General features: G+C 32.9%; 1 protein-coding gene and 1 long non-coding RNA gene across 3 annotated transcripts; one reads left to right on the top strand and one right to left on the bottom strand.

Annotated features, from left to right (window-relative positions):
• The first annotated feature begins 29,391 nt into the window (after positions 1 to 29,391).
• Positions 29,392 to 52,524, top strand: LOC123554045 (sulfotransferase 1E1-like). Its single transcript, XM_053548549.1, has 5 exons — positions 29,392 to 29,836; positions 30,746 to 30,875; positions 31,815 to 31,909; positions 51,555 to 51,741; positions 52,177 to 52,524. Exons 1-5 carry the CDS (start codon positions 29,759 to 29,761, stop codon positions 52,281 to 52,283), a joined length of 597 nt encoding a protein of 198 aa, XP_053404524.1. The 5' UTR covers positions 29,392 to 29,758; the 3' UTR covers positions 52,284 to 52,524.
• Positions 36,225 to 49,889, bottom strand: LOC123565943 (uncharacterized). 2 transcript variants are annotated; one of them, XR_008371774.1, is made up of 5 exons: positions 49,854 to 49,889; positions 49,255 to 49,368; positions 40,109 to 40,219; positions 39,189 to 39,269; positions 36,225 to 36,791 (listed from the first exon to the last, which is right to left on the bottom strand). It is a non-coding gene; the product is annotated as an uncharacterized LOC123565943 (long non-coding RNA). The 2 variants fall into 2 exon arrangements; XR_008371773.1 differs by lacking the exon at positions 49,854 to 49,889 and having other exon boundaries at positions 49,255 to 49,813.
• Positions 52,525 to 72,089: the final 19,565 nt, after the last annotated feature.

Genomic DNA, 72,089 nt, shown 5'->3' with positions numbered 1-72,089 from the left:
AATCGTATAACACTCTACTTTAACATATTCACGTGCCTGTCCGAATATGTCATATATTTCACATACTAAACCTAGGTATACATCTCCTGTACGGAGACTTGTAAACACAAATCGCCAACAGACAACTGTTGATTTAAAAAAGCATTCAAAGGGAGCTCGTCTGACATGCTGATTAGTTTGCCAATATCTGAGGAAAATTCTATTTATGATGGCATTTTTGTTAATCCTCAGATATTAGTATAAAAGTGACCATTAGGGTCAAACATGATATTTAAAAGGGGATTACGCCTTCTAGGGTTTCTCATTACAGTATAATGGGGTAGAAGGTCAAATGAGTGCATTTACTAATAAACGATGCTCCTGTGCAAGAATAGCAAGAACAATTATTTCTATGCATATTGACGTATTTATTGTAGTCTCTGTATATATATGGAAAAAGTGGCCCCCGATGGCAGTATGTTAATGCTTGACATATATGCTAATCTTTATTTATGGATCAACTGCAGAAATATATTTGATACTGCCGTGTCAAAGGGTCATTTCAATGTCATTTAAAGGCCACAGACAGGTCAAAACTCAGTTCAGGAAATGCACTTCATACGCATTAAAGATAGCAAATTGGTGCGTATATTTATAATCATGATAATGTTATAGATTTTTTAATGACACTGCAAACGCATTTCTTGAATTTCAGGCAGCCGTAAAATTGAATTTGAATATAAGCTTTGCGTTGACTATTAAAGAATGTTGACTTATTGTACACTTTATGAAAAAGGTGTTCAAAAGGAAAATTTGGTATATTTTGGGAAAGAAATAGAGAATATTAGGTTACTGTTTTTCTTAACTTAAGTTTATCCACCGAGTTGGAGAAAGGTTTATCCACCCGAGGCTTGCCGAGGGGGATAAACCTTTCGGAGACGAGGTGGATAAACTTAAGTTAAGAAAGACAGTAACCTAATATTCTATTTATCCTGCAGTCAGTAAAATCTGTGTATAAAATATATTTCCTTTCAAAATGTTTTTTCTATACAAAGATAATCCAGATTTTCACTCACTTGTGAATTCCTACGCCCTTGTCTGCTTGGTCCACTTACACACGATTCCTTACAATAAAACATTATTTCGTACCTCATACTTTGCCTTCTGAAGTTCTTTGTATTATAAATCATCGGTGCTAACAGGGCATTCGCGTACAAAACAAGCAGAATGGTTTTGACTCGGATAAAATACAGCCGAAAACCACGTATGAGATGAATTCAAATGCCCGCAGTCTTAAATTCACTCCAATTTCGTACAAGACAATGTGATGTAATGAAATTCCTTCCACCATGAATGGTTTAGATCCAATAATTACAAAAAACAACTGCTTATACCCGGTTATTTGTGTAAATTTCTAACTAAAAATGAGTGAACGCCAAATACACAAAGTTAAAGTCAATTCACACAGGTTTTAAAAACTGTCATCGTACCATTCCGTATGGAGGTTTACTAGGATAGAGGGAACCAATTTTTTTAAACAAAAATTACCGTGGCTATCCTCATAAAATGATGGAGTGTTTGAGTTTTGAACTCTTGTTTACATTGCCTATAGCACATATACTTGAAAAAGTAGTTCGTCAGTTGCATTGACGGTATAAACCTGCATTGACTGAATAAACCTTAAGTTTACACGGCAGGCAGATATCGGCCTGATAAATGCGTAGTGGTAGGATAAAACGACGAATTATGCAATATAGAAGATTTCTCATGTCAAATGTTGAATTCATTTTACTATCATGTATACAACTAACTTCACTTTGCCTCAATAAGGGGAGCGCAGATCTAAAAATCACAGGATCGTGTGTTCTTGACGATTTGATAATATACATTGTGTCAGAAGTAATTTCACCCCCACCTCTGACTCATAAGGAGCAGTTGGCAGTTACTTGTAGGAATAGGGAATCCAGAAACACTGTTTAGGTTAACTGACCCCGTTGCATGACTGAAATACTGTTGAAAAAAAAACAAGTAATATAATCAAAGAAGGATAATAATAACTCTAAAGATATGTTTTCATAAATTCAGCATAATACGTTTTTTCATATTCCTTATAATAGAAATGACGATACTGTGTTCTAACATTTGTCGTGTAAACATCAATGGGACGTCTCAATATTACATGCGAAAGAAAAAATTATTGTTTTTTTTTTTATTTATTTATTTTCTTTTTTATGAAATCCGCCACAATTATTATAAATAAAATTGTTACTGGACCCATGCCTTCACATACAGTATATGATTAAAGAAATAAACATTTTGTACGAAAATACATCTCACTTTGTAAGTAACATTTACATATACGATATGCTTCTCCAGCATCTGAAGAATTGATTTCAATACTGGTAAGTAACATTTACATATACGATATGCTTCTCCAGCATCTGAAGAATTGATTTCAATACTGGTGAGGAATGATATGTCAATATGTTCGCACGGTGATGGTTAAATATGATCAAATTTGAGGAATAATTGAAAGGTTGGTCACAGTACATGTATTAAATAAAACAGAACAGACCTGCAGGATTTCAACTAGTTAGTCTGTACACTATTTCTTTGATTTGCTTAATTTCATTTTTTACTATTGGTCGGGCATCAGTCATCATATTTTATGTACTTGTAATTAAGTAGCACATTCCAAACACTACCATCGAAGCTATCAGTTCAATATTTGTAATGTTTTGTTCTTAAAATTCAGCACGCCATTTCTGTTTCGACTCGTGTAATTTTTGACTTTGTTTCTACACTTTCTCTTCCTTTCGAAACCGCCTCGGTAGCCTAGTGGTAGAGCGTCCGCTTCGAGTGCGGGAGGCTGTGGGTTCGATCGCCGGCTGCGTCATACAAAAGACGTTAAAAATGGTACTAGTAGCTTCCTCGCTTGGCGCCCAGCATTAAGGGGATAGTGCTAGGACTGGTCAGCCCGGTGTCAGTATAACGTGCCTGGGTGGGGTATCATGCCACGTGTCTACGGCGTGATATTCCAGTGAGGCAGCACTATAAAGTTGGGCATTGTGCTCACTACTAAAAGTAGACACCGTCATTTATATAGCTGAAAAATTGTTGAAAAAGTTATAATAAAATCAGATCGTAACAATATTCAGATCTGAAAATTTGTTTCAGACAAGATGTCCTTGATAGCATTGTGAAAAAAGTTAGTATAATGGCACTCATTCAAATGCTTTACAACCAGAAAATATAAAATAATCCGCAGAACTTTTATAAGAGTAATTATTTTATGCTAACTGGTGAAATACTGTTTTATCAGTGAAATATAATCCATTATAATCACTTACTGCATATCACTCACTGTAAATAGCTTTGCCGATCTACTTGTGCATGGTGTATAATTTTTAAAACATTTGCTTAACCCTTTCGCTGCCAACGGAAAATTCAAAAGATGCCAAAGTGATGTCGATGACGTTGAAAACCGTTAGAGAATCCTCACGTCAGCGGTTATTCATGCTAATTGATGCTTTAATTGAACTGTTTTACATTGAAACTATAACAAGGGGGTTTTGTCAGTAAGTGAAATTTTCATAAATCCGATCATACACAGGACATTTGTTTGTGTAAGATTAAAGTATCATTCAGGAGTGAACATCAGATGCAATATTTTCATGAGTGGCTTACCCACTGGTGAAAATGTAAGATATGGCGTCCATGGCTGGAAGATATTTTCATATTACATGTGAAACAAACAAATTTTCTTTTTACTTCATGTTTTGACTTACTTTACCCATTTTATAGTTTCTTATCAGTGAAACATATATTTAATATTTCACTCTAACATTTCGATAAATCACTGAAAAACATTTAGTGAGAGCAGGTAACTCTATATAGTCCGAGAGCTCACGGACTTTCATTGCAACGATTGAGGCCAAAAGAAGTTTATACATTTTTGGAAACAATATTTCATTTCCTCCATGAAAACCCATTTCTTAAGTGTCAAAGCCGTGCCTATCTATATTTTGTTCACTTATGTTTGTGATAGGGGAGGTAAAACTCACTTGTAAAAATATTAGGGGGTAGGGTAAAGTTTACGTCTACAAGTTGCTTCACTGATTAATTACAGTAATTATCTGATTGTCAGTAAATGTATATATGTCCAACAATGGCAGCAATAAGAAATTCATCAAAAAGGACTGAAGGGCAAACTGGATATTCAAGGTCAAAGGTCAGATTTATGTTAAAATCACAAAATTGGGCACATTTGAAATTTATTTTTATTCTTAAAAAATAGTTTGTTATCATAAGTCACTCATCTTTATGGATTTAAAACGTATATATCAGCCAAAATCAGAAATGCAAATTTTATTGCAAAAAGTCAAGGTCAACCCTGATAATTGAAGGTCAATTTCATTTTCATGCAAAAATGTGAAAATTATTGCCTTAACTTTTTTAATCTGTTTAATATGTTTTCACATTATTAGTCAATGAAGTTAATTCGTTTTAATGTTTGTATGTCAGGCAAAGTCACCAGTGCAGATGTAACCCCCAAAATGCCAAGAGTAAAGCTTATATCAAGGGTCAAAGGTCAAATTTGTGTGAAAAATGGCATGAATAGCTTCCTGTTTGAGATATAACAGATATGTTTTAATCATTATAAGTAACTGCTCGTGATTTATTTTAATGTATTTATGTCTCACAATTCCAGTAATAAAGATATCATCTAAAATCATACAAGTTCAAATGTAATATTAAGGGTCAAAGGTCATTTTCAAGTAAAAGAATGAAAAAAAAAACTCTTTAACTTTTCTCTTTGTTAACAATATCTTGCCGATATAAGTCCATAATATCAGTTCATCTTAAAATGTAAATGTTAGGCGATGACTGGTATGCACAAATAATTTCAAAACATTCAAGTTCAACCATAATATGAAAGGTCAAAGGTCAAAAAGGGAGTAAAATGTTGCAATAATATCAGCTATTTGTAATAATTTTTATTGTTGAAAAGTACTTGTTTTGTCATTTCAGTAACTGATCGTTGTTCATTTTACTGTATATATGTCAGACGATGTCATGGAAGAGAAAGTATGTCAAGGTCAAACCTGGTATTAAAGGTCAGGGGTCATTTTTGTGTAAAAGATCTAAATGTAGCATACTTACTCATTTCTTTGTTTAAAAATAGCTTCTTGTTATAATTCACTTTTAGCAATTTATTTTAATGTATACATTTCAAGCAAGGACACCTATGTAGGTTTTCCCTAATAAGTCAAAGCCAACTCTTTTATCAAAGGTTAAAGGTCAAATTTGTGTGAAAATTCGCAAAAACAGCATGTTTGTAATGATTTTTTTATTGTTTTAGGTATTTTTGTCAACACTAGTAACTGATCATTATTCATCTTAAAGTATATATAACAGATGATATCATTTTTCCTTAATTATGAAAAATTAGTCAATGTCAAACCTGACATAAAAGGTCAAGGGAGAGGGTCTTCAAGAAACTTGCCATTATGAAAAAAGGCTTTCAAGAACAAGTTGGGGAGCAAATGAAAAGATCCTACGGTAAGTCTACACAGGTACCGTACGGCCCATATCATAGTACGCATCCACCTCATGGGTAACTGCTTCCAAAACCAGTAAAGATAAACTGGACAAGGTTCAAAATTTAGGCCTGAGGATAAACAACTCCGATAAAAGAAATGGAAAAGACAGCCAACCTTGAGCCATTAGAGATCAGACGAGAGTACAAAGCACTTGTGCAGGCAGAGAATGCAGAGAGACTACCATCACACCCACTCCACTCAAAACTCGAGAGAAGAACCAAGAACAGACTGAAACGACAGAGTCTCAACCATATCGTCAACGGTCTGCAGAAAGGAAAAGCAGCAGCACTAGATGCAGAGGCAGAGCCGCTTGTGCCCGATGAATGGGTTCCTAGACAATCTGCTCCAAAGATCAGATTGGAGGTGCCAGGAGTAGAAGAAAAGGGAAAACAACACCAGGCTCACCAACAATCTCTTACGCTAGAAATGATCAATGACCGCTATCCAGCACACTCTTGGATCCAAGCATATACAGATGTATCAGTGGAAAAAGAAGTTCAGAATGCTGGTAGTGGTGCCTACATCAAATTTCCAGAACAAAATATAGATAGGCATGACTTTGACACTAGATGCGGCAGTGAACTGCACCGGTTCTGCAGGTCGCTGGCATTTCCCCACAGCTTGGTCTCATATGGGTGGTCTGTGGGCCAAACTTTCTGGCGTACTTCTTCTAGATAGAAACCGCTCTGCAGGATGTGGAATGGTATTTATACCTCTGATACGCACTGGCGTTTTGGTGTCTTTGCAACACCCCGCTTCTACATATGTTTTCTCAGGCCACAGTGTTCAGTGCCCTTACGGAGGATAGTTGTTTGGCTTTCTCTGATTAGCTTGTGCAGACCGTTATTATTGGGCAGGTAGTAGTGATGTTCCAATTGTCGCCAATGTTCGATTAATCATCGCCAAAGTTTCAAAGTCGGCGACATCGATTCTGACCAATAAGAATCGATTCTAGTCGCTGATTTTGTTAAAAAATTAAAATCCCGCTTTCCAGATACTTCTCGCTGTTTAGCTTAAATACATTTTCTCTTTTATAATCTTTGGGTTAGTATTTCAAAATATCTGCTCTTTAAATAGGAGAACGCTGTCAGGCCAGCTGTCATGATCGGAACAATATGTCAATAATAAAAATGTTGTTGTCCTGGCAGTAAAATATCAGACGCCTTGAAATATTTTGGGTTCAGCATGAAGCCTGAATGCCAGGTGTTGGCTCCTTTTAAGGAAAACCTTGATACTACTAGAGCTGTTTGCAAAATATGCTCTAGAGCGTACATTAACGAACGTACCCCACCCACTTTTTTCTAATTGGAAATAATTTTCAGATTTTATTTGACAAGCTTTTATCATTCCTTCAGTTCAAAATAGTGGATTTACTTAAAAAAAGATGATGAACTTATTCCATACCTGCCAGCAATGTCCCCAGCATATATCCCATGTCAAATTTGGCAGTGCACCTAGCATGACTTGAATCCCAGGCCTTTAGTCATAGAGAAAAGATGAATTCTTGTTACTTTTGCATTTGGTCCAATAGTTCCTCCCAGATCACAGTTTGGACTTATTTGTTAACCTTTGAACAGCTGGTTAAGCTATCGGTTGGTTAACTGTTAAAGCTATTTGTCGACATTTTAGAAGTATTTGAAAAAGCAAATCTTTGAGTTAAGGACTGCCTTTATAGTGAAATAAAAAAATCTCATCAAGACAAATATTTTGAATCAAGATCTAACCAGCCGATAGGTTAGCAGCCGGTTAAAGATTCAAACAACTGGGCCATAATTGCCCAACAGTTGCTAAAGGTTGTACAGTACAGCAGCTGTGTCATAGAATTCTTCATAAAAAGTAATAAAAGTAGTCATACAATAATCTGAAAGTCTTGAAAAAGTTTTGCTGTTACTACCATATTATCACATTACAAAAGTCTGTATTGAAAAGTCTTTCGGTTCCGATTCTTTCGATTAATCGAATCGGTGAGAGATCAGAATCGGACCGATTAATCGATTCTGCTTCAGCTGTCCGATTCTCATCACTAGCAGGTAGCCTCCATCACTTATGTTCTTCTAATCTGACGCAAATCTATTCTTTAGCAGAATCAGAGATTCTCTGTATGAAGCTTCCTTTGCAAAGTTCGCCCGTAGCTTCATTTTCGGCTATGCCCACATTTCCAGCAGCTGTCTCGTTAAGATGTCTGATGGACCTGCTGAGAGAGCCTGAAGAGCTCACTTGGAGTCTGTTAGGAAAACAATATTTTGTCCCTTTTCTCCTCGCTCATACAGTTGGGGTGTGGCCGAAATGGGGGTTTGCGTCTCGGCTCTAAAGTTGGAGAATCTCTTGCCGACTGGATGACAGAGTGTGAGAGACTTTGATGTAGGCACCACTCCCAGCATTCTGAACTGCTTTTTCCACTGATCTATCGGTATATGCTTGGATCCAAGAGTATGCTGGATAGGGTCATTGATCATGTCTAGCGTAAAAGATTGTTGATGAACCTGATGTTGTTTTCCCTTTTCTTCTACTCCTGGCACCTCCAATCTGATCTTTGGAGCACATTGTCTAGGAACCCATTCACCGGGCACAAGCGGCTCTGCCTCTATGTCCAGTGCTTCTGCTTTTCCTTTCTGCAGTCCTTTGACGATATGGTTGAGACTCTCTCGTTTCAGTCTTTTCTTTGTTCTGCTCTCGAGTTTTGAATAGAGTGGGTGTGATGGTAGTCTCTTTGCCTTCTCTGCCTACCCAAGAGCTTTGTACTCTCGTCTGATCTCTAATGGCTCAAGGTTGGATGTCTTTTTCATTTCCTTTATTGGAGTTGTCCTCAGGCCTGAATTTTGAACGTTGTCCAGTTTATCTTTACTGGTAATGGAAGCAGTTACCCATGAGGTGGATGCTTACTCTGCTATGGGCCGTTCGGTGCCTGTGTAGACTTGCCGTAGGATCTTTTCATTTGCTCCCCAACTTTTTCAAGCCATTTTTCATAATGGCAAGTTTCTTGAAGACGCTCTCCTTTGACCTTTAATGTCAGGTGTGACACTGACTATTTTTTTTATAATTAAGGAAGATTGTTATCACCTGTTATATATACTTTAAAATGAATAATGATCAGGTACTAGTGTTGACAAAAATACTCTAAAACAATAAAGAAAAATCCTTGCAAAAGTGCTGTTTTTCTGAATTTTCACAAATTTGACCCTTGACCTTTGATAAAAAGGACTTGCTTCGACTTATTAGGACAAAACCTACATTGCTGACCTTGCTTGACATGTATACATTAAAATAGATTTCTAACAGTGAATTATAACAAAAAGCTATTTTTGAACAAAGTAATGAGTAGGTATGCTACATTTAGATCTTTTACACAAAAATGACACCTGAACTTTAATACCAGGTTTGACCTTGACTTATATTCTCTTCCATGACATCGTCTAACAAATATACAGTAAAATGAACAACGATCAGTTACTGAAATGACAAAACAAATACATTTAAACAATAAAAATTATTACAAATAGCTGATATTATTGCAACATTTTACTCACTTTTTGACCTTTGACCTTTCATATTATGGTTGAACTTGAATGTTTTGAAATTATATGTGCATACCAGAGATCGCCTAATATTTATACATTAAATGAACAGATATCATTGACTAGATCGACAGGATATTGTCAACAAAGAGAAAAGTAAAATAGCTATTTTTTCATTCTCTTACTTGAAAATGACCTTTGACCTTTAATGTTACATTTGAACTTGTCTGACTTTAGACGACATCTTCTTTATTGACATTGTGAGACATATATACATTAAAATAAACCACGAATAATAAATTACTTATAATGATGAAAACATATCTGTTATATTTCAAACAGGAAGCTATTCGTGCAATTTTTCACACAAATTTGACCTTTGGCCTTTGATATTAGTTTTACTCTTGGCAGTTTTGGGGGTTACATCTGCACTGGTGACTTTGCCTGACATACAAACATTAAAACGAATTAACTTCATTGACTAACAATGTGAAGACATATTAAACAGATTAAAAAAAGTTAAGATAATAATTTTCACATTTTTGCATGAAAATGAACTTTGACCTTCAATTATCAGGGTTGACCTTGACTTTTTGCAAAAAAATTTGCATTTCTGATTTTGGCTGATATATACACGTTACATAAATAAAGATGAGTGACTTATGATAACAAACTATTTTTTAAGAATAAAAATAAATTTCAAATGTGCCAATTTTTGTGATTTTAACATAAATCTGACCTTTGACCTTGAATATCCAGTTTGCCCTTCAGTCCTTTTTGATGAATTTCTTATTGCTGTCATTGTATGACAATTATACATTTACTGACAATAAGATAGTTACTGTAATTAAACAGTAAAGCAACTTGTAGACGTAAACTTTACCCTACCCCCTAATATTTTTACAAGTGAGTTTTACCTCCCCTATCACAAACATAAGTGAACAAAATATAGTTAGGCACGGCTTTGACACTTAAGAAACGGGTTTTCATGGAGGATGTGAAATACTGTTTCCAAAAAAAGTATAAACTTCTTTTGGCCTCAGTTGTTGCAATAAAAGTCCGTGAGCTCTCGGACCAATATGTTTAGCACTAAAAATGAATACTTTGGCAATACACTGTACTTATTTCTCGGGTCGTGGGTTCGTTCTTGGGTAAATCATATATATAACTGTCAGCTTCAACAGCATATTCCATCAGTCTTAATAAGGGATAAGGACAGACAATTTTTATGCTTCTCGAAGGGAGGCATATTAGTTTTCAACTGTCCGTCCGTTCGTTCGTTCGTTCGTTCGTCACAACGTTAACTTTTTGCATGAAGGCACTTTACTCGCGAACCACTGCACCCAGGACCTTCAAACTTCACATGATGATAGTACTTATTGTGTACATGACCCCTACTGACTTTGGGGTCACCAGGTCAAAGGTCAAGGTCACAGGTGCCAATGTTAACTTCGTTCGTTAGCTCGTTCGTCACAACGTTAACTTTTTGCATGAAGGCACTTTACTCGCGAACCACTGCATCCAGGACCTTCAGTCTTCGCATGCTGATAGTACTTTTTGAGAACACGACCCCTACTGACTTTGGGGTCACCAGGTCAAAGGTCAAGGTCACAGGGGCCAATGTTAACTTTTTGCATGAAGGCACTTTACTCGCGAACCAACGCACCCAGGACCTTAAAACTTCACTTGGATAGTACACTGAGTACCCCACCCCTATTGACTTTGGGTACCGGGTAAAGGGTAAGTCCGGGGGGAAAATGTTAATCGTTTGTTATTCGTTCGTCAAACGTTAATTTTTTTGCATAAAGCACTTTACTCCAAACCACTGCACCCAGGACCTTCAAACTTATCTTTTTTTACACATACATATAGGCCCTTTCCAGAAACATAAAAGACGCTTTACAAGCAAAAACGAAGCCTAGCGGGGCGCAAAAATTTTGTTGTGTTTACTAGACAAACCAGAGCGATCTAACCAGGGGGACAGGGGGAAAAAGCCCGCAAAACCCCTTAAAGGGGTTTTTATAACAGTTAATGTTTTTTACAAAATTTTGTATTTTTTTTTATAATTAGACTGCTTACAAAAAATTTTAAAAAATGCTAGTTATTTTATTACGAAATGTTTTTTTTAAACTTGTTTTCATAATAGTTCAATTCCCATTTTTTTTGAACTTAATTTTGATGTTTTTTATGTAAAGCATTTTTTGAAGTATTTTATATGAAAAGATGCTATAAAATATGGAATAAGATGTAAAAATAAAAAAGGGAGAAAAATCCCTTTTAATACATTTTTCCTTTTAACTTAGCTTAGTTCTTTTGAATAACAATTGGTTCTTTAACTGCCCCGTTTATAGCTACATACCCAAAAAGCCTCTTCCTTGTAGAAACCGTACAGCCCCCTTTTACCCTTTTTTTTCATGCCAAAAAAAAAACAATTCTACAGGGCAGTTTTAAAATCCACAAATTATGAAATCAGAACCTCGAGCTCTAGTTCAATACGAAATAAATTATCTTTAAGTCGATTTTTTGTTTCTTTATCAGTTTTTTTGCAATTGGGGCCATACCAAAAAACAACACACCATTTTCAAAATTTTGTTAATGTTTGAGGTGTGTGCAAGACGACAAAAGAAACGTGTTGCCTAAACCACGCGCACCCCAACAACACCGGGAACACCCTAAAACCCACAAGAACATAAAGACATCATTTCTTTTACAACATACAAAAATTATCAGTATATCGCGAAAAAATTAAGACGATTTTTTGGATTTTAAATCGACGAAATAAAATTTTTTTAAACGTGTGAATAGAAAACGACAATTTTTTAAAAAAATATAAACAGTTGACGATTCGCGGAAATGTTTTTCGCATGTTAGTGCCGAAACTACGTTGAGGCCCCCGAGCAGATTCCTGGGTGTTTTAGTTTTTTTTCTTTTTTTTTTTTTTTTAAGCAACGGGGTTTTCTCTTTTTTTTTACATTTGATTTTCTATAAAATTTGCTTTCGCTCTAAAAAAACAGATAATCAAAAAAAATATCTTCCCTTTTGTTATATACCAGGATTTTTTAAATGGTTTAAAAAACCCTTCGTAGATTAAATATTCTTTGTCCATTTTAGGATTTTGTTATAAAAACTCATTTGATGTGTCCATTCAAAAATCCCGAGTATAATAAAATTTGAGGGAAAAAGAATCTCGACTTGACTTTTTTTTCACGGTTTTTACGAAAGAGGCATTGGTTTGGTTTTGTGCGTTTGTAGAGTCAATGGAACTCTAAACATAGCCATATTTCCCTCCAAACATTTCTCATATAAGCATTCAATTTTGACTATGTTTGTAAATAAAACCCAAATGGTTACAAACAATTTCTAATTGGTTTTGAAAACGTACCATGTTTTGGAACCAGAATTCGAGCCCAAAACCGTTTCCCTTCTTAAATTTTCCACTTTCTCTGAGGGGGTCCCGAACCCCACTTCTTTTTTACTCAAATCACAGACGAGTAGTCGTATGCTTTAAACAAAACCCTGTTTTTCAAAGGGTATTTTGTCAGAAATGGTGAAAGCCCGTTTTATCTTCATAAATTTTTAAAAATTTCGCGGGGGGCCCGGGCCCCCTATTTTCTGTTTCACTCTTGCAGGGACTAGTGAAAACTTTTTAACATTAATTTCCTAAATTTTTTTTTTCAAAGGGTTTTTTAAAATGCACACCTTCCCCCCGAACACAACCCCCAAAGTGTACGAGTTATGAAAGCAATTTGTGACTTTTTTGCCCGATTTTGTCAAAAACGTTTAAAAACTACACATTTTGTATTGTTAGGTAAAAACTTTTCAAGACCTCAACTTGGCTCCAAATTGCAGGGGAGTTGGTGTACATTTCTGAAATGTTTTGTCTAATTTTTTATCAAAATAACTAAAAAACACCATTTTTGTCTTGAGAATTTAAAAAACCAAAATAGAGGCCCCCTGAAACCCGCAAAAACATATGCAAACAACTCCACGTGCTTTCGGGTTGAAAAAAAAGCAATTTTAAAAATTTAAACTGATGACTTTTAAAATCGCTTTTTGTACCAACCCAAATAAGAAACCAAGGTAGTCCCCCTGAATTTTATTTTGCTAACAAAAAGTTCATTTTAAAGGTTACTACAACTTTTTTTACTTCATTTCTCATATAAATCAAACAAAAAAAAAACAAAATCTTAAAAACACAAACTTTTATAGCACATAACTATATTTGGGGTCTCACAATTAGACTCGTCCAAAGGCTTGCGTAAAACACTTTGATTGGCATTTAAGTTATTTTTTTATTTATTTTTGTGGAAAGGAATATTACCATCACGACTAGTAAATATTGTTTTAAAAAGACGCATATATACCACGGCTGAATTAACATATACAAAATTTACATCGCACGTGAAAAAGCTTGAAAAAAAAAGGGAAACGTATGTAGCCACAAACATCTGTTGTTTCAAATTGCAAACAGAATTCGTGACCCGGAAAAATTGTTACTTTTAAAACTTTAAAAAAATTTGAAATGCAAAAATTAAACATGCATTAAATGGACATCAAAATTAAAAAAATCTTTAAAAAACAATACTTCAAACACACATTTTTATAAAAAAATTTAACTTTTTTACAACCTTTTTCCGAAAGAATTTCTGCTTCGTGTTTTTTTTTTTTCGGGGTTGTTACAGCCTGATATTTTAATCATGCATTTTAAAAAAGATGGGGGTAAAGGCTTCTTATTATCATTCCCCCTTTGTAAAAGGGCTACCAAAATTTGGGTTTTTTGAGACACATTTATTTGCGTAAAATTGCCTCCAAACTCCACACTTACGAAGGGCCGGGGGGGGAAAATTCGTAACCGTTCACTCATTTGCTCGGGGCTCACGAAGGGCCTTTTTTCGAAAAGTGCCCCCATGACAAACACCCCCCTTCGACTTTCCGACCGAGAGGACGCCTTCCCCCGACCACGGTCCCCGTAAGTGCGTTTTAAGAACATGAAAATTGAAAAAAACAAAGCCAATTCCCCCCCCCCCCTTATCACCTGACACTTTTTTTGTAGACTCCAATGACAAGTTTTCATAAAGCTCAATTAACGAAAGGAAGACAATTTTGACATTTTCATTCAAACAAAACATTTAACTTTGCTTTGCGGATACTAAAAGTTATTTTTTGTTTATGACTTTTGAAAACTTGAATTTGAATTGTCACTAGAAAATATGTTTTATTAAAGGTACCCCTTTGGGGAACATTCCGCAATGCCTACATTAAATGAACGTCTTTAAATTTTTAAGGACAAGCTTCGGCTAATAATTGTTTTTTATGATTAATTTTCCTTTACTTCATCTACCTGATCTAATTTTAAAATTGTTTGCCCCTAGAACAAATTGTTGGATATTTTCTAAGACAAAAACTAAAAAACGGTGCAAAGGGATAATCTGATATGTGCGGACATAGACGCCAAAAAATATGTATAGAACGGCAGACAGACAGTTTGAAAAATTAAAAAACCGTAGATCACGAAATGCCCTCCCCCCCCCTCTCCACCCCTTGAGCATTCTAACTGCACAAAAAAAACACAACCATTCGGTCTTTGTGCAAAAAACTTTGGTTCGACGAACTACACAAATCAAAATAAAAGGCCATTTGCCGGTCTAAAAGACCCCTAGATAAAAACGATTTTAACCAAACTTTTTTTTTTATTTGACAAAATTTTTTAAAACTTTTCTGGTAAATGTTTTATTTTGATTTACTGATCTCAAAATCACAGGGGTATCTGTGGTAGATCAATCACCCTACAAGTTTCGTTTATTTCGTGTTTCAAACCAAGCGTTCCGGGTTTTGCATTGGAAGCGGTTCAACTGTTCGGATCGCTTTGAACTTGCCTTTGCCTACGGGCCCTCAAAATAAATGGAGTCATTTTTTGGTCTGAAAAACCCACCCGAAAAGTTTCGTGATTTCTAAAGTCATCGCCCAAACTGTTGATGTTCTGGACCCCGTGATCTTGACCTACTGATCTCACATGGCAAGAGGACAACCGTAAGCACAAATTTTTCTGCTAATTTCCAAACAAATTTTTCTGAAAAATTTTTTCAGTAACTAAAAAAAATTAGTTTAAACAAATCGCCCAAAGATAAACGCTGCGTGTCAAAAACTCCTTATCAACTTTAAAAATCCTATCCAAAACACCCTTTTGAGATACAGGGAAACGGTAACAGTTTTTGTCACTTATTGCCTTGCCCTTTTGATATAAAATCAGTACATGGGGCATCTGGGTCTGATCAACCTTTTTTTAAAATTTCGTAATTCTGGCCCAATTTTTGTCAAGAAACGTTTAACTATTCCGGTCACTGTGAGCTGCCCTTTGACAAACTGACCTCAAAAACTTTCAAAATAAATTTTCTGGTTATACCAACTTCCCTATCAAATTTCATGATCCTAGTTTAAGCTTCTTGGGGTTATCACCGGGAAGCCATTGTTTCCAAAAAAAGACCGACAGACAGACCGACCGACTTCTGAAAAAAAATTTACTCCTCCTTAGAAGGGGGTCATAAAATAAAAAATGGGGCTTCACAACAAAAATTTAAAAAAATTTTTTACTACTTACAAAAAATCGTTTTTGGGAAAAGATAGCTAAACAAAATTTCAAAAATAAAACTTTAAAATTCCCATTATAAGTCTGTCCATTTTTTTAAAATTTTTTAAAAATTCAAGGGGCCGTAACCTCAAATCTATCTTTTTCAATTTTACCCCCCAGGCTATTAAAAATTTTCCCCGACAAATTTCGCATAAATTTTGGGGAATTTTTTTTCTAAAAAAGATAGGGGGGGGCGTTGTGTACTAATACCTTTTAAAAATGATTCCAAGGAGCATAACCTGCCCCTAAAATTCCCAAAAAAGGCTTGGAAAGGGTGGTTCTAACAAACGTTCCTTTTATAGATAGTATATGTATTAATAAAGATCAAACTTTTCTAAAAGTGCAAAATTGGGCCATTTTTTCAGAAAACCCTACACTAGAAGGAAAAATTGTTAAAAAATCAGAATGGCTTTGCCAAACTTCTTTCCTATGAGAAATACCAAGCCAAGGCATTGCAAATTCTTTTAATAAAATCTTTAAAAAAATTTTTTGGGAAAGAAAAATTCTTAAGGTAAATTTTTCAGGCCATAAAAACTGTATGTCAATGATCTGAAAGGACATTTTCTTTTTTCGACAACCCCTACTTTTAAAGTTTGCAAACAGACTACGTTGCTTTAGGGTTTTTAAATAAAACTTTTCTGTATTATTGTCTGTAACAAAAAAAAAACAACAAATTTCTTTAAAATGTAATTTTTCCCCATGAAAGTTTAAAGATAATTGCCACATTTCAATGAAGTATTTGCATAATCATTCTGTCTTGTGACAGATTCCTAAATTCAGAAACACTTGAAAATGAAATAAAAAATTTTTCATTCAAATATACTTTTTAACCGGGTAAATTGAACAAAATTTTTTGTGTACAATGGCCTTTTATTAAATTTATAAAAAACACATATTTTTGTATTGTGTATTTTGGCCGTAAAACCATTCTTAAACATCTCCACGCGGAAAAAAAAAAACCCCAACATTTTTTGGAAAGCTTTCCCTGTGTACCGGGCAATGGAAAACTTTTCATATAATCAGAGATAAGATGAAAACTATCATTGCCTTTCCAACCACAAGGCTCGCAAGAAAAAAAATAGCATTGTTGTTTGACGTTTGATGCGGGTAACCAACTGGTGTGTAAAACCAACCTGGTAAAGGACACAATTCATTTTCAAAGTATCCGTAAGGAAGTAATAAAAGTTTTATGAAAAGGGAAACTTTTTTTTCACTTCGTCTGAGAAAAATATCGTGCCCAAACCCCAGACTCTTCTGCTCTCTGAACTTGAAGTTTTGCCACAACTGATGGTGACGAAGATACAAAAATTTTCGCTGAAGTAAAACTACAATTTTATCTTCGATGAAAATAACAACGTCCAGCAGGATTAGTCACACATAAAGCACCCACCAAAAAAAAAATCACACAAAATACAAGTAAAAAAAGGGGAAACAAATACAAACAAAAAGGATGAGTAGCAACAAGAGTACTCCATGGGAATGGTCAGTGGTCAAACCATTACGGGCTGTTAAAATCCTATTGTGAGGTACAGTCAACCTCACAGTTACCCTATTATCAATGCATCAAACTGAACTATGTAAACAAAGAAGTTCTAACTAAAACTTTATTTTAAATTTCCCATTTTTAAAAAAAACTTAAGATATAAAAAAACTTAAAAAAATTAATTTCCATTTTTTGACGCGCAGGTAAAAAAGCCTGAAATAAAAAATAATCACTATGAATAAAGCTTGAACGCACGCGTTTTTGTATAGGAACGTTGGTCAAATTGTCTTGTTTATATATAAAAAAAAAGTAATTTTTATTTTCGACAAAAGGCTACTGTGATAGAAAAAATATTTTATCTGGATTTCCACATTAAATTTTTTAAAAACTCGTTAAAAAAATTGATAAAATCCCGGGCGGGCCTCTTTTTTAATTTTTTTTCAACTCAGAAATAGATTCAATATGAAAGCCTCGTTTTAATCCTCTATACAACGGGCCAAAAAAAGTACTTTTTCATATAGCTGTACTTGAGGTTAACACACATCGGATGATGCTTGAAATGGTCAGTCAGTGTTCAATCAAACTGTTTAGAATGATTACCATAGATACACCTGTATAACAAATAAGAAACACCTTTGCCTTGGCTCACCCTTGAGAACCGACATCTAGACTCCAAGCTCATACTCTTCCAAGATACTTGGTCTTGTTTCCCCTCTAGTTATCAAGAAGCCTCACTATATTTAGTAGACAAAAGTTTCCTTTTATCTAAGTATGATCAGTTCTCCCTTTTTAGGTCCCAAATTTCCCTTATACAACAGGTTAAAACCGGGCCCTCCTATCTTGACCCTTTTAAGCGGACTTTCAAATTTTAACAGTACAAGGGGGACAATAAAGTAGGTACATCAAATTTGCAGATCCCCCAATTTTTTTCCCCCTATCCAAAATCGTTAATAAAGAAAATCCCCTTTTTAAATGTTAAACCCCTTTTCAAAAATACCCACTGTAACTGACATTAAATTTCTTTCAGTTTTTCTACAGCTTAGGGATATAAAGTACAAAACCTTCACTAAATGTAGTAAATACCCTACACAAAAGGGTTATTTTTAAAGGGAAAACATGGTTTTGAAAAATGATACTTTGAATTTGTAAAGTACACGAGAAAGTATAAAAGCAACAATGTTATGTCAAAAAGTAAAAAACTCCAAAATTCTTTGGGTTTTCCCCTTTAACAGAAAAAGTGATCATTAGGCCAATCAAGACCCCTAAAAGTCATTTCGGAGTTGCCAAAACTGATGAGTAGCCAAAATTGTCGGGCAATATTTTAAAAAGGAAGAAAGTAGGCCAAGGCCATAAACTATTTTCTTAAAACATATACAAATGTTCGTTCTTTTTTTAACCCCCGCCGGGCGGGGGGATTTAAATGGCGAAAACCCCCTTTCCCTCCGTCTTTCCGCCGTCCCCCTTTCCGTAACAAAATCGTGCCCGGTCCAATCTCCTAAACCCCTTGAAGGATTTTATGAAACTGGGTCAAAGACACCTCATAAAACGATGTGCAGAACCCAGATTCAGCCTTTGGTTAAAGGGTCAATCACAATAAAGGGTCTTGGGTTTGGCTGCCATTTTTGTCCGCTCTTTTCTCCAAAACCCCCCTTGAAGGAATTTTATAAAATTGGGTAAAATTTCACCCTCAAGAATGTCAAACCCAGAGTCAGCCATCCGGCAAGGTCAATCCAAAAACTAAAGGTAAAAGGGTTTGAGCCCTTTTTGTGTCCGCTCTATATCTCCAAAACCCTTGAAGGTTTTTCATCAAATTGGGCAAACGAACGCAAAAGGGAGTGCAAATTTGGGGATCAGCCAGTGGGCTCAAGATAAAGGCAAAACTGAAATCAAAGTTTGGCCTTTCATTTCGTGCCCCCTTAATCCCAAAACCCCCTTAAAAATTTTTAAAAAACTTGGTCAAATGATTCCCTCATAAAGAACTATGATCAGCCATGTAAAAACCCGGAAAGGTCACAAAAAAAGGTAAAAGGGTTTTCAGCCAACTCCAAAACCCCCTTTAAAGGGATTTCATGAAACTTTGTTCAAATATCACCCTCAAATATTGCAAATTAGATCCCATTCGTTAAAGGCAAGGTCCAAAAGCAAATCAAAGGTTTTTACCCTTTCACTATCCATAGCAGTGGCGGGGGATTTAGTGTTTTCAACTGCCTTTTATTTTTTTTTAAAAGTGTTTCCCATTATATTTGAAACAAAAAAGGGGCCAAACGCGTAAAGAATTTTTCAAACGAAACCGCTTCGCACATGACAACTGCAATTGGTAAAAAAGATAATAAAAAAAATAAAAAATAATAAGAATTTATAAAACCCGTCATACAATGACTGAGAAACACCCCCGGACAAATTCCACTACCGACGGCCCGACGGATAAGGGCCCGAACCCAAAAATACCCCAAAAAACACTAGTAGTGGGGGGAAAAAAAATTCAATGTAAAACAACGAGTTCATTCCTTTTAGCGAAAACTAAAATTTTTTGTTTACATGAAAATGCGTGGTCCCTTTTGGAGAACATCTGACTATTTCTTGTTTTTGGATTTAGATGCTTTGAAATTTAATTAAAGAAAGAAAGATCGTCAAATTTCAGTTTTTTTGGTTTTTAAAGGGCCCATTTGCAGTTTTTACTGTTTTCACAGTATACTTTAACATTATGCGCAGCAAGGGCATGAATCACAATTCCTGCCATAGTGTCCATCCTTGATGCTAAACGACAATTGTACAATTAAATTTCGATTTTGCGAAGTCAAAAAAGCACATTTTGTATTCTCAAAAGTAACAATTGCTGGAAATGAAGATGATTATTTTCCTGTTTTTCACTTAGGGTAACAATCAGCCTATTTAAATTATGCTGATCCGAACAAAACATTTAGAATGAAGTGGTTACCTTTCCCAGGGCTGTCTTGCCAGAAATTCTAAAAATAAAATTAAGTGGCATTTAACATACATCTGAACCAATAGAAAAAATGAATGCAATAATTTGTAGTTTACAGGAAATAATACTTTTAGAGTTATTTCATAGTTGTAAATCAATCAAAGAAATGCCTTTAAGTGACCTAGTTTCTATTATCTCATTATATTACAGCTTGGTCATTCAGCAAAACAGGCTGTAGTATCAAGACTGTCTTGCAATGTAACAAAACAATATTACCCATGCCCTATAGCAAGGATTCAGCGGAATTTAGTTTTCAAATATAAATGTGTTCACATCACTGATTCCAAATAGGGAGAACATAATTATATGAAATTTGAGGTGAATATCAGGGCCACAGCCACCACACAAGCATTTAACATCGGATTCCGCTGTTATAATGCAACACTACCAATGTCACTTAACATCAGTGCAAGTAGTATTTAATTTTCAAAGAAAAAACTGAGTTGATATCAATATCCAAACAGTTTTTGGTACATTTTATGCTTATTTTGGATCTTTTGCTTTTACTCTTTGGGCCTCTTTTCAAACCCATATCTTCAACATTTTTGCTGGAGTTTTCTCTGTTCCAGGTGGTAAAACTTCGGGTGACCTTGCACTTCAAACACGATTCTCCCCAAACCAAAATCAAAGGTGCATACAAGTCATATTCAAAATAAAAAGGATATAAACTTTTAAAAACAGGGATTGTTGTAAACGGTGTGTCAATTTATGTACAATTTTGATGGTTTTGAAAGTTTTCAAACGAAATTTTGCTTTTGTTGCAGAAAAAATGCCATTCAGAAACATTTTTACATTGAAAGGGCGAAAACCGTAGATGGTTAAAGGGGGTTTTTAGTTACCTTAATTTTTTAAAAAAAATTATAAAGGCCCCGAAAGATTAATCCAAAAAACGTTTACTTTCTGAATCTTTTTAAGATTTTTCTAAAAGAAAATAAGAAAAAATGTCTTTCAAAAAGAAAACAGGGGTTTTTTAACATATGAACATTTTTAAAATTTAAAAAAGAAGGGATGCTCTTCACAAGGATGCTGATAATACCGTTGAAACATGTATGGAAATTAATAAATAAATCGACTATTTTGACCCGAATACATTCAAAGGTAACCATATATAAAGCATGAAATTGAATTTTCAATTAAAAATTTTTTTTGGCCCACCGCGGCCAAAGTACCTCTTTAGGCGTTTTTCCAACGAATATTTTGCACTGCAGGGTTTTGCACCAACAATCAGTGTTCGTTTGGGATTAGGACGAATTGCTAAGAAAAAAAAAAATGGTAAATTGACAAAGCAACGTCCCCAGGTCGGAATTTTTACACAAATTCCAAATCGGGCACTTCCATAATTGTACTTTGGTTAAATTTTGCCCAAAACTTTTTATGGTAAAACCACCGACTGAAGGTTTTTTTTAACGGAAAAAAGGGTTTTAAAAAGAAATAACCCCAAAAAACAGCTACAAACAAATTATACAAAATTTTTTTGAAATTGCAAATTTTCTAAAATAAATTACCCACTTTCGTAAATGTTCCCGGCTAGCAACATTCCGACAGCTCGACGTTTCTCTTGTTCAGTTTCACCATGAAAAGTTTTTTTCTAGTAGGACTTTCGCACTAATGCCAAAAGTTAAACGAACCGTGTTTTTTGACATCCCCGCCTGCAAAAATATAATGGTTAAAACCCCAATGAGGTACCTTTTGGGCCCCGATTCGGGCAAAAATAAATTTTAAAAAATTTCTGCAGTACCATTCAAAGCGGTATTGAAATTTTGGTGAATACATGCATTAAACAAAAAAATTATACAAAATAAATTGACCGATTAGGAATTTTTTTGAGTGAATTGGGTTTTGTGGGACAAGTTGATTTTTTTCATTTTTTAAAAATAGCAAGTAGCAAATTTTTTTTCATTTTGCATAAAATTTTAAACTGCGTTTTGTCGATTTAAGAAGTTCTTAACAAAGGCCTTTTTTAAAGTTTGTTAAAGGAAAAGGCCACACTTGCTATTTTAAATATACTTTTTTTCTTATGTGCGTTCTAGTAAATAAAACTTTTTGGGCTATTTCGGATGCAAAAGAAAATTAACAAACATCTTGCTTTTTCCCCACTGACATTAATGGAGAAGTTAATTTTTACACTTTTAGTCGTTGGCGCACGTTTGTTTCTTTTTTTTAAAACAGAGATATCCCCTGTCATTGATACTTTGCCTATCGGCCACCAAAAAACCCAAACCCCCGGGGTTGGAAGAGTTATAACGGAAAACAAACATGCGTTTTTCCCACATTTAGTCAAAAAAGATCATCAAGAAATTCGATATACTACAAATTTACAACAGTTACGTTAAGTTTTCGTAGTTATGACACCAGAAAACCCTCTAAACAATTGATTTCACAATCGAGATGCAAAATTTTAAAAACCAAAAATTAAAAAGTTTAAAGTGCAAAGAAATAATTTTTGCTGATTAAAAAAAAGAAAAGGGCACCAGTAAAGCAAAAAACAACAAAAAACATAAATTTGCAGTTAACTAATATCTTATTCAAACTTTGATACGCTTGATTTTTTTAATAGTAATTTTAAACCCCCCCCCGTCTTAAATTATCAGCAATCTAAACTACTGGAAAGAGTTTTCATTGACGGGAAGGCCTTTTTGAAGTGCGTGGAATTTGCCATTTTCATACATCTCAAAAACAAAAATTAATCAAACCCGGTTTGATTTTTTTAAATCCGTTTAGTTCTATCTTCCGAAAAACATCTTTATATTAAACCCAAAAGTTAGTACATTTTTTTGAAATACATTTTAGCGATTTTTTCACCCTGTAATGTTCCTGTCATAGGCGACAAAAACCGGGGGTTTTTTTAAAAATTTTTATCAAAACGGAAGTTTTAGAAGGGTGCCTTTGTTATTTCAAAATTCAATGGTACAAAAGGCAGTCATTTTAAAGGTAACTTTTCTTTTGAATTTTTACAGTCTCAAAATTTAAAGCCACGCTAATTTATTTTTCTTTTTTAAAATTTATAATTTTACCGAAAAATTAATTAAAAAGTACAAAATGGTGAAAATCGACTTATAAAAAAAGTGCACTTTTTTGCATTTGACCTTGTGCTGTGACCTTTTCAGACCCCTTTGAAAGGGTACTTCCCCGAAAGTTTTCCGAATTTTAGAAGTAACATTTGAACATCCTGTGAGCTTAAGAAAAAATGCCACAAAGGCAATTTCTAGGCTTCTGTTTTGATCTTGTTTTTAAACCAAAAAAACAAAAAAATAAAATAACTTTCGCTTGTTAAAATCAGAAAAACGTAAAATGAAAAAAAGGGTTTAAATTTTTTTTATATGTATTTCAAAGTATTTCAATGAAATTCGGTAAAAAAAATTTTTTTTTCTTACGATTACGGAAAAAGAAAATGGTTGATTAAATGGGTTTGGGGGCGTACACCAAAATCCACATTTAAAACCGGGTTTTGGGCCCTTTAGCATCGGGCTGCCCGCATTTTTGGCCGGGAATGTTGTTCCATTGTATTTGTTCATTGACTTCGACTTGAATAGGGCGAGGCTGCACGCTTGCCAAAAAATTTAACAGGTTCGATGGGGCAGTTGGGGCCTTGGGGGGGCCATCATTTAAAAAACGAAATTTTATCAAGAGGAAATTCCAGTATCCGTAGCGGTAGCTTTGGATTTCCGTTTAACAGAGTGATATTGGAATTATTTTTAAAAAGGGGAGACTTTCGCAAAAATCCACCGGAGGTTGCCTTCAAATGTCCATCGACACGACGAGAGGTTTCGATAATCACGATCTCGTTCAAGACACAGCATCGGCATAAAGTTTTTTTCTTCCACTATTCCAACCTCCCTCACTTCAAAAAATGGAAAATCTCTACTCGTTTGGGGAAAGGACCGCCATTTTTATTTTGCCCCTTTAAACCCGCGATGGTGTACTGCCCCTTTAACACGTCAGCGGGGAAACGCACCCATTAAAAACGTTCACGCGTGAAAGCACATAAACATAAGTAAGGACGACATCCCCTAACCACCTCGCGCAGACGATTTTCGTCAGTTTTTGGGGCAGTATTCGGGTTTTTTGTATACCAGATGTTTAGCAACGTGGCAGGGCAGTTTTGGAAAAGATTCTTGGTGGGGGGTTTTATGATAAGCGGCTTCCTAGGGGTCGTGACGCGTGGAGGTTCACGTGGGAAATCTTTCCCTAAGCCCGTTTGCTTGAAAACGTTTCCCAAAGGTTTTTGAATAGCACGGCTAGAACTTCCAAAAACCATAGCAAGCTATTCGTCCCATACCGCATTAAGGGTCAATGGAAGTTCGCGTAAAATTTTGTTTAATTTGCATTCAAAAAGAAGAAAACTGCATATTTTCTCTTTTTTTTTCAACGTCCTTTTTTTTTTGACAACAAAGTTATAAAATCAACTGAAAGCTTTTTTTTTTAAACACGGGTTAAAGTCCTTTTATGCACGAGGAAATCGAGCTCAAAAGTTTTCTTTTTTGGTGGGTGCTTATTCCAATTCTAATTTTTTTTATTTACACATAATTGTTCGCCCAAAAAAAAGCCATATGAATGTTGATTTCTTTTTTATCATTTGAAATACTAAAAATCGGAAGTTTTTTTTTTTTATTGAATTATTTTTTTTACGTAAAGTGTACTTTTAAATTCGATACCAAAGTAACTACTTTTAAAAACACAATTGACTGCATTTTATGCGTCTTTTGGGGAAAAAAAATGACGGGAAATTTGTGGAAACTATTGAATTTAATTAATTCTAATTTCATTTCTAAAAACATAAATGGCTGATTTGAAGAAGAACCAAAAGCCAGATTTGCAAATTTAAAGCGGCCCTTTTTAAAGGGATAGCAAAAGTTGGAAAGTAAATAGGGGATATAGAAAAATGGAATAGAAAACGATAAGGGGTTTTTAGTTTTCCCAAGATTTGGGGAGTAACTTTAAAATGCATAAAAAATGGAAAAATAGAGGGGGAATATGGGTTTTTAAGTTTTAAGATCGGTGAGAACTTTAAATGCAAAGAAAAAAAATGGAGACTAAGAGGGGCGATATATGGATTTTCCTTTCCCCGTCTTTTTAGTAATGATGAAATGCCAAAACGAGAGAAACAAGAGAAGACGAAATGGGGTTTGAAATTTTCCCATATTCTGGTGAAAAAGACGAAAAAAGCAAAAAAGGGGACAGTGAGGACGTAATAGGGTTTGCAGTTTCCAAAACTGGTGGGAAGGTTTTCATACTATAAGCCAACATTTTCCAAAGCTCTTCACAAAAATACTGTAAATTAGAGCGCTTTTACTATTTCTCTTTTTTGGATATCCTGATTAATTTTCGTAAAACTTAATTATTTATTAAAAAAAAAAAATATATTTTTTTTGGCGCATCAAGCTTGGTGTGATCCAAATACCCCTTTTAAAATTTTTTTTTATACACTCGGGATTTTCCGTATCCAGAATCATCGTGTGACCACGGGCTTTTGATAGTCGGGGATTACAACCAAAAAAAAATGAAATGGTTTCAAAAAATATCTTCAACAACGTAATTTTTCTTCAAGTAAAATGTTTTAGCTTGGTCGGCATTTGTACAAAATACTTTTAATTTTCGGAAAAATGGATATTGGAGGCGAAACCCGGTTTCAAAGGGAAATTTTTAACTTTGCAAATTTTGCTTGTTTGTACTCGTAAAAAACAACGAGGTTAGAAAAATGGGATGGCACCTACCATTAACGCGTTAAGATTATTGAAACTGTATAAAACATACTTTGAGTAAAAGCAGTGGGCTGTTCGGGAAAAATTTGGAAAAGGCGAGAAGTTTTTTTCGTTTTTTTTCGGGACCTATTTTCTCGATGGGGTTAAAACAAAATTTTTACATTTGGGGAAACCATATTATAGAACATTTACATGCAAAATTTTAAAAAAAGTAAACTCTTAAATGTAATTGTTCGTGTCCCAGGAAAAGTGCTAAGTTGTCGTTTTATCTGTTTTCCGAATAGTCTGCAATTAGGATTTAAATTTTATTTAATAATTGTTAGTGGGATACTCCTTGTACGTTTAAAAGTATGTAAAATGATACAACGATCGATGTAAATGCAACATTTAATTTTTTAATTTTCTGTCTTTTATTTTAATTTAAAAACCCCCTACATGTCTTAGGGCCCTTTTCAAAATCACGTGAAGTGAAATTTTTCGGCTTTTACAAATACAATTTTCACACGGGGGAAAATTACAAATACTATATCAAAACAAATTTTTATCAATTACACAAAATTACTTTTTTATAAAAGAAAAAGCATTCAGACATGATAATTCTACAAAAATCGGGGTAATACTTCCTTGAAATAATTCAAGACTTATCCTATGATTTAATTTTGTGTAGTAATTTTAAAAAAGTAGATAAAACTTTTTTGAGGCAATTTGTAACTTCAATCATTACAATCGGTCTTTTGGAAGAAGGGGTTGTAGTTGCGTACAGGCAGTAATTTTGTCAGCAGTTATTAAGCCAATTCTCTTAATATGAAAGTTTTCGTTCAGAAATGCATGTAAAATTGACAAACTATACTTGCTTCAAAAAAAATTTCATTGAGGAATAAAAAATATATGGAATAAGTCGGTTTAAATTTTTTTTACAGTGCAAAGATGCCAACACTAAGGGATTACAAAATGTATTTAACGGAACCCCCAAATTTATAATCGGAAAAGGGGGACTCTACTTTCAAAATCATTTAAGCGCCCTTTATGTGCAAACTTTTAAGCCTGATGCATTTAATGGGGAGATTGCGCAAGAAAATGGTTTTGGGCTCCTGCCGAGCTTAAAAAAATATTTAAATTTTTGAAAAAAATTAAGTTAAGGGATATGGGGAAACCCGGGAAAAATTTTATAATCTAAGTTGCAACATATAAAAAATTTAGTCATTTACAAATTTGAATATTCGAACATGATTAAAAAAAATATTTTTGCAGGACAAATGGTCCAAACAGATTATAGTTCGGAAACCCAAATTTTACATTAATATAATTTTTGGTCGGGAAATACAAAAATTCTATGTGCAAATAATAATATATGTAATTAACAATTTTTGAAAACAAAAGTATTATGCTAAGAGTAAGGCTTGAAATGTGAATGTTCAAAGTGTGGCAATCATGTGAATTTTTTATGGCAAAACGTTTTTTTTTTGTATTTTTTCAATTTTGCTTTATGCTGAGTCCCAAATTTCTTTATAAATTAAAAAAAAAAAAAAAAAAAAAAAAGACAGGTATCCATGCTTTAATTTTGGGTTTAAAATAAAAACAAAAGGGGGCATCGATTTTAAAATAGCATATATAGTAGTGACAGGTCAATCTTTAAGCCCCCTTAGGTTTCACTAAACAAACTTTCACCATCAACGGGAATTATTAAAGTGGGTGTGATTAAAGACCTTTAATTAACAGAAATTATTTAATCATTGCTTTACTTTAATTTTAAGTAATGTTTGCATGGAAAAGAAGCAGTAACACAAAATTACAACAGAAATAAACGCAACAAATATCATTCAAGGGTATTTGTTGGGGAACAATTTATACTCTTGTCTTATTCAATAATACATCCTAAATATCATTGAAAAAAAAAGAAAGAAAAATATAATGAGTATGAAAAAATGTCAGGTTCGAGTAAATAGGGGACATAGCTGACTTTGCCCCAAGGCAAGAACTTTATAACAAGATAAAAAATGTTATTCATTGTGGGATGAAAAAAACTGAATTGAATCGAGGATAAGTCGAAGGTGCGTTTTCTAAGACAACTTTAAAAGGCGTATAATAGTCAATTTTGAATTTTTGGGGGGAAAAAAATTCGTGTTTAACCCCTAGGTCAGTTAAATTGTGTTTAACCCCTAATGGTTAGTGTGTTTAAACCCCTAGGGCGGTTTTTTAAAAGGGATTAACACTAGGTCGGTTACAGTTTGGGTTTAACCCCTATGTCGATTTTAAAATATGTTAACCCGGTCATTTTCAGTGTGTTACCGCTATGTCGTTTTTAAAGGATAAGTCCGTTTCACTGTGAACTAGGGGTTTTCCTGTTATACTAGCGAAAAATTAGTTTTACAAACCGTAGTCTGCGTTGCCATTTGTCAAATTTAAAGAAGAAAACATCGCTTTCTACTCTCAGTCAGGGGGGCCGAAATTTTACGGGCCCTTTTTCCCTTTAGTTATATTAATTTCAATATTTTCGGGACCTTTTGTGTAACTTTTTTGATGTTTAAGGTTTACCTGGGGAAAAAGTGCTTCTTATAGCTGTTGTTATTATGCCCTTTGGAATCCTAAAATAAAATAATTATAAATATTAAAACGACAACCTACTTTGCCAATATTTAAAAGTACTTTAAAGACAGGTTTGGATTAGAACTAGTCGTTATTGGTTAACACTACAGAAAAAAATATATATGTTAAATATTCTTTATTCATGTCGTATTTTGTACGTTCAGTTGTTTTTTCGCATATGTGCAATGTCCCTTTTTAAAGCCCTATTCAACAATGTTTCTAAAATATTCAGAGAAACAAGCGCTTGCATTTTTGAAAAGTACCCAAAAAAATCGTATTTCTTAGGAAAAACAAGACACAGGGAAGGATTTCTAGTTCAAACACTGGACTTTGAAACTGCTAAATGTTAACTGACGATAGGGGCCCGCTTGGGGGTAAAGGATGAAGTTTCCGTATTATAAGGTAAACCCCCTTTCCCATATTATTATTATACCAGATTTATATAGCGCCTTTTTATGATCAATTCACTTCAAGCGCTTACATGTTTCAAATGCAGTCACACAGGGCGCATAATTTACCACATACAACACGACGATCTGACCAAGGGGCAGGTGAGACAAAGCCCCCCCACAGAGAGACAAAATCAGATACAGGGTTCCGGGTAACTTGCCTAGCCCTTGGGGGAATAGACAGCCTGGTTTTTTAAGTGCCCAGTGTTGCACGATACACGCAAGGATTGTCGGGTTTTTGACCCCGTACACCCCTTTGTTGGGGGGGAAACTCTGAAAAGCGTTTTTGAAAAATTCCCGAGAGCTGCCCGGGGACGAACCCCCGACCCCAGGGGTAAGGCCCGTGTGCCCAACCAGAGTATCGTCCCCCTTTTATTTTTTACTGTGTTTTCAGAAATTAAAACAAAAGGTGCGGAAAAAACCGCATCATCAAGCTCGGTGAAAAAATGCGGGACTTTAGAAATGTTTTAACACCAAAAAGTAGCCAAAGACAAAGGATAAAGACATGGAAAAACTCTTGACTTAGATATAGTTTGGCTATAAGATATCATTGGTTAGTGATTTAACATATATAATTCCGTAACTGAAAAATTACATACTAAATATTAAGAACTTGCTAATTATGGAGAATATTTTAAATATTAATAATAAAGTGTTGTTTTTTTGTCATATAAGTTTTAATGAAATAAGGTAAATTTACATCTTATGTACTGTTATTTGTCTTCATTTTCAATTACTAGTTAATTTATTCCACGGACATACGCATTACGTTAATTCATTGGATATATCGTTCTATTGTTTGCGAAGGTGTAAAGTTTGTTGAACAAATGAACTCGCCCCGGATGATTAAGTCACATCTACATCACTTTTTGCTTCCTGTACAGCTACAGAAAGGAAAAGGCAGGGTATGAACACTTTACTCTAACATTTATTTGAGTTGTAAGGCATGTGTATCTATAAAATAAGAGCACGAACAAAATATTAGCTTCCTTATTATAGAATACCTACATTCGGCATTCAAGCCGGTCATACTAAAACAAGTATTTCTTTTCTATTCATAAAGATGATAAGTTATTAGCTTCCTTGAAATAGTATTATATGTAAATAAAATCTAGAAAGTAGATCCCTCGGAAGCACCGAGAAGAAGGCAAACAGTGTGCGTTTTCTTGTCATGGTTTCTGCTACTTGTATCAGTTTTGTAATGTATTTCAATATTCACATAAATGTTATTGATGCCATCGTAATCCTGATAACCAACCTTGTAGAACGATTTAAAAATCGGTGAATCAGCAAAATGTCGCTTGACAATGACTAGCTAATTTGCTTAAATCTGTAACGTCACTGAAGTGATTCTTTAATTTGTTTTATAGTAGTACCGTTGTTAACCACCCAGATAAATATATATAGACAAACCATGCAAGTGCTTATTTGTTCACCGACAACTTCCCGATATGAACAATTATTTTATTCATTGTATGGGTAAACTTTTATGTATTCAACCGGCTACTTAGTACATTTCAAAGGGAACCCGATGGCCGAGTTGTTAAGGTCAATGAATTCGAATCAAGGCCTCTCTACTCTACGAGTTTGAACCCAGCAAGAATTGTCATGTTAGAAAGCCATTCTGCTTACTATTGAAAGATCGGCGGTTCTTACCAAGTGCCCCCAGGCCTGAAATAAATCTTCTAGGGACACCTGGAGCGAGCTTCTACTATTAAAGCTAGAAAGTCGATATATGACATGAAATGTGTCGGCGTGACTTAAGAGCCACCTAAAAAACAAGCAAACAAACAAGCAAATAATATAAATTTCAGATTATCTACATCGGAAGAAATCCAAAAGATATAGCAACATCATTCTTCAGACAGCTGAAATGGACAGGAGTCCTAAAAGAAAGCGATAACAATTTTGAAAAGTTTGTTGATGCATTTGTCAGTGGGACTGGTAAACTCAAACATTCGTTGACTTACTGACATATTCATTTTGCCTTGATAATTTTTATATCATTAACTTGCATCTTGTTTTGCTTTTTGCTTAAGTGTTATGTGTCACCTGTTTATATCATATAGTTTGGAAGCAAAATAGTTTGAAAAAAAATCATAAATGAGCCGCCCCATGGGAAACCCAAAATAGTGAGTTTGCGACCAGCATGAGTCTGGTCAGGATCCATACTTTTCGCTAACGGTTTCTCTAATTACAATAGGCTTTGAAAGCGAACAGCATGGATCCTTACCAGACTGCGCGGATGCGCAGGCTGGTCTGGATCCATGCTGGTCGCAAACGCACAATGTTGGTTTTCTCATGGCGCGGCTCAAATGTTATTCAGAGAAACCAGGTAAGCATTCAAAGGGACGGGTCTGTAATAAATGTATTTTGTAGGGATTATGCATGTTTGTGTGTAATAACATGACATTTAATGTGTAAGAAGGTAAACTAAATTAATAATAATGACAGTAAGGTCTGTAGCGTTTGTCATACTTGTCAAACCGAGTCTGCTATCATTTTGCTTGATTGCATCCATGCTTCCAAAGGATATTACAGATTTTATTGACTATCACAACAGCATTTTCAAGTGCCGTGTTGCGGCCGTAAAAAAAGTCCCCGTACTTGGATTCAGTGTGGTTATAATTATTTTGTAGTCCTTTTGGGACCATGGAGACATTCAATATCTATGTAATAGAATACTGCTTAAGCCGTTTCTAGGGGGTGCGAGGTATATTGCACTTTCCATAACCTCATGAACAGACTCTTGCTTTGTTGCATTATATGATTCCAAAGGATCTTTTTATAGATTAAATTAATCTTAAGTTACAGGGTCATAATACGTTTACGCTTGCTTCAACATAGAATGCGCATATATAAAACTGTATTTTAATTTTACAGGACCTTACTGCCCCTGGCCACGCCATGTTTTGGAGTTCTGGGAAAGGCGGAATAATAAAAATGTCCTATTTCTAAAGTACGAGGAAGTTGTCCGTGTAAGAAAGAAAATTGTATACACATTATATGAAATAACCGATATGTATATGAAGCTAAAAAGTTAAAAAAGATATTTGAAGATTATAAATGAATTTCCAAGAGTTTTTTTTGTGAACAGGTAATGGTTGCACCAACATGTAAGATCATATGGCGACTGAGTAAATAAGATGTCCAAGGTGTCAGCAAACGATTTCAAGCACCAGGTTTAAAATCATCTAGAATAAGAATTTCTTGCATTTTTTGGACAATGCTTTTTTACATTTACCGAGGGAAGTCTGAACTGGACCAACTAAACTGCCATGTAATATTTTTGTTTTAAAATCAAATTATATCTTTATAAAAACTGTATTGGCAATAATAGATATTGTTTTGAATTTATTTAAAATGAAAGATTTAATAAATATATTTACGGTCAATTTACATTTCTAAAGTTATTGCAGTATCATCTAGCGGTATTATGCAGTGACATGTCATGAATGATAATTGGCACGACTAAACCTATTTCTGGCACGATGGCGTAGTTGACAGTTCCATACGTCACACCATTGTCATTTAACGAGTGGTTTATTATATACCTAAGTGGAATTTCCGGATATTGTTAAAGTCTTTGACGTGCCCAATAACCAGTTTTAGTGCATACATCCGAGTACGGGCATGGGTTCCGTACCGGTGTCGCGTGAATATCACACGCGTGGTAATATTACCACGCGTGTGATAATTACGCGGCGGCGTGAGAATCGCACGGTTCCGGGTATAGCCGTGATAATCGCACGGGCGGTCTTAGCTTTAGATAAATATACCAGTATGATACAAAAAATAATTCAGGAATGATTTCTGCATCAATGGGTATAAAATAATTGGGTGTTCAGGCGCGTATCAATTCGGGGTTGTGCATCAAAGCCACATATTTTGAAAAAAAAAGGGATTTTTTTTTCATAAATATAATTAAGTTTTTCTTTTTAGAATAGTTTCAATATTTTATCTGAATTGGACTGATATGAATATTAGGAATCCAGGGGCGGACAATGATGGGGAAAACACGAGCGTGCATACTAAAATAAATATTTCGGTAAAATTTTTATTTAAGGGAAACAATTATACTCTGTATAAGCGGACTATTTATGTGCGTGGAAACATAATTATAGCATTGCATGCTCTCCTTTTTTGAAAGAAATAAAGAAATCTATCTATCTTCGAAATCAATTATAAATATGTTTGTGTACTGCAATAAAACGAAATGTTTTATGATGAGCTAATACGTCTTTATAGAAACAGGGGCGGATTATAATTCACGCCTTTTTGATAGAGAAATATGACGTACAGCGTATGTTAAATCACACGGGTGTTGTTAGTTTTAGACATATATACAGAAACCACGTACAAGGTTATCAGGAATGATATTTAATATTCAGGTGCGTAGCAACTCGGTGTGTGCATCAAAGCAACATAGTTTTAAGAAAAAGGAAAGTGTTGTTGTTTTTTGTTGTTGTTTTTTTTCATAAACAAAATGATTCAGACCTTTTTAGAATAGTGTTAATACGTGTCCGTATATTTATTTTGAAACCGAATATTATGAACTGATACAATCTTTAATAATCCATGGGCGGCTAGCAACTGATACGAACTTTAAAAAATCCAGGGGCGGCTAGTCAGGAGTATACTACGATAAATGTCTATGCAGGCGGCGTAATTGTAGGTATATATGATATACCTATATAATGCAAAAATGATTCAGAATGACTTCTGCATCTATTTTTAAAACTCATTTTCTGATGCGTGGCTTGAGGCCATCGCAAGGGTGCACACTAAAATGTAATAACATTTTGATGAAAATGAATTTATTTCTATTTAAAGAAAATAATTATTCTGTATTGAGCAATTATCTGCGTGGTAACACAGCATCCTGTGGAATTAATTTCGAAGTGATTTTTTCCGTGTAGTGCATTAAAATCAAATGTTTAACGACGAGTTGATTCATTAAAATAAACAGGGCAGGGCGGTTACTTAGCATTTTTGCGGTTCGGCGTGTGGCCGTTAAAATCGTACGGACGTTTTTAGTCTAAGCTGGAACAACTGATACGTATTAGACCTTCCTGGTTTAAGACATATATAAAATACGAGTACAATGTATTAATTTTTTCAAGAATAATTCCAGCATTTAATGGCGTATTTTTTTTTTTAATATTCAGGTGTGAAGAAACTCGGGTGTGAGCACCAAAGCAACATATTTTTTTTTAAAAAAAAATGGAAAATTAATAAAGTATTTCATATTAAAATTTGCCTTCAAAGGTTCCTGTATATTGTGATAATTACTCGGCGGCGTGAGAATCACACGGTTTCGGGTATAGCCGTGATAATCGCACGGGCGGTTTTAGTTGTACACATATTTACCAAAATGATACATAAAATTGTTCAGGAATGATTTCTGCATCAACGGGTATAAAGGTATAAAATATTGGCTATTCAGGCGCGTATCAATTCGGAGGTGAGCATCAAAGCCACATACCTTGAAAAAAAAGTTGTTTTTTTTTCATGAAAATATGTGCCTTTCTTTTTAAAATAGTTTCAGTTATTCAATATATTTTATCTAAATTGGACTAAAATGCTTAACAACGAGCTGATAAATTATAAAAAATCCAGGGCCTGGGCGGGTACTAGGCATTTTTGCGGGGTATTTATTTATTTATTTACTAGATATTCAGGTGCGTAGCATAAAGTGAGCATCAAAGCAACATATTTTGAAAAACAAAATGGGAAAAGTAATAAAGTATTTCATATTAAAAGTTGTCTTAAGGTTTCCGTATCTTGCGAAAACTACGCGGCGGCGTGAGAATCACACGGTTTCGGGTATAGCCGTGATAATCGCACGGGTGGTCTTAGTTTTAGACATATATATACCAATATGATAAATAAAATTATTCAGGAATGATTTCTGCATAAACGGGTATAAATAATTGGGTATTCAGGCGCGTATCAAATCGGGCGTGTGCATCAAAGCCACATCCTTTGAAAAAAGGAAACGGCGTGAGAATCACACGGTTTCGGGTATAGCCGTGATAATCGCACGGGCGGTCTTAGTATTAGACATGTATACTTTGAAAACGAGATGCCCAAGGGCAACATGTCGAGCCGGCCGGCTGTCAAAAGGACTGGGAGTTGCGCACGAAACTCTGTCTCACTGAGACAAACATTTGTGCCAAATAAAACAATTGGTTATTTTATCAGGTTATTTTATAATCCCACATTCAATGACAAAGTTATTGTCCGAACAAGGTCAATTATAGCCATATTTGAACTTTAAACTCCAAGTGTGACCTTAACCTTTGAGATACTGACACAGGTGTTGCGCGCGATACGCCGTCTCATGGTGGTGAAGAATTGTGCCAAATTATTTTAAAATCCCACATTCAATGACAAGGTCAATTATAGCAATATTTGACCATTAAACTCCAAGTGTGTCCTTGACCATTAAGATATTGACGCCGGTGTTGCATGCGACACACCATCTCACGATGGTGAACAACTGTGCCAGGTCATTTTATAATCCCACATTCAATGACGAAGTTATTGTCCAGACAAAGTCAATAACAGCCGTATTTGACCTTTAATCCCAGTGTGACCTTGACCGTAAGATGTTGACTCGGGTGTTGCGCGCGACACGCCGTCTAATGATTGGTGAACAATTGTGACAACTCATTTTAAAATCCCACAATCAATCAATGACAAACTTATGGTCAGGACAACGAAATACGGACGGACACCGAACAGCCATTTGGACAACGGGCTCTACAAAAAACGGCGTGAGAATCACACGGTTTCGGGTAAAGCTGTGATAATTGCACGGGCGGTCTTAGCTTTTAGACATATATACCAATATGATATATAAAATTATTCAGGACTGATTTCTGCATCAACGGGTATAAATAATTGGGTAAGTAGGTCAATCAAAAAATATGAGCCGTGCCATGAGAAAACCAACATAGTTGGTTTGCGACCAGCATGGATCCGGAACAGCCTGCACATCCGCACATTCTGGTCAGGATCCATGCTGTTCGCCTTCAAAGCCTATTGGAATTGAAGAAACTGTTAGCGAACAGCATGGATCCTGACAAGACTGCGCAGATGCACAGTCTGGTCCGGATCCATGCTGTTTGCAAACCCACTATGTTGATTTCCTCATGGCGCGGCTCAATTATAGTTATCAGGTATGAAACTCTAAGACTCTTTAAAAATATTTTTCAATAAGTGTTTAACAAACTGGATGGGTTTAAACTGGATTGGAGTTAAATGGAAAATCATATTAAAGAAACGATCTTTTATGAAACTTGCAACATTTATTTTATGTTTTACAATTATAGGATCTAAACACCAACTGTTACAATGTAGAATGTATAATAACGTGTCTTTCCTAGTAATGCCATAGAAGCACAGATGCAAATTTATTTCAATATTTATAATTTAAAGACTTATCCATCATTTAAGGGAAGAAATTCTCAGCAGATTAAGATTATAGATCTATGTACTGAATTTGCACAACTCAAAGCCACTAACCCGCACACCCTGTGGTGAGAATTTATGAATTTACCTATATTCACCTTTATGTTGCATATTTGAAGTTCTAACAATGTACTTTTCATCATTTTTCAATTAATCTAACTTTAAACTGAAAACCTCCTAGAAACTGTGATTCTATAAAGTGCACACTTGAAGATAATCTGCTGAATATAATCATCATATATGAAAGTCCTCCTTAAATCAAATTTCACAAATTGAATAACAAATTCATCTTCTTTGACCATGTATAAAGGCCTGGCATATGGTATGAACTCCACTGGACAGCATGATGTGCCAAGAAAGCAACTTCAAAAGCTGATGTCTGACCTAAAATAGATAGAAAAATATTTTATAATGATGTCACTTAATTGCAGTATCAAATGACAAATATATTGCATATAGAAATAGCTAAATTTGGTTTTATCCAAAACATTTTCCTCATTCTTTTTAACAAGTCTGCTTTTTGCTTAATAATATGCTACTTTATATGAAGGTCACACTGACATTCAACATTTTAATGTAGCAAAAAAAAACAAACAAGAAAACAAAACAAAAAAACAACAACAACAAAACAAAAAAAACAAACAAGAAAACACATGATATAACTCATGATAGTGTCAGTTCTTGTGCTCAATTCTTTTAAGTCAAAAAAGGACCATAATTCAAGATAATTTCAACCAAGAGTTACCTAACTTGGTTTTTGGTAGGTTTGTTGACAAGATCTTATATAAACACTCATTTTCTACCAAATTCTGATCAAACTATCTTATTTTTATCAATATCTGGACAATTTTAGCCTATATTTTCTTATAGGTCAACTAGCATATTCCCTATATATTTATAATCCCCACTAACCAGGATCCTGTCCAAACCAATCTGATAAGGATCCATAAAACACCTGTGGACTTGACATGTAGTCCATGTCAGAGGATCATAAATTTTAGAGATATGTACATACATAATTGATTATTTCCAGTGTTTTGCATTTTATTGATTGAAATGCAGCTTTTTTCAGAATACACATATTTTTTAGTTGATGATATACTAATTGTAATTTCTCAGTCATGTTGAGTAATGTCCCAACCAATTAAAATTTAACTCTTACAGCAATGCAATTCTCATCCTTCTAGAAAAACTTTACCTGTATCTAACAAAAATAATTAAAATGTTTTTAAAACACAATAAGAGAAGTGGCAAGTACTTTTTATTCAATTATTATTATCACTGCTGGATTTTATTAGAAATTAATGAAGCGCTCCATTGCGTTTTAATTAAATATCATTGTAATAAAACTTGATTCATCATAAAATGAAAGTACTATTGTATCTTATCACTATTAAGCCCTAATTTAATCAAGTCTTCTAAACTTGTTGTAAAGGTAAGAAGTGATTGGCTGTAAAGATGAAAATGGTCACATGCAATCTGTGTACTGAACAGCAGCTTTATAGTAGCTTATTATGATAAAACAGAAGCTAGTCTATCAATAGTCTAGCCTTGTAAATTGTCCCTTACTGCAATGCATTGCAGAGATAATTATCATTATGGATAATGTTAATCAAATTTCTAAATAAAAACGGGGCATCACTCTGAAAATATTGCTGACAGCCTCCCTTGTCAAACATGTGCATACAGTATCTTTGAAAGCTAAAATATATTTAACTTAAGAAATAAACTTGAACCAATGCTTACGCCAGGTTGATGGATAATCCACCTATGCAGTTCACAGCTCGATGAGGTGAACATATTTGTCAGGTTTGTTTGAAATCCTTCAAGGGGTTCAAGAGTTACAGAACGGAAGGGAAATTGCTAACCAACAGACAGACAGACGACACCGAGGCGATAACATAATACGCTCCTTCAGGCGTATAAAAAGGAATCGAGATCTTTATAATGGTGATACAAGTTGTGCGCAAGTTTGGTTAAAATCAAATCATAAATGAAGGTGCTATTGTGTAGACAAGGTCAAAATAGCTAATTTTGGCCCTTTCAGGGGCCATAACTCGGGAACCCATTACGGGATCTGGCCGGTTTAAGAAAGGAACCAAGATCTTATAGTGACACAAGTTTTGTGCAAGTTTGATTAAATTCAATTCATAAATGAAGCTGCTATTATTCAGACAAGGTCAAAATAGTTAATTTCTGGCCTATCAGGGGCCATAACTCTCGAACCCATAATGGAATTTTGCCAGTTCAAGAAAGGAACCAAGATCTTGTGGTGATAAAAGTTGTGTGAAAGTTTGTAGAAAATCAAATCATAAATGAAGCTGCTATTGTGCAGACAAGGTCAAAATAGCTAATTTTGGCCCTTTCAGGGGCCATCACTCTGGAACCCATGATGGAATCTGGCCGGTTCAAGAAAGGAACTGAGATCTTATGATGACACAAGTTTTATGCAAGTTTGGTTAAAATCAAATCATAAGTGAAGCTGCTATTGTGCAGACAAGGTCAAAATAGCTAATTCTGGCCCTTTCAGGGGCCATAACTCTGGCACCCATAATGGGATCTGGCCAGTTCAAGAAAGGAACCAAGATCTTATGGTGATACAAGTTGTGTGCAAGTTTGGTTAAAATAAAATTATAAATGAAACCACTATCATGCAGACACGAAATTGTGGACGGACGACGGACGAAGGGCGATCACAAAAGCTCACCCTGTCACTATGTGACAGGTGAGCTAAAAAGGCAAAACAAAATATTGATATAAAACATTACAAATATCACTGACCTTGAAAAGTTCTCTATCCAATAAGAAGTACTTCCACTGATGCAAGTGTTAGCATGAAGTTCTTCGATTTCATTGTCTTAACTGGAAGTATATTAATTTTTTAGATTACTGTTAAGAAAAAAATTATAGTGCAAAAATGATATAAAGCACAGAGGTAAAAAAAAACAAAACAATAACATGTTATAAAAGCAAATAAAGGACTTAGTTTCTACATACACTGTACCTACATTTTGGTAAGTATTCCATGTTCAAAGACATAGGTTTTTTATATTCATAAAAGTTCTCCAGATTTCTTTATAAGAGAAATTTTGCATTATCAAAAATATTTTATGTCAACTGTCACCATAGTAATTACATACATAATATAATGAAAACACTTTAACTGCTTTACAAACTTTAAGTATTTTACTCTCTAAATCTTAACATTAGAATGATTTTAAAGTCTAAGAACTTTCAAAGTTTGATAAATATGGGCGAAGTTTTTTTTTTCAAATCCTATTGTCATACTTTTCCTTTTAACATATCTGTCATACTGACACTACAAATTATCCTGTCTATACAATGCACTAATGGCATATTTGCCAGTAAACACACTGATATCTGTAGACTAGCTCCTAGACTATAATATATCTTTTTTTGAAATATTTCTAAAATTGTGAATATAGCTAGTCTACATCCTGTGATTACATAAAAGTAATTTCTCCAAAATAAAATCACTAAATTGGACTGGCATCTGACACTATTACATCAAAGTAAGAAAAATGACAAAGGTTGAATTTTTTTTTTTTTTTTACTAATTCTTAATTATCAGTCTAGTGGCTAGTCTATGAGATTTGTAACTTATATAGTATAACTTACAAATACTTTTATAAAAACCCTTCACCATGTTCATATAGATCTGTAAGTATGTCCATCCTTACCTAAATCATTGAACTGTGGTGACAGCCTGTCCAGCTGCAGATACTGGTTAATCTTTCCCCATTAAATTAAAGATGGTCAGCATGATCAACCATTGACTTTCAAGTAACAATCTGAAATATGCATTTATATGTGTTGATAATATAGGTTTGTTACAGTGGAGCCCTGTTGAGAAATTCATGAACAGTTCATGAATAATCCTTGAACTATTCCAGAACTTTGTTCATGAACAGATCATGAATAGTTCATGAAAGTTCGTGAACTACAAATGGGACTTTTTACGGCATCAAAAATTCATGAACTGGGCATGGTTCATCAAGTTCATGAACTGGACTGGTTCGTCAAATTCATGAACTGGATGTGTTCATCAAAGTTCATGAATTGATAGGTTCATGAATTTGATGAACCAGAAATTCGCGAACTTGATGACAGTTCATGAATAATTCTTGAACTATTCGTGAACTATTCATGAACAGTTCATCAACTACAAATGGGACTTTTTGCGGCATCAACTATTCATCAAGTTGATGAACCAGGGGTTCATGAACTGAAAGTAACAAGATAAATGGAAAGTTGATGAACCCAGCTGAATTAGAAACAGTGATTTTGACAATAGTGACGTTACTATAGCAACTGCCTGATAAAGCCTGTCTGAGAAAAGCAGGCTTTCTCAGGTCAGTGACTTGAGAACACTTTGCACTGTTTAAACCTGCTATTAAATCCAAGGACATCGATTGTGTCCATTTTGCATTTAAAAATTATTACACCCTCATACGACACTTAAAAAGGTCTTTAAATTCCAAAATATAAAAAAGCGGAAAAAACAACAAATTCCCCATGCAAAAACAGGGCCTTTGCAGAATATACTTTTTATCTTTGCCAAATATTTGCCATAACCTTTGCAGAACAGTTGCAGCACATGATTGCTGAATATTTTCCGCAGACGAGTAGAAATGGAACGAAATGTGCAACTATTCTGCAAAGCTTTTGCAAATATACACAACGCACACAGAATGCAAATACTTCGCAAACAATTTACAATTCACAGCTGAATCTTCGGCAAATAAATCGCAAACTGATTGCAAAGTAATAGCAAAGTATTCGCAACTTGCATGCAAATAATATGCAAAGTATTCGCAAAGACGTAACAAACAGCATAAAATGAATTTCTGAGGTTCAAAGAAAAGGATTTTGTTTAATATCTGAAAAACAAATCTAAATTCACAAAACCATTAAAATTTTGCAGTTTAAATAAATATTAAAAGTCAATCATTTCAGTGATCATTCAGTAACAATAACTAAAATCATGTAATAATGTAAGTTTCAACAATTGCTTGAGTAAAAAGTGTTTTATATAACTATCATTGATTAACATTACCTTTCTACATACTGCAATATTCTCTGTTCTTGGAAGTCTTATTGCTTAACATCATAGTATTGCATTATCCTTATTCAACAAAGTTTATATCCAGAAAAAATAATTAGAATATTATATAAATAATCTGTTTAACACAAGTTTGCCTCACCAAAATATTTCTACTAACTGATGTGTAAACATTTCCTCACAATATTTTCAAAAATCCTGCCATTTGAATATAGACCAATCAGAAAACAGAATGGTTAATTACTTCCTGTACCTAGAGTTACCAGGAAAGCAAATTCATCTATGTTAACTATTTGCAAATGCTTTGCTCTTTCATTTCTGTACAAAGTGTTTATTTGCAATACCTTTGCTAACTAAATGAGCTAAGTGTTTGTTTGCAGATGCTTTGCTGTCTGCTAATTTAATAAAGTATTTATTTGCAAAACCTTTGCAGTCTTTAATTTATCCAAGTGTTTATTTGCAAACCCTTTGCTTCAGTGTGATATGTTTTGCAAACTGTTTGCGAAAGTCTGATGCAAATACTTTGCAATCACTTGGAATATAGTTTCTGAGAAAACAAATATTTAAAATATATTCTGCAAATACATGACAAAGGGTTAAATGTGTATGGGTCCCAAGTGAAATTTTATCCGAAATTCAGTTGCTAGATGGTCTGATTTAATTTAATCTCAAGATTGACATTCAGAATAGTGAAAACATGTGACATTTTAAAAGGATTCTATATTTTTAAAATGAACAATTTATGACAACACCAGAATTACTTATTTGATATTCAGTATACTCATGTTCCTTTCAAACCATTCCTTACTTTAGTATGATATATATTTCCTTCTCATTTTCTGCACAAACTTCTAAAGAATTGCTTAATCACATGCGCAAAAAATTTCCCAGCATGCAACAAAATAATGGAAACTGATCATGTGACATAAATTTAATGTTCATGAACATTCATGAACAGTTCATGAACTTATTCATTTTATGTAAAAGGAAAACCAAAGTTTTATGTTTAATGAGTGAACAGTTCAGAAACTCCTAATTAGGTTCAAGAACTGATACTGAACTAGAAAAAGGTTTTGAATTTTTAGTACTTTTATTGAATCTTCGATGACTTTTTCTTAAGAACACATCAAGAATGTTTTAAGAATTTAATATTCTTAAACTGCTCATAAAATGTTCATCATTTTTTTCAAAAATTTTTCTTGGAATTCTATAGGTATATTGACATTCATGAAAAAATCTTGATTAATTCTTAAACAAGTTCATGAATATTTCAAGGATTCTGGTATGAAATGAAAGACACCAATAAATTCACCAACCAAGTTTCAGTGTACACCATTATTCTTTTCCAGTGACATTTTCTAAATTGCCAAATAATGATGAAACTTCTGTTAGCTATCCCCAATGTTTAATCAAAATTTTGTACAAATTGCAGACTACATAAAATACAAAATACATGTAGTAACATTCCTAGTCATATGTATGTTATCAGTAACTCTGGTATTAGCCTTCAGCTGTAAATACTAGAAGCTTTTACAAGTAAATGGATCTTGTTTTATGGATTTTATGAATTTCAGACTTGATTGGTCAATTCATTAATTTGAAGTTCATGAACATTGTGTATGAACTTCAGGTTCATGAACCATCAGCATAATTGAAATAAAATCAAATACTGCACTGGAGTTCTGAATGAAATCACTTGTTTGATTACTGAACTATTCGTGAACTTAAAATCTGATGCACCAAAGGTGAAATTTTTGAAGAACCAGTTCATGAATAATTCTTGAACTTTAGGTTCACAGACAGTTGGTGAACTTTTTCAGGAATAGTTTCATGAACAATTCATGAACTTTTGGTTCGTGAACAGTTCACAAACTTTTTGAGGAACATTCATCGCATTGTTCACGAATGGTTCAGGAATGTTCATGAACAGTTCATGAACGCTCGTCAATTCATGAACTACAGCTCAACAGGGAGGGATCAGCTATGAGAAAATATCTGAAATGCAGACAACAATTTTATTTTATATATATGGAAAAAAAATTCACCACTTGGAATATACTATTTCTAGTTAATATTAATTTAACTCAATATCAATAAATGGGAAAGTATCAATGGTCATTTTCTTAAAGTTATATAAAGTTTCACCATAGATAACATAATGTATAACGATGAAAAATTTTTTTTAGTTAGCATTAATTTTGTAGTAACTATATATACATTAAAACTCCTGAGTAAAATGATCTGGAACACATACTTTACTTAATAAAAATGTATTAGTGATAACATGAGAGCCCTTCTGAAAAAATGTTAATGTAGAAAATGTAATACTTAGGACTGGTGAATATTAAGTTATGTCCACACCCCCCATGATTTCTGAATGAAGGAATAAGCTGAACAATAATGGTAGACAGTTAAACCCTTATATATCACAGGCAAGATACACATAGGAAAATATGTGTAAAATTGTTTTAAAATTGGCCCTGCTGTTTCTGACCAGAACATTTTTAAAGTTTCCAATATTACAAATACAATGGAAAAAGTGACAATTACCCCTGACACCCACGTTTATAACAAAAAAAAATAAAATAATTTGTTCAGTTGTACAGTCTTTATAGAAGGTCATAAAAGGCCCATTTGTGTGAAATTATTTCAAAACTGGAACAGCAGTTTCACATATATATACATATCAGGAAAAGTGACCATGCCCTCTGGCATCCATGTGTTCATGCTCAGATGAGCTTAAAATGCAATTAATGTAAGAACATTTTTAATAAGATTTGAAAAAAAATACCAGTAAAATTTGACATGTATATGGAATAAGAAAGAAGACAGGGAATTTGAATAAGTAAGAAGAGAGGGAATTTGCCTATTAACACAGACCATTCTGCTTTTTAATTTAAATATACCACCAAAAAGTTTTGCATAAAAAAGGAGTTTTGCATATCTTTCTAAAATGTGTTTATTTTATAAATTCATTTTTTAATTTAGTATAGTTACTTAGACATGCACATGTGCAGAATAATAAAATGAGGGTTCCAGAGACAAAATAGAAAGAAATTCATCATGTTCATCATATTTTCCAATTTGCAATCACATAACAATAAGATTTCAATTACAGAATTAGGTATAATTATACTTGCTATCAGAAGTCTAAAAGTGAAGAGACTTAAACTGCATAAAAATGTTTTATTAGCTGTTTAAGAGATTTGAACCTGTTTGAAGATAACCATAGACTTAAAGTAACTTTTACATATTTTGTTACCTTAAAAGAATAATGATGCACAAATTGTTATTAAGATAGTAGTATGGTATAGTTCAATCCTTCACCTTCATTTTGGTGTGAGGGGGCACTGTGAGTGTGGCCAAGTGGTTAAAGTCTCTGGCTTCAAATCACTTGCCCCTCATCAATGTGGGTTTGAGTTGCACTAGAGGCAGAATTTACAGATTTTTCAATATATATGTTTACATATATTATGTACAAAGCATGCTGTAATGAGATTTTTCTTCTGGGTTTAATGAATTGTTATTAAAAGACAAAGAAAATCTCCTATATAAGTGACCCCTGCCCCACCCACCCCTCAAATACCAGACTTTTTAATCCCCAATATACAAGATCCTGTCTGGTTCAGTCTGAGTAGGGTCCATAAAACCCCTGTAGACTTGACATGTAGCCTAATTATTGTCAGAGAATCATAAATTTTATTGCCTACAGATAAGTTGGTTATTTCCTGTGTTTTGCATTGCTGTTTTTTTTTCTTTTTTCTTTTCAGAATGTACACAAAATTATTTTAACTGATAATATACTAATACTGATTGCTCAGTCATGTTGAGTAATGTCCTGGCCAGTTAAATTATAACTCTTATAGCAAAGCAATTCTCACTCCTTAACAATATAATAATTATTTAAGAGAAATTACAAGTTTGTTTATTCAATGATTATGATCTTTTTATCAAAAGTAACAAAATAAAACCAGAAAAAAATGATAATTGCTGAATTTTATTAGAAATTAAAGAAGCCTTCAGTTGCATTTTAATAGATAAAAATGGGATATGGACAGAAGGATTTTATATATTAAAAATGCATAATTCCCCTAGTGCTGTCTAAATAATGTTTCTTTTATGTATAATAAAATCCAGCAATAAAATTATATCATTGTTCAAAATACACATAATTTATTATTTCTAAAAGCTAAGTGCCTGAATGCATTTTTTACATTTTTGATAAAAAAAAACAGCAATGATGAGATGTAATTGTTAAAAAACTTGATTTATTAAAAATATGATAAAAACACTGTTTTATCTTATAACTTTGTTTATTTAGCCCAAATTCAATCAAGCTTTCTAAACTCCTTATAAAGGTGAGAACTGATTTGCTGTAAAGTTGAGAAATATCACCTGCAATTTATTTACTGCACAGTAGCTTATTATGATAAACAGAAGCAAGTCTATCAATGGTCCAGACTTGTGTATTGGCCCTTACCTCCAATACCAGACCTTATCATCCCCATAGGCCACATACCAGGCACACCAGAATCAGTGTCTTTAATTATTACTTACTGTAACAGTAAAACAGAATTAAGTTAGCTCTGTGTATATTTAACTGTTCTTGAAAAAGGGTCGCTTAAAAGCTCTATGGAGCTTATGTTAATTGTTTCACAAAGCAAAGGTAAATAAAAAATTACTTTTACCTCTACCTATTCCAACTTAGTTAAAATAATTGGACGTTCAGATTGTTCTATATTTGGGTGGTTTTCAAAATAATGAAGAAAACCGTTTAACGTGGGACATAGAGCTGAAAACCTATTTCTTACGGTGGTCACCTATTTTATATGATAGCAAATACTTCAAATTTCAAGGAAATAACTTTGGGAAAGTGTTGAGAAAAATCTATCAGAAAATAGTTCAGCCTTTAATTTGAAAGTTCAGTGAATTTCAATTGCAGTATGATTGGTGATAAATGTTGCAGTGTTTTATGATAAGGAAATATATTAACAGTTATATTTTCAACATATATGATAAGTAATAGGTTAGACTTACAAAGTCTGTTGAGACCAAATAATCTGTAATAATATTAATTTCTTCATACTGACACTGACATTTTCTCAGAAAAACATTTTCTCTCTAGGCTCATCTCAACAGAGGCAAGAGATATTGTAAATTTTGTCAGAAAGTGGTATCAGAGAGGATTGATTTTATGGCCAAGTGCTTTACATTTAATGACTCTAACCACTGATGCCAGTCTAGTAATAGGTGTAATGTGTATGGTTTGAAACTTATTCAATCAAATGTTTGTGGACATTGGTTTTTATAATCAGCCTTTCTGCACAAATCTGACATGAAAATAAAATTTTACCTAGAAAATTTTTTGCTTAATGAAAATTTATTAATATATTATTATAAAACCTATTTTTTCCTCAAATTTTGAATGTTTAAAACATGCCAAATTTCAAGAATGTCCATTAATCTTAATTTCTAAAATTTTTAACTCAAAATTGAGTTATATTGCAGATGCACAGGGGACACATACTGAAAATCAGTATTATATTCATTCATTATTAGTTTACTGTTCATAAAAAAAATTTCACAACAAACACATGCTTATTCAACAGCATGTGTTCTTTAAATGAAAAATAAGTGACTTTAAACATAACCAACACATTGAAATCATTTATTCTACATGCACTGCTTACTGAGAGTAGAAAATGACAAAATGCCATGCATGGTAAAATGTGATAGTAAAATTCATACATACTTTATTATGTTACTAAGAAGATGCACAGGGGACAAACTGCAGCAAAATATATATTCATAGAATATGTTCATAGTAAGTATTTTTTTTTCAACTACTCAGTATTCACTTGTGAACATTTACATATATAGGTAAACTTAAGAGCTTGAGAAGCAAAAAAAAATTGATGTTTCCACTTTTTAACTTGAAAACTGGTTACTTCTGAAAAAATGCAAACAATGAATTTTAAATTGTCCAGAGTTTCTTATATAATGGTAGATTAAATGAATGTCAAAAAAGGGTGCACAGGGGACACCACTTTTGGCTTTGTGAATGTTGAACAGTCCTTAATATGTGGACTCCCTTTCAAAGAAAAATTTGAGCCGTGCCATGAGAAAACCAACATACTGGGTTTGTGACCAGCATGGATCCAGACCAGCCTGCCGTCCGAACAGTCTGATCAAAAACCATGCTGTTCGCTTTTAAAGCCTATTGGAATTAGAGAAACTGTTAGCGAGCAGCATGGATCCTGACCAGACTGCGCAGATGCGCAGGCTGGTCTAGATCCATGCTGGTCGCAAACCAACTATGTTAGTTTTCTCATGGCATGGCTCAAATAAAGTATAATCTAATTCTATTTAAAAAAAATAAAAGAAATCTGACACTTAACAACTAAAAAGTTACAAAGGGGACATTTTTGGGTGTATAGACATTCATCAAATGTCTGAGAAAGTTGATCTATTAAACAAAAACATACTGTGTCTTCACAGCTGAAAGGATAAAGATCTTAGAAAAACATTAGGACTTAAGAAAACTAATGGGGTTATGAAATTGTAGTGTTCCACATTAAAATTTTGTACTTTTTCACTATATTTTTGTGAAGAGGGTTCCATCACAAGATGTGAAATATTGGTGCCGCCCAGTGATAGTCGGAAATCGACGGTTGGGTGAAAGATGTAGATGTAGATGTAAGATGTTGTTGGTAATGAAAAAAAAGAGTATTCTGCTTTAAATGTGCAGAGTTTAAGCTTACTGGAACCACACTCTCGAGTCCGCTTCTTGGAATAACCAGTACTAGTGTCATATGAGAAGTACTGACCCCACTGGGGCTTGAACCCACGACCCCTGGATTGAGCTGAGCCAACAACTTACATACTACATAATTTAACATAAATCAATGAGGAACTCGTGCGGACGCATTGGTTGATAGGGCTAATACGCTGTCCTACAGAGGTGAAGGCCCCAGGTTCGATTCCTGGCAATTCCCATTGCGGTGTGACTTTGGGTAAGGCACTTTATCACGATTGCCTCAGTCGGCCCAGCTGTAAATGGGTACTCGCAAATTGCTGGGGGTAAGGTATAACTGGTTTTAAATGTTCTTAAAAAAGGGTCGGTCAAAAGCTCTACAGAGCTTATGTTCATTGTTTCACAAAGCGACGTTAGATAAAATTTACCTTTAACCGAATCCCCTTTTGATCCATGTAAGTTTTTTTTAAAATTAATTTCAAAATTGTGACACAATAGGCATTTAAACCTATAGAATTTCATGGGTCAGCAGCGATGAAAATTTTATCAGAAATTAACTACTTCCAATATTTTGATCTTTCGAGTGTTTAACGCAAGTGGGGACATTGCCCATACAGTATATCTATTATCATATAAAAAAAATCTCAACATCTCCTCTGTTCCATATGGATCCCGTTTTATATTTTTGGATTATATTCCAACTGAACATCTAATTACGGATCACCTTTTTCGAATTTCAGTAGTTGAAAACAGCTAATAAATCACAATTACAGCTGCTCAGTAGACCTAGATCTATATTGTAAAATTATGTCACTCTGGCCAGTCTTTGTCTGAAGAAGTCTTAAGAGCAACCACACTACCAGTAGGTGTTATTAAACTGATTGTATGTAATCTACTAGATCCATATTATATGTGGAAACAGATAAATAAGATAAACAAGTGACTGTCAATCAGAAAGATCTAAAATCTACAATATTTTATTTCAAAAGTGCAGATATATCGATACTTACTTTCGATTTCGCAAGCTCCGCCATCTTGTCTCTCCAGGCGGCGAATGATGAAATTAAAACGTGCGAATCACGCTTTTCTCCAAAGGTGTAATTACACCGATAACAGATATTTGCCTATGGGTATGTCAAGCAAGTTATTAGAGTCTTAAATTAACAAGAAGTTTTACTGAAAAATAATAGGACAGTTTTGAAATAAGCAACTCATTATTTGCACAACGCGGCCATGTTTTTCGTAGATTTTTAGACAAAAAGGTCATTTTCAGAGCGTGTAAATCTTATTATTTTGAGTAGCTATTCACAAACAACAGTCCCATGCACAATATTTAACACCTCTAGCAAGTTTTAAGACAATCTGATCCGTGAAAAAGATAAGTTACTGTGTTCTGCAGGTTTTTTTAGAAGCACCATAAAAGCCGGTAAAATACGTCAAATTGGGCATATTCAAATCAATATATTTAAATTTCAGGAATATAAAATCAAAATCAAATTATGTAAGTTACAAAAGCTGTCTTTGAGAATTAAATATGCAAAATTTTGCAAATATTGGACAAAGAATAAGCATTTGGGCAGGTTTTGAAAAACATATATAAACCGTGGACCTGGTCACGACCGTGTGATAATCACGCTACACCGGTACCAGTAATAAGTTGAAAATAACGATACTTGTTCTGAGTTAGTTATTTATTGTTTGACATAAAGTATGTATCTAAAAATATACGTTGCAGTATAACTTTCGTTTTTTAAATAATGGACTTGTATTACTAACATATGAGCCGTGCCATGGGAAAACCAACATAGTGGGTGTGCGACCAGCATGGATCCAGACCAGCCTGCGCATCCGCGCAGTCTGGTCAGGCTCAATGCTGTTCGCTTTTAAAGCCTATTGGAATTGGAGAAACTGTTAGCGAACAGCATGGATCCTGACCAGACTGCGCGGATGCGCAGGCTGGTCTGGATCCATGCTGGTCGCACACCCACTATGTTGGTTTTCCCATGGAACGGCTCATATATAAAACAGTGGACAAAACCGTTCTGCGTAGTTGCCTAGCTCTATATTAATGTTGTCATATTTCAGTAAATTTTTCTGATTATTTATTTAAACTTGGTTTATGCAAAGACTGGTTGCATTTAGTAAGTATTTATCACTTTGTGTCAACATTATATATAGTTATCGTTATACACTTTGTACGATTTTTAACTCACCTAAATATTTTGGAGTACACGTACTCAATGAAACGTTTAGCGCTTTTCAGTACCTTTAATCAATAAAATTAATGAAACTATGCATATTTCTTTAAATGAAAATTAAAAAATAAATCGAGTGTTACTATGATACCATTTTATTTATTGTACGACCTCAACGCAATTTTAAAAAAAAAGTCAAAAAGATACATAGAAATGTCTACAATTTACAAATGAGCAAATTTTGTTTTAAAGCAAGACATTGTTGACAAAATAAATTCTTTATCCTGTCACGTCTTGGGAATTAATCTAAAGCTGGACTGATATTTGACCTATATCAGTGAACAATCAATATGTATACATCTTTGTGTCCATTTAATGTTTAGCAGTATAACACCATGTCAAAGAAATACCTTTACCAACAATCTACTAGTATAATACTTGTTTTACTTTGCTGTCTTGTACGACTGGAAACATAATTTTTTCTCAAAAAGTTGGCCCTCTTTAAAACAAAAAAGAATGCCATTTGTAAAGAAATAAAAATTAACAATTGCTGAAAATTATGTTAAACCTGGTAATGTGAAATTTCAGCACTTGGACATTATTGCAAATGTATAAAACGAAGATACGTAACTGGTCTTTGAAAACAGTGAGTTTTAAAGGCGTTGAACTCTCCGAAAATTGTTGTGTATATACATGTTTTATATGCTGTTCATTTTTTATGTAAAACAACTCTTTCTTTCTATGACTATGTTGTTCCAATATTGCTTTCATAATATGGGGCGTGTCGTTAAACTGAAACTGAAACTGAATAATTTAATCAAACGCCTATTTTATACAATGATATATTTAATGGTTTGTACATGATAATAGTAATAATAATGATAATAATAATGATAATAATAGTTATTATAACAATATTAATAATGACACTTATAATAATAATAGCAGCCTTATTGTAATAAATAGTCATGATCGCACCCCTAGTCGTTAAATAATAAACACTACTTTTGAGAGTATTTTCGTGATTTTTTTAAAAACGGGCAGTTACCGTCAAATGATATTTTATTAGTATTATGAAAGATAATGAAAGATAATGCAGTTTCGTTTCTATGCAGGATAAACCAAAAGCTATTAGACAGATAGCTCAATTTCTTGGCAGAACGCTGACAGACGATGACGTCGCAAAAATATGTGACTACTGTTCTGTGGACAAGATGAAAAATAATCCAATGTGTAACATGTCATACTGGAGAGATTATAAGAAACTGTATGATTATGCAGACGGGGGCTTTATTAATCAAGGTACGTTTTGTCAAAACTAGCATTTGTTCTATAAAGATTTTGGGTGGTCTATTTATTTATATATTTAGTGTTCTCACAATAAGTTATAGATAACTCCAAGTATATGTTGTTAAGCATTTTGAAGGTCTAGATCTAACTGATCAACATGAATATTTGCATGTTTGCATATTACCTACCATAATTTTGTAAACAGGAAACCGGTTTTAAGTAAGATCGTCAGTCACAATGAAAACAAGCATTTATGTAAATTTCGGTGAAAAAAAGTTACGCTGCAATATCAATATGTCCTAATTTTGTTTTTGCATTTTATGGTCGTACTGAGTAATAGTTACTCATATAATTAAATTTTCTTTGAACATGAATGGAAGAAGCGAACTAAAGAAAACAAAAGCAAACAAGAAAAAAATAACACTTTATTATATATGCGTTTTATAGGAAAGGCGGGGGCATGGAAAAGTTTATTGACGCCAGAGATTTCAAAGAAAATTGAAAGACTTCTAGACGAAATTGAAGGTTCTGGACTTACCTTTGATGAAGAATAGATGACCATTTCTGAATGTGAACATAAATATTCTTATAGTTATTCATGTTCATTTAGATGCTTAGATATCGTGTGGTTATTTGATTCCAAATGTAGGAGTGATGTAAAAATGGCATAGTCTTTATACAGAGAGCCAGCATATAACCTAGCTGAATTGAAAGTTTAATATGTTCTGTTACAGATGAAAGAATGAAATGGCATAACAGCACTTATGTAAATAAAACATCTAGATATAGAGGAAATTTAGGTTATTATTACAGTGTTTGTTTCTCAATGTATCGCTGTACGCGTTGAAATTAGTCATGTCTCAATGTCACAGTTAAATAACACTGTTTAGTAAGTTAAGGTAGTTATGTACATTTGGGGAGTGAGTTGGGTTTTACGGCGAATTGACACAAAATGGTCATATATCGCCGAGAACAAGTCATATTGGAACCGCCAACCGTAAAACATACCTTAAATCACCAATGTAAAAATGTAAAGCGTATCAAAAATCATCCATGTAAAAATGCAAATGTAAAAATGTAAAGCATATATAAAATAATTTATGTAAAAATGTATATACGTATGTGTCAAAATATCAGTTGCAAACATAATACTATTGCAAAAGATGTGAATAAAAGTATGAAATGTGCTTTAAAAACGATAACATATTTCCGACTGAAACCTTTTTCAAATAACTCTTTCAAAGATTGAACGTCATAGTATGTACTGCGTTGTGGGGCAAAGTCCACACAGTCGATTAGAATATGTTTAATAGTTAGCGGTGTTTGACATGGTACACATTCGGGATGATTTTCTTTATTCAAAAGATAAGAATGAGTCAGACGGGTATGACCTATTCGACAACGAGAAAGAAGAACTTCCTCCCTGCGAACAGATCTGTTCCCTTGGTGCCATTCCCCTAGAGTAGGTTTAATATCGTGAGTTAATATATTTATTGAATGAAGCATTGTTCCATGACGATTGCCATTTAGATAAAATGTATTTGTTTATATTGGGCCTAAAATCGGTATGACATTGTGTTAATTTTAAACTAGATTGTGATAATGAAAGGGATTCTTCGCTGCAGTGCGACATCTTATCTTGAGCGCACGACATCTTATCTTGTGCGCTCGTCATCTTATCTCGAGCGCTCGACTTTTTATCTCGTGCGCATGACATCTTATCTCGTGCGCACGAAATCTTATTCGATCGCTCGACATCATGTCTATATAGTTTAAGACCCTTTGTGGGTATTCAGGTCATCAGTATGACTGCTTCCGTTTCTACTTTTGTTCCGTTTCTACTTTCGTTTGCAGGGTATGAATTTAAATACACAAACTGAACAAAAGGCAGCAAAAATTTAGTGATGACGCAGAGGAGTATATTTGAAAAAATAAAGATTTAATAAGTAGGCTTTCCCCATATATCAAAGAATTTCCACGTGTCCCCTTAATTCATGCATGCAATTTTATAACTTTTCTGACAATGTGCGATTTGATCAGTCAAGCTGCGATCAGTAGCTATTCTAACATGAAGTAAGCATCATTAATTATGTTCTTTTAATTTTGAAGATAGAATGACCAATTATGTGCACTCCTCTTCCAAATGGTGTGATACAAATGTACTCGAAGTTTAAATAACATCTCAATAAGCAGGACCCTAATAATCTACTTGTCGGTATGTTTTTATTAATGACCTAAATTCACACAAAGGGCCCCTAAATAAGATGTCGTGCGCACGAGATAAAATGTCGAGCGCTCGAGATAAAATGTCGCACGCACGTGAAAAATTATCGACCAATCGAGATAAGATGTCGAGCGCTCAAGATAAGATGTCGTGCACACGCGATAAGATGTCGTGCGCACGAGAAAAGATGTCGAGCGATTGAGATAAGATGTTGTGCGCTAGAGATAAGATGTCGAGCGCTCGATATAAGATGTCAGGCGCACGAGATAAGATGTCGTACGCACGAGGAAAGATGTCGAGCGATTGAGATAAGATGTCGTGCGCTAGAGATAAGATGTCGAGCGCTCGATATAAGATGTCATGCGCACGAAGTAAGATGTTGTGAGCTCGATATAAGATGTCGTGCGCACGGGAAAAGATGTGCGCACGAGATAAGATGTCGTGCGCTCGAGATAAGATGTCGTGCGCACGAGATAATTAAATCTAAAAAAAAATACATGTCGTAAAGATACCACCGTACTAATGTTTACCAGACTGATTTGAAAAAAAAATGAAAATAACAAAAGTTTTCAAAATGGAAGTCTACGGGAAAATCTTATTTTGATTAATGTTTACGCGGATAGACTTTTTTCTAAAATGCAGATTTTAATGACACTCTTAAAGTTGTTAATAAACACATGGCGTATAATATTGTGAAATAAAGTCCGTGTGGTTGTTTTTCAAATACTTATCAATGATTAAAGAGCTCCATACATTTCAAACAGATTTTAAGACATAACTTGGAATTATTTAACATTCGTTTTAATATCATGGTTTAAATTGATAGCAATGTTGTCGTTGTAATAATCTACTTACGGGTTGCCATTTATCCTTAAAATGATTTACATTTCTGTACACATAATCCAGGCTATATTGTACGTTATTTGGTTTAAGCTCCCCAGTGGTGCTTTTGCCACTTTTAGGGTTTTTCCACTGACCGTTCCAAGGCGGTGCTACACTGTGTTTTTTATGTTTGTTTTGTCCCGGTGTGTTAATTATGTGTGAGAGTGCGTGTTGGTCGTATACGCGTCCGCGTGCTGGACTATTGGTGTTTGGGGAAGCTGTTCTCTCTTGATGATAGAAGGCTCAATTACCGGCGTTTAAAGATGTTGCCATTGACAGTCTGACAGTTAAATCCTCCCTTGATCCTTATATCCTACAATTTTTTCCTAATTCCTTAGAAGCATGAGAAAGGGACTTGTCAATCTTCTAGATAAGTGTCAGGTATTGAGGACTACTCGGAAAGAATAGAATAATCATTCACAATCACACACTTTATAATTTAACTCTCGAAACAACATAAGGTGCAAATATCTAGGCGTAACTTTAAAAGTCTGTCGTTCAGTAACATATTGTTAGTGGGAGGACAAAAACCCACCGGACAAAAACCCACCCAGTGATTTTTACATAGGCGGACATAAAACCACCCTATTTATTTTCCACGCGGACAAAAACCCACCCTATATATTTTGTAGGCGGACAAAAACCCAAACAACAGACAAATCAAAGAAATAACATAGAACACCCAAATACACCTACAGATTGAATAATGTTATTCTGTATGGCGTCCCATATATACGGCCGAACAAGTAATGTCACATAGCTTCTCAATGAATTTAGCTTGTAATCTTTTCAACAACACCGCATCTCAAAGTTTCTTATTATATTCTTTTAAGTAAAGTACATTCTTATTGCATAGTCATAGATTATAACAATCTCTTACCTACGAGGAACCTTCTGGATCGCACACTCTCATTTGCTACATCACTCTAACTCCTACCTTTCCAGGAAATACGTTCTTGGAATGGTTTTCCCCTGCAAATATACCTCTATTCTATCCACTGAATTGCTGACAAGTGTAACTGTTTAAGCTTTATCTATGTTTATAACCTTAGTAAGTGTAATCCTTAAACGAGGTTGCTCATCTGTTAACTCATCAGTAGTATAAACACAGTGTATAGACTCTCTGTACGCCCGACCGGAAGTCGCCAAAACTAGGCGTTCAGAAATCAAAACACAAATTTTTGCTGTCGCGGATGGCTTGGATTTTCGTTGTTTACTTCGTTAATATCGCATAAAGTAAGTGTATTTTTATCTACATATTGTTTAAGAGCTACTGTTTACGTATATACCAAACACGCCTATTAAAACTCTTAATATACTTCATTTCAAGTCAAATCACGTGTGGGTATTTGTTCGATTTTGTAATAAAACTATCAATTCTTTGAAATACATGTATATTGAGCTTTTGCAAGGAATTGAAACCTTTGCTGCTTCGTAGATAAATATCTTACGCATCAATAAATACTAGCATGGCTCTATGGTAACGAATGCGTTTTCAGGAAAATGTGTTTTTCCGAAACATATATGCCGATTACACTGTCCCACTAGTCGATACATTACTGGCCCACTAACCGCTATTTCTCAAATCCGGACTGAACGCTTAGTCGAAAAACTGAACGCCTATTCAAAACTTCATTTCATTCATATATTTCCATAATTTGACTTTGTTTTATGACAACCGACAGTTAAAAGTAATAGTTATAATTTCTTTCGTTTTCGTAACAGTCACTGACCAGTTTATATGTTATTACTGCAGTTTCGAATCCACTTTTCGTAAAGGTTAGTGTTTATTAGTAAGTAATTATCAAATTAATTAGTCTAGCACGGCTCAGTCGCAGTAAATGCGTACTAATAAACTCTAACCTGCATTGTGTTTGAAATTATTTTTTTGTAATAATGACTAGATTCTTTACACTAACGCATCATTCACATTTCGTTAAGTGGCCCAACTCAGTGCTTGATCCATTCCCGGCATCGCAGAGACTTGTTCGGACTTTATGACGTGGACTTTATCATAATTCACAGAAGAAACAGCTGCCGTCGGCGCGGCTATTTGTAATTTCTGTTTATTTTAATATCCGGCTCCAAATAACCGCTGATATCAGTCAAAATCAAGCAGATCGAAGCTAGTATCCAATTCTTTTTCGTTTGCATTAAAAATTATTTCAGTAATCGCTACAGAACAAGCGGAAAAGGACCTGGCTCCAATATAGAGCGGATATAATTTGACCAACATGTTATGGGACTTGCTGCTATCAACTAGTTTTATAACCCCAAAGGCACTTGTGAAATTTCAATTCAATAACTGTATTAGTTTTGGAGATAGTAACTTGCATGTAAAACTTTAACCAGAATTTTCTAAGTCCTAAAGGGGGCATAATTTGCCCAAAATACACGCCAGAGTTATGGGACTTGACCCAGTGAGGTTGGTAATTGATCTAGAAAAAGAAAAAAATAAGTTTCAAAGCTATATGCCTTGAAATGATAGCTGTATGTACTTGCATACAAAAACTTAACCAAGGTGTGACGCCGACGCCGACGCCAGGTTGAGTAGAATAGCTGACTATTCTTCGAATAGTCGAGCTGAAAAGGCTTTGTTTGCACAATGTTTATGTGAAGTTACAGTAAGGTATAAGCAAAAGTTAAAAAAAAGATGTGACAGAAAAAAAAGGCTGCCAAAAAACTTAACTTTAAGCAAAGCCGGGGCTAGTAGAAAAGCACCGCTATTCCCCGAATAATCGAGCTAAAATACAAAGAAAAAAAACAAAAACAGTGTCCTGTCAAGCTGAGCGGAATAAATACATATTTTTCTCGTATGTTAACGGAAACTCGTATACAGATTCTATTTCCTGTCCAAGACAAGGACATCGTTGGTGAAACAGACTAGTAAATACTGTTTCACTGTCACAAGTAAAATACAATACAAAACTTATATTTATAAATTCAGTAAGTACAGTGTATAGAGCATACAAGCCCAAACACTTCGTCATTTCGGTATTGAATAGGCGTACAGTGTTTTGGCGAATAGTGGGACAGTTTTTCTATAAAGATTTGCGACTAGGCGTTCAGTGTATAATTCATATGCATGTTGAATTTAACAATATTTAAACTATTCAGGATTGTAAATTCATATTTGTAGGTATAAACTCATTTGCATGAATTTATAATTTAACATTCAGAAGCGGTTCTGACACGTATTTCACTCGCAGTTCCTAAATAATGGGCATTTTAGACTGAATACATCGTCTTTTGCTTCGACCTTCTAGGTTTTGAATGAAAATACGTTTTAATTTCATGTGTTAATGTCTGTTAAACGGCAGTTTGTTGTAGAGATATTCATCATACATTGAAAAATATATACAACAAGAATATATATTTCAAATAGCCACAGAAAAACATAAAAATACTCACTACCGACAGCTTCCAAAAATTTGAAAAACGAAAGTGAACGCCTAGTTATTGGCGACTTCCGTTTGGGCGTACAGAGAGTCTATACACTGTGATAAAGGATACACTAAACAGTAAGGGAATGTCTTGCTCTAACATGGTTTTCGTCCACATTTAAAAAGGAAACGCATGTTATGCAGGATACCAAACTAAAAGGGAACAAATTACTATATCATTGTACTACGAGGGGTGTTAGAAAAGAAATGCTTACTTTGTCGTTGCTCGATATCCACGTGGAACTTGAAACAAATCAATATAGCGCTATCTAATACCTACACAATAATCTATACATGTGCTAATAAATCTAATTGAAAGATAGATAAATTTCCATTTGAATACACGCAGTCGTTGGCTGCTGTAGTAAAATGGTTGCAACGAAGGAGGAAATACGGGCCTACTTTGAAAAAAATATTTGCCGAATTTTCTGCTGATTACAGATCTGCTAATATGTCTTAAGGCACGGTTTGTAGATGGAAAACGAAATTTGATTTAAGCTTAAGAGTCGATCTAAAATGCACCCAAATTAGGAAGGCCAAAGTCTGCATCTTGTGACGAAAAAAGTGTCAAAAGCAAAAAAAATTGTTGAAAGAGATGATCGGTATACAGAACGTGATATAGCACGAATGGTTGGTATCTCACTATCAAATAATACATCAAGTAACGTATCTAAAAAAATTCTCATCTTTCAAATAAACATTAAAATCACCACCACTGAAATCTCCAACTGTATATATCATTTGTGTTCAAGAGCTGGAAGATCAACTCGGCTCGCTCACTTTCCGAAGAAAAGCGAGATCAAAATTTGGAAGAACTCAAACATATTGAAGAATATCCAGAGTTGGAACTTGAAAATGTGAATATGCTATTAAAAATGTAATTATGTCAGCTACAACAAGTGTAAGTTAATAACCTATGCACGACTTTACACAGTCGACTTAGCCAAGAGTCACCGGACAGTGTGATGAGGATATGTATGCATTAACAAAGTCATCAGTCGCTTTTACCAGCACAACTTACCAGGGTTGTTGATTGTTTCAAGAATATGAAAGTTCGTGAAACTGATCTGTAAACTATCTTATCACTCTAAGTTACAGTTAATTAAACATAAAAATCAGTAATTGTGTTCATATTGGCTTTAACAGGTATGGAATTTCGAAATTTGTACTTTGTCCCAATTTTGGCAAAATTGCCACGGGTATGGATCATGTTCCAAAAATGGTAAGAAAACGCCCTGGACCTACTGACCTTCATTTTCGTTTTTAAAGTTACAGCATAGAAATTTGCACCACATCTATTATTTTTGATACAATTTCAATATGCATCTTGAATAGATTCAATCATGACCTACTGACCTACTTTCTTGTTTTTGAAGGTACAGCATAGAAAATACGACAACATTTATAACTTTGAATACAGATTTCAACCTTCATCTTTAATATTCCAAAGCCCTGACCTACTTTCTTGTTTTTGAATTTACAGCAAAGAAATTTAAACCACATGTATAATGTGACACAGATTTCAATACTCATCTTGAATAGTCTTAATTTTGACCTACTGATCTACTTCCTTGTTTTTGAAGGTACAGCATTGAAATTTTGACCACATGTATAACTTCTGATACAGATTTCAATACTCATCATTAATATTATTAACCCTTACCTACTGACCTACTTTCTTGCTTTTGAAGATACACCAAAGAGATTTGGACCACTTGTATATTTTTTTAAACGGATTCCAGTTGTTATCTTGAATAATCTTTACCATGACCTACTCGCCTAGATTTTTGTTTTTGAAGATTTAAGCAAATAAATTTGTTCAAGCAAGCCACTAAACTCAAGTGAGCGATATAGGGCCATATAGAATTCCATTATAAATCACTATGATCATTACTGAGCCATAAATCAACACAGCGACAAGAAACGATAGATCATACTACGCCACAGAACGCAAAGAAGAGTCAATTTCGCAATCTGTAGCTGATTTCACATTACGTCGACATAATACTATAAACAGTGCTATTTGAGTCTTTTTCGATGTTTTACTTTATGAAAATGTTGGTGGTGTTACTTCCGTACACGTATTCGCATTTTTATGTCTGCATCCCGTATCCTTTTTACTTACTTTTTCCCTTTCTTCCCTTTTACTTCATTCCCATTTGTTACATCTTTTATATGATTAAAATGTACGTGTTGATATGTATTTTAAGCAACCTGTGTACTGCATCTTTCTAATAATCTTCAGTTTCGTTTTGTGACTGATCTTTGCGGAGTTTGTCTCTTGCTGTGTTACTGTGTTTAATGCTTACAAGAAACCTACTCTTACCATTTGCCTTTTTTGTTTTTGTTTCTATTGTAATCTCGCTGGGATAGATATGTTAGACCAAACGTATATCAGTTTTTCTCAAAAAGTTTCGAAAGGCTGTATCGAAAGAAAAAAAAAAGAACGTGAATACATGTAATTCATTTAGTAAATAATGAAACATTTTTACATGTAGTAATATTAGTTTAACACTTGTAGAACCCTTACAGTTTTGCGAATAAAACTGATTCGAAATACACAGATTCTTCAAATTTATTTGTTGACCTAAAAAAATAAATTTTTACTAGTTTTGTTTAAAAAGCAATATATTTTTGATAAATGTAACATTTAAATAACATTCGTTTGACGTGTGTCGGGGCAACATACGGCGGGGCGAAATTCGGTACAGCGACGTTCGGTGAGTGAACATTTGGCGGGTCGACGTTTGGGGGCAAAAATCCTCGATGCGACGATATTAACGTGTGAGGTTTCATTTGATTTTAGAACAGATGTTATTGGCATTTTACATCCACTTGACCTTTGACCCTTTCAGACTGGTCAATTGCGACAATTTAAAATCCACCGTTTTAAACCAACTAAAAGTTTTAAATACATATGATTTCTATTGGATTTTACAAAATAAAAAATATTGTTTGAAAAGAAAGAAAATTTACTGAAAATTAAAACCCCCTTATGTTAGAACAAAACATGGAGAAAAATGATAAAAGCTACCTTTGCGTCTTGGTGGGAAAATGAAAGCAAAATTTGTTAAAAGTACTATCAAAGCATAATTTATATATCATAATAGAATTATACCTTATTACCTAAAAAAGTTAACACTTCCCGATAATAACTAATTGTGTGACCAGAAATCCTTTAGATAACGACCTCCTGTCAACGAACTGATGCAGTATGTATGACCTATGACTTTTCTATACAGTGGTGTAAAAAAAGATACATGTGATTAAGCAATGCTTTTTCCAATTTAAACAACACTAAATCAAAAACATTTGGATAAAAGATTCAAAACAATTATTGTAAAACCAGCTATCAAAATCGAAATACAAAAACTTTGGTTGGGACAAAAACGAAAGTCAGAAAAACGGGAAAAGGGTAGAGTAAAACCCCCGGAACACAGAGTATGAAATTAGCATGAAGAATTACACAAACCAATTAAAAGAAATTATGAAACCTAAGAGTGATATTAATGATATTGCTGAAACTTGGTCAGCTGATTTGTTGATATGCAAACCGTTTCAAAATATAATAAAGATAAAGTACTTTTAAACGTATTGATAATTATAGTAAATATTGCTTGGTTCTTCCATAAAGAATTATAACTGGAGAATCTGTTAACTGATAGCATTTGAAAAAATAATTTTAGAAGACGATTACCATTAAATTTAATGGTGGATGAAGGAAAAGAATTTATAATAAAAATTTGAACATTTTTGAATACAAATAAACTGAACATGTACCATACATTATTGAAGGAAAGGCTGTAGTTATTGAAAGATATAATAGAAGTTTAAAAAGAATAATGTGGAAATATTTTTACAGCAAATATTACTTATACTTATTTAGAATAATTTGGCAGGATATGTTGAGAAATATAAGAGGAAGGTATGGCTCGGACAAAACAAAACATTCTATATAAAAATTGAACACCAACCGAAGCTATTAAAAACTTACACATAAAGGTACGGTTTACTTTAAATTTAAACGGTGATTAAAGACACCAAAAGTAATGCACAATTGTAAAACTGGTTGATCGGTTCGCTTAAGCAAACTTAAAGATTATTTCGAAAAAGGAATACACCAAACTGGACAGAGGAAATATTTATAATCTATACAAATTAATAATACAAATCCAAGAACATACTCTATTAAAGGAATTAAATAATGAAATAGTTCAAGGTCATTTTACGGAACAAGAACTTTATCTACTACAACGACAAGAAGTTTTAGAATTGAAAAAGTTATTATACGAGACTATAAAGAAAAAACAAGCTTAAGTAAAAATGGAAGGGTTATAGCGAAAAACTTCATAGTTGGGTTTCCGTTAGCGATCTTGAACAAATTTAAATTTAGAAAATAAAAAGTTTAATTATATAAAATGAGTAAATAAAACTCTATTTTCAAATAAAATGGAATAGAATCAATAGACATTAATTATTCACATTATAACTAAACTAGCTGCTTGCTTACAGAAAAAGTTAAATTTTTTGTGGAGAGTAAGTACGGGTTATATATTACACAGGTGTCCCTTGTTGTTCAGCTGCATTAGCACGTGTTCCAGCTATTCCTATATTTGTAGCAGGGCTGCGCTTGTTCCACAGTAATTACCAATATGAACTAGCAGACAAAAACTTGGACACAAGAAATTTTATTTTAAAAGCACATTCATCACAAATAAAACAACTTATAACAAAAGCACGGATTGGAAAATTAAATAAAGAAGATCCAAATAAAGTTTTCAGGATATTTTTTAACAATACTATTAGAAATGCCGAAAAAAAAAATTATTCAACAACCTCTTGAATGCATAAGAAGGAATTTAAACTTAACGAATATAAAAGCACAAAAAAGGAAAGAGTGTATTAAAGATTATTAAAGATTTTTTTCCTATAAGTATTTTATATAAATGAGAAAAATTATATCAGTTTGAAGGGTAATAATTGTCATCAGAAAAAGTACTTTTTTAGATATTAATTAAAAGAATATAATCCTAATTTTAATATAATTCCGAAAACCAATTCACTGAATGGCAAAATGTTATGGATCCACGTGCAACCGAAGGTTCTCAATTCGCAATTATAATTCATATAATCTTTTGTGAACTTGCTGCGAAAGAACCTTTCCAAATATTTATTTCCTTTTCAGCTAATACTAACTTTAAACTCATATAAAAATGTATCTTCTGCTTAACAGTTTGATGGAGTTTCTGTGTCCTGAACGTTGTTATTTAACTAACAGTAACGTTTTTTTTACAAAACAACATCACGACAACGGGGGTGGGGGTTATAAATACCCCGAGTGGGCAGTATACAATCTTTTCTAACTGATCATATTATAAAAAACAAACGGAAAAAACCCAATTGGTGGATTTGTTTATGTTAAAAACCGACCCAGAAATATGTTTTTAAAAGACTTCCAAAAAAGACAGAACGGCAGAAAACAAAGTTGTTTAGATTATTTAAAAAACAACACAACATACACGAAGAAGGTTAAACATACATTGTTTCAAGAGTATTAAATATTAACAGTTGGGAAACAATTAAGAAAAATTACTTTAAAATCCTATTCAAAAGATATAGATAATAGTAAACAAATTTCTCAATCATATAATTTTCCATTAGGTCCTTATTTAAAAGATTTTTTCTAATAAGTATATTAATATAGTAGATGGTTAATAAAATTAGAAAAGAATGATTATGGCCAAAATATCTAGCCTTTAGGAGAAATAATGAAACCAGAGAACAAAAATTCATACATAAAGAATTCTTAAATGAAGAAATTTATTAAATCAATAACTTGATCAAATAGTTAGCGTTGAATATAAAAATCACGTTATTGATAAATTACAAACTGTTATAAGAGCCTTAATTCTTTTAAAAAATAATATATTTGAATGGAAACTGTGGTTTCTATTAACTGAAGAAGAAATGCTGATAGATTATGTGAATTTCCAAACCAAATAATATTAGAAACAACCCTAAACAGTTATTGTAACCTGACTGTGATACTAATGAAGAAAAACAAATAAACGCAATTATGCAGCGTCTAAAGACCTTGTATTAATTCTGGTTAATAACAATTGCTGCAAAGGAGAAAACCGAGGTAAAAGTGAATCCTCAAAACCTAATGGAAAAAGAAATCAAATTTAAATATTTAAATTCTCTTAAGATAATTTAAAACTTTATTATTTATTATTTTTAATTATTTTTTTAATCCTTTTTTGCTTAAAACGAATTTTATTTCTTATATAATATATAGAGAAATCGAGAGATCAAACAAACAATATTATAAGAAATTTGAAATTAAAATTACATATAACAAACCAAGGAAAATCAATTATATTTAACATAAACGACTCCTTAGAAATACTTAAATCTGAACTTAAAACTTTAAAAGTATAAAATAAACGTTGTTTTAAAATAAATGTTGTAAAAAATGATAAAACTGATACAATATATAAATCCTCTTATTTTCAATCAAAGGCATAGAAATTATTAACACAAAGAAATAAAAAAAAAACTTTAACGTCAACTTTTTCTGTGAAATAATAAATAAATTGGTAATTGGATTTCTGAAGGAAGCGCTGGAAAAGAGGTCAGTTGATGCTCATTATATAAATAGATATAAGTATTATTCCATTGCTGCTTCAAGTTTAATAGAAATTACCAAAACCCAGTACAACATCCAATGAAAAGGATTTAATACATATAAAGAATGATGAACTAATGTTTTAGATGTGTCATTTAGCTTACAAATTTCCTGATGAAAAAAATCTCAAAAGTTCAAATATAAAATTCATATAAAGATCATGATATACTGGAATTAAATTTCCTATTAATTATCATAGTCAATTCATAGAAATTCATATTAATTTAACATTAAATCAATACCTAAAAAAGAAGTTTAAATGAAAAAATTAACAATAAAAATCTATGTTTCCCTCTCATTTCATTAATATCATATAAATCCATTTCCCAAATTCCATTTAATATTTTTGTTATGGCAGAACTACAGGTATTTATCCATTGTACATATCATATTATCAATAACGAAGAACACTGTGACATGTTGTTAATTACTAATGATTAAGATAACTGATAAAAAAACTGATGATGACTGTAAGAGAAGCTAAAGCCACTGTACTCCAAATTATGTTTGGATAAAAGACTTAAAAGATTAATGTTTAAACAAAACAAAACATGCAAATAAACAACACTCTGTAAAAGCGTCTCAACATTTTCCAGCCGACCTCAGAAAGAATATTAAATGAACATATTCCAATTGTTTTAGCTATTAATGTACCCAAGGTGTAAAAATTCAAAGAAGGGAAGTAAAGTACAATTTAAAATTATCTTAAAGGTTTACAGTACCTTTTGTAATTTATGATGACATTGAATCATAAATAAAAAGTTTTAACTGCTTTACCATCAACTGAACTTCATTTACTGAACCATATCAAAATCATATAGATTGTGGTTACGGCTAAAAGTTCTTTGTTGTTATGATAACAGTTATACTAAACACAAACCCAGATTATAGAGGTCCCTAATGCAGTTTATAAGTTTAATTGAAAAAATGCTTGAGCAAGAGGATATTGTAAAGAAGATATTTAAAGAACTTTTTAAACAAAGATTTGAAATGTCTAAAAAAGATGAAAGTAATTTTAAAAAACAAAAGTTTTTTGTCATAATCTGTGAAAAAAGAATATATAGAAGTGAAGTGCCAGATACGTGATCATTGTCATATAAAATGAAAATTTCAGGAGGAAGTGCTCCTCGAATGTAATATTAATTTTAGACTAACACACATACCAAAAATTCCTGTTATTTTCATAATCAAGAGAGTTATGACGGGTCATTTTATTATGCAACAACTAAAAATTGAAACAGAAATTAATGTTATTCCTAACAAATGGAAAGATATAGGGAAATTAATGATTCTGACTTGTCCATATGGATTCTTTCCAGTTTAATGTCTCAATCATTGGATAACTTAGTAAAAAATATTCAGAATTTGGAATTCACTTCTTAACTGAATTGGATAAAAATATAGAATTATAAAAAACAAAAGGTGTAACCATATGATTACATGGATTCATTTAAATAAAATTCAAAAAAACAAAATTACCTTCTACAGAAGATTTTTAATTCAATTTTAAAATGAAACAACACATACTGACAACGTAATATGAACATGCCTAAAAACGTTGAATAAATTTAAAATTAAAACAATGGAGAATAACATTGATCTATATTTTAAAAAACTGACGTATTACGTTTAGCTGATGTATTCGAAAATTTTAGAAAAATTTTGTTTGGAGTACTACAAATTTAAGACCTGTCATTATGTTAGTGGACCCTGGTTTAGCTTGGGATGCAATGTTAAAAATACTGAATTAAATAAATTTAATAACGATATTGATATGTCTCTTTTTATGGCAAAAGGACTGAGAGGAGGAAATAAGCTTTATTTCAAACGATACAGTTAGTCAAACAATTAATATATAAGATATATCCTAAACTTGACAGCAAATACTTAAGTACCTCCGACGCTATAACCTTTACGGTTGGGCCATGGTGTCAACCTTACCCTCTGGAAACTAAATTTATCTCTAAAAACAATTCCAGAAATTTATGCAAAAGACAAACTAACTTTATAGTTGAATGTGATCTTGAATATCCAAAAGAATTACATACAACCCACAAACGATTACCCGTTAGCTCCTGAAAAAATTATAATACAGACGAATGCTTTCAATTATAGTAAAAAAAAATTGTAAAACAAAATTTAAATAGGAAAAAGTAATGTAAAAAAAATTATTCCCACTTACTTGAAAAAACAAAATTATTATTCATATAAAAATCTTGAACTATAAAACAATTAGGTTAAAAGAATCAAAATACACAAAATATTTACTTTGAACAAGTCCTTGGTAAAAAAATATATTGAATTTTAATACTCAAAAAAATCAAAAAAAAGCAAAAAAAATCATTTGACATAAGGACTTTTTTAAGTTAATGAACAACTCGGTATTTCGTAAGACGATGAGAATTTACGCAGAGGATAATATTAAATTTATGCTCATGATGAAAACCTTAATTATAAAATTATAGCCAAACCTTCTTTGTAGTTCACGATGATTATAACAAGAAATTTGTTTGGAATTCATGATAATAACAGAAAGTTTTGTTATTTAAACAGACCTAGTATTAAGTGGAATGCATTTTAGATTTATCAAAATATTTAAGTTATGATTTTCCCATTATAATACATTAAGGAAAAGTACGAGGTAATTGTAAATTAGCTATTCACTGACACTGATTCATTCTGTTATAAAATTAAAACCAAGATGCATAATAGGATTTTTATAAGGACAAAGATTTATTTGATAATAGTGATTATGATTGCAATTCTAAAGTTTTATTCGAACAATAATAAAAAAGTAATTTGGAAAATTAAAGATGAAGCTGCCGGCATTCCCATTGATGAATTTGTTGGATTAGAAGTAAATGTATTCATATTTATTAGAAAAACGAAGTTAATATTAAAAAATGTAAAGAATTATAAACTTGTTTGTTAAAAACACAAAAAGTTCATAAAAAATTACAAAGATACTTTGTTTCGAAAGATTCAACCATGTTGTGATTGTGGGGGTGCACACTTTAAAATTATTTCGTTCTGATAACAAATCTTTCAGCTATGTTATAAATAAAACATCTTTATCATGTTATGAGATAAAAGAATAATATTCTTGATAATGTATTGATACATATAGCTTATTCTTAAAATTAATTCCTTATATTAGCTCTTAAATGAACTCTTAAAATTAACTCTTAATTATTAGAACCATAAATTGTTAACTGAATATTCTTACATTTAAAGAATTAATAGAAATAACATCAGTTATTTTAAATTTATTAGCATAATTAATAAAATAGAATCATTTTTTCTGTTATTTTTACATTGTAACTTGAAGAATTACATTTCTTTAGTTTTTAGTTAGAGTGTTAATTTACTTCTCCTTATCTAATTTAAATTGCATCAACAAGAATAATAAAATTCAAATAAAAACTAATTCTTACATTATTGCCATTTTTGAACTAATCCAGGACTAAGCCGTTTACAGTTTCCATTGAAATAATCACTATCGGTATCTTGGCTATAACATTTAAAACAATGGAGGTTTTCTTTATTAATTGTCCTTTCTGATTTGTCTTTCTATTTTATTTACTTTTTCATTTATATGATGAATATATCCAATATATTAATTATTCAAGTTAAATAAAAACACAGTAATTAAAAAAAACTAAAGGTTTAACTTTAAATAAACTAAAGATTTAACTCAAAAGTCTGTTATCTATCATAAGATATCGGTTCCTCCGATATTAAAATCTGATGTAGACTACCGTCCAAAGCTAAATGTTCTATTCGTAGATGTTGAAAACGTCATAATTGATGAAATGTCAAAACATTTCCATTGTGTTAAATAAATCTTAATTTTTTTTCTTATAAATAGATACTAACAGATCAGTGTCAAAGTCCTCAACTGCTATATTTACATTATATCAAAATTCTAAGATATGGATCATCATTACATTCCACCACCTAAATATAAAATTGATTTGGGCTTTTTAATCGGTTATCCGGTTCACCTATGGCGTGGTCCCCGTTAATAAAAATCATAATATCTATAATATACATTCCGGTTTTTTTCGATTATAAACACACCCCGCAAAAGCACATCTGGTACAACAGCAATTTTATATTGTTGGTTTATGTGTAGTATAATCTATAAAATCTACGGTAATCCAGATCTTAATTGAAGTGCATTCAATAGCTCAACCGGCCCTAACTTCAATGTTGAATATATCCAGATACCCTACGTTAAAATACTTTTTCATTTTTAACGTATTCAATAAAACTTAATCCAAACATGGATTGTTTCATAAAAACAGTTAATACAAAAAGAAACACTTCATGTTTTTACTTATTTACTATGTACGTTTTTTACATTCTTCCTTTTATTTTTTTTATCTTTCTTAAGTTGAAGAATTATTTCAGCTAAAATCATCAAGTCGTTGTGTTGTAGCAACTTCAGAAGCAGTTAAATGTCAACATCTGCCTTTTGTTCTAGCTAATTGGTTTCTGTTTTAGAAAAGCACTTTTTAACTTTTGTAATTTCTTGAATTAGTAGAAATTACTTGGGTATTAGCATGTTTGATTCCTCTTGTTTAGCTGATATTTTAACTACAGAGTCAAGATCATTTGTTATTTTTTTTATTTATCATTAAATTCGTTGATATCTTTTTGTAATAAACCTGATAAGTTTTACTAAGTCTGCGTACTTTTATATTGTCAAACGTGTGTCAACAGTAAACAAATCAAGTTCTGAAGTGTTTTCTTAAAATTTTCAGCTAGCTATCATTGTGTTAATTGCTTTAGCATTAGCATGATTGATTCTCCTTGTTAACTGATTTTTTCAACTACAAAGTCCAGTTTTCATTTTTAATGTTTTTTCAAACTGTTTTAGCTTTAAATTCATTAATATCATCTTGTTAATTTTTTTGATTATACTTAAGCTCTGCATACTTGAAATTAACAAACGGTTTCAACAGTACTAATCCCAACCGAATTATGTTTTTTAAAGTCATTCTATTTTAGAATAATTTCTTTACTTTAAGTATCCTAATGCGTGTCCATATCATCACACCTCTTTGGTAAGCTGCTTTCCAGTTCAGATTTATATTCTGCAAGTTTATTTTGAAATTAATTCTAATAAATCTTTATCTTATTTTCAGTTTCATATTTAGTTATTTATTTCTTCGATTTCTAACAGATACATATTTGTAACTTTTTTCCTCAGCCTCAATAATCTTGTCTTTATAGTTCTCATGTTTAATATACTATCTTTTATTCTTGAATTTGATGAATAAAATGTTTAAATTAAACTCGAACTACTTCTTTTAGTCACATTCACGTCTGTCAAAACAGATTTCTTCTTCAGTCTTTAATAAATCAACCATACTTTCATTTCTTCTTCATTTAACCTTGTAAATGAACTATTAATAATGAATTCTTTTTAAATCCGTTTGTTAATTCTCAATATTCATTACTTCTTCTTCTAATTCGTTTTATAGATTTGAGTCTCAAGATAAATAGTTATCTATTACACTTCTGAACTTTTTTGAAACATAAATCACCCCCCCCCCTTGGAAACTGCATCGTTTGGTTTATCTGGATCTCCTATGTTATTATATCAGTACCTCCCATTTCTAATGCTCTGTTCAATTTGTGTTATCAAGTTCCTTATTTTTGTGGAAGATAACGATTCCGTTTCCTGTTTAAGATTTTTTTGAATTGTTTTTTAGTAGCATAATCACTTAAACAATATCAAACTTTAACTTTACTTATTCTGCCAGGTTCCACTTATTTGTTTTACCATCATTAAAAACTCCCATTATAATAATATTATATAATACCATAAAGTTTTTTCTAAAAAAACATTCGTTGGTTTATGTCCATATATAAGAAAACAATTTTTGTTTGTGCATTAGCAAAAGAGTTAGGGTAAATATTTTGTTCATACAAATCATATCCTTTTCCCTCGTTTACCTGGACTTACAAATAAAAAAATGTGACCAGTAAATACGGATATCTTTTGGTGGTTTTTATAGTAAACTGACTTAAATAATAACACACAGTTTTTGTACCGTCCTTGATAACAGTAATTTTGTAATATCATTTGAAGCTTTTTATCGTACATCAAAATCATCAAAGATACTACTTTTGTTTTTCTGATTCAAGATTCCAAAAGGTTCAATTTGTTGGGATCAGCTGAATAATCAATATTTCATTTGATCTTACTTTTATTTTTTTGCAATAGACTTAAGTTGTTATTAAATCTTGATATTTACGATTGTTCTAGGTTTAGCATATAAAGTATAATTTATCATAATATATAAGAGGTTTTCGAAAATATGCCATTAGTGTATTTGTTTTTCCAGATCCAGACGATCCACATATTAACAATTCTAAAACATGAATCTGGCATAAAAGATAAAATATTGGGAGTAGTTATTGGATTTATCCTTTTTGTAACATAATTTGGAATTTCCATTTATCATTTAATAAATAATACATTATCTTACATTATCTTCACATTATTTACATTATCTTATGTTATTATATAAATGCAATCAAAGACTTAATGATAAGAATAAGAAAAAAATTATCGGCAAAAGATGAGAGCTCTTAGAGAAGAAATACTGAGAGAAAAAATTAAAAAAGAGCTACAAATCGGGAATGTACACTGGAAATTTATAGCCAATTACTGAAGGAATAAAAAGTCGAAAAAGAAGATTTGTCAAGTCAATAAAGCATTTCCTGAATTAAAGAAACTGCATTCATTCCGAACAGTTGCTGATAAGATACAGAAGCAGAAAATCTTAAAAGGTTGGAAAGCTATTCCAAGAACCAATACGATTAGTACCACGAAAGATCATATGGTTTGGGATGATGAAGATGATGATTATGAAAACACTAGAGAATTTCCTGAAGAATCAGAAGAATTAGAAGAAGAATGGGAGCAAGACCAAAAGAATATACAGTTAATTTAAAAAGATATTGATTTAGATCTTTAGATGAAAAACAATATTTAAACGACCGCAAGAATGTTTGATTTTTTTTCATCAGCAAATCTAAAGATCCGATAAAAAATGACTAGAGAAGAAGTAGAAAATATCATCAAAGGGCTCAAGGATATAAAAAATTG

This window comes from Mercenaria mercenaria, chromosome 7 (genome assembly GCF_021730395.1).
Source record: "Mercenaria mercenaria strain notata chromosome 7, MADL_Memer_1, whole genome shotgun sequence".
Classification (NCBI taxonomy): Eukaryota; Metazoa; Mollusca; class Bivalvia; order Venerida; family Veneridae; genus Mercenaria; species Mercenaria mercenaria.
This window is presented reverse-complemented; position numbering and strand designations above follow the sequence as displayed.

What these genes read in the sequence shown, in the direction of transcription:
- LOC123554045 (XM_053548549.1), top strand. Translation starts at nt 29,759, where the DNA reads ATGAACTCGCCCCGGATGATTAAGTCACATCTACATCACTTTTTGCTT. An exon ending in TACAGAAAGGAAAAGGCAGG is followed by an intron (nt 29,837 to 30,745) that starts GTATGAACACTT and finishes TATAAATTTCAG; the next exon opens with ATTATCTACATCGGAAGAAA. An exon ending in TGCATTTGTCAGTGGGACTG is followed by an intron (nt 30,876 to 31,814) that starts GTAAACTCAAAC and finishes TTAATTTTACAG; the next exon opens with GACCTTACTGCCCCTGGCCA.